The 68,713-nt window shown below is 41.5% G+C and overlaps 1 protein-coding gene across 2 annotated transcripts; it reads left to right on the top strand.

Moving 5' to 3' along the window:
• Positions 1 to 8,047: 8,047 nt before the first annotated feature.
• On the top strand, positions 8,048 to 54,134 carry MAP3K7CL (MAP3K7 C-terminal like). 2 transcript variants are annotated; one of them, XM_052641216.1, is made up of 6 exons: positions 8,048 to 8,275; positions 8,809 to 8,862; positions 10,342 to 10,450; positions 25,100 to 25,161; positions 36,988 to 37,103; positions 53,008 to 54,134. In XM_052641216.1, the coding sequence occupies exons 2-6, from the start codon at positions 8,827 to 8,829 to the stop codon at positions 53,186 to 53,188; spliced, it is 504 nt and encodes a 167-aa protein (XP_052497176.1). In that variant the 5' UTR covers positions 8,048 to 8,275; positions 8,809 to 8,826; the 3' UTR covers positions 53,189 to 54,134. The 2 variants fall into 2 exon arrangements, with proteins under 2 accessions (XP_052497176.1, XP_052497171.1); XM_052641211.1 differs by lacking the exons at positions 8,048 to 8,275; positions 8,809 to 8,862 and adding an exon at positions 8,323 to 8,393.
• The last annotated feature ends 14,579 nt before the right edge of the window (positions 54,135 to 68,713 follow it).

Here is a 68,713-nt window from a genome sequence, read left to right as displayed (position 1 = left end):
GAAGCCTGGCTCTTAAACACTGAGTAGTGGGAAGGAGGCTCAAGAGGGGAGGGATATATGTATACTTATAGCTGATTCACTTTGCTGTACAGCAGAAACCAATACAACATTTAAAGCAATTATCCTCCAGTCAAAAAAAAAATAAAAAGAAAAAAACACTGCATAGTATTTGGCCCCTTTCCATGAGAAAAACACCAAGCCCAAGAAACAGAACACTTTTGGGTGGTTTAGTGCTTCTAGTTCTAATGCCTCTCTTGAGTTTTATGATATAAAAATGATAGAGAGTTGGTCTTTTTGCTATCTCAACCGTGCAGTGAACTTGGGCTAGGCAAGTGGCTCCCAGTCACCTTTAAAATAAGACTGTGACAGTGTACGACCAGAAGTTCTTGGAGGAGGGCCACCTAGTTCTTGCTTTGGGGCTCCCATCTTCACACTATGATCTTTCGCTATATTACGAAGACAAGCAGGTTTGGGAATGAATGGCAACATCAGTGCAAGTGAGGATCACAAACAGGCTTCTCTGGGGCCGAGGGAAATCCTAGCTGACGTTTGACCAGGGTCAGGAGCAGAGGAAAGGACCACGCAAAAGAGCAACTGTGTGAGACCCTCTCATCGCATACACAGGACCTCAGGATGCTTTCTCACCCTTCCACTCTCAGTCCTGGAACCAAGGGAAGAATCTAACCTCCTGAATCTGTTGCAGGGAAAAGCCAATTCTGACTCTTTGTTGGAACTGTTCTTTTTTTTTTTTTTGGCTTGCTTTTCGTAGCATTTGCCAACAAAGATCCATCTAGTCAAAGCTATGGTTTTTCCAGTAGTCATGTAGGATGTGAGAGTTGGACTATAAAGAAAGCTGAGCACCAAATAATTGATGTTTTTGAACTGTGGTGTTGGAGAAGACTCTTGAGAGTCCCTTGGACTGCAAGGAGATCCAACTGGTCCATCCTCAAGGAGATCAGTCCTGAATATTCATTGGAAGGACTGATGCTGAAGCTCCAATACTTTGGCCACCTGATATGAAGAACTGACTCACTGGAAAAGATCCTGATGCTGGGAAAGATTGAAGACAGGAGGAAAAGGGGACGATAGAGGATGAGACGGTTGGATGGCATCACCAACTTGATAGACATGAGTTTGAGCAAGCTCCAGGAGTTGGTGATGGACAGGGAAGCCTGGCGTGCTGCCGTCCATGGGGTCGCAAAGAGTCAGACATGACTGAACAACTGAACTGAACTGAACTTCCGGAACCTTTGCCATTATAATCATATATAATGGCCTGCCTCAGAGAGTCCTTTTCCTCTACATTAAACTAAAATGCCTTTATTCAGAATCCTGTATGCCTCTGGATGGCAGGAAGAAAGAAATGAACACATCCTTTGCCTGAGATTTGCCATTCTAGGAGTATTTGCAAGATGAATGGCCTTTTTACTTTGTTTCTTCACCTCTCCCCATCTCTGATACGTAAAAGAAAGTGACCTCCAGACCCCAATAAGAGGGTTAGTTTGAGACATTTATCTGCCCTTTTCTATTCCTTGCCCCAACACCTCATCTCCAATTCATTGGCCTGTCATGGGGTGAAGAGCTGGACTTGGTAACAAATCTATTCAGCTTTTTTTTTTTTTTTAATTAATTAATGGTTGCGCTGGGTCTTTGTTGCTCGGTGGGCTTTCTCTAGCTGTGGCAAATGGGGACTGCTCTTTGTTGCGATGCAAGGGCTTCTCACCGTGGCGTCTCTCGTGGAGGAGCACAGACTTTGGTAGTTGCAGGAGGTGGGCCCAGCAGTTGTGGCATGTGGGCTGTAGAGCTCAGGCTTAGTGGCCCTGTGGCATCCGGAATCTTCCTGGACCAGGGATCGAACCTGCATTGGTAGGCGGATTCTTATCCATTGTACCACCAGGGGAGTCGTACACAGCTTTTTTTTTTTTTTTTAAATTTTATTTCTTTATTTGCTTCTGCTGGGGCTTAGTTGTGGCATGCAGAATCTAGTTCCCTGACTAGTGATCAAACCCCAGGCCCCCTGTATTGTGTGTGGAGTCTTAGCCACAGGACCATCAGGAAGTTCCTTTACAGCTTTATTGTGGTGCATGTTGTAACAGATTTGCATTCACTAGCTCAAAGCAGCCTGCTAAAATCCTTGTACCTTTTTGCTTACTTAAGTATTCATTCCCTCGTGTTTGTTTCAAGCAGATTTACCAGTCCTTTATATGATAGAACAATAGGGTTCAGAAGGAGCTTGGGGGCTTTTGTGTGATTGGTGGAAGAAAAGTCTGACATACAAGAATTTTTTGTGGGGATGGAGTTGGAGGGATGAAGAGATAATTTTCTCCAAGGAGACTGCTCCTGGCACTCTGGGGGAGCTATGTCTCCTGGAGCTTCAGATTGCGGTGAGGTGAGGCAGGAGCTGGTAAACTATACCCTGCGTCCTCAATGTGTCCGATTCTTTGTGACCCCAGGAACTGTAGCTTGCCAGGCTCTTCTATCCCTGGGGTTTCTCCAGACAAGAATACTGGAGTGGGTTGCCATGCCTTCCTCCTGGAGATCTTCCTGACCCAAGAAGTGAGCCTGTGTCTTTATGTCTCCTGCGTTGGTAGGTGGGTTCTTCACTACTAGTGCCAACTGGGAAGTAAACTGTGGCTGTGGGGCAAATCTAGGCTGCTATCTGTTTTTGTAGATAAAGTTTTATTGGAACCCAGATACGTCCATTTGTTTCCTGCTCTTGTAAATCAATGGAGGCCCTCCATTCAAATAGATCTTTTTTTAAAAAAATAGCATTATTTATTTTTGGCTGTGCTGGGTCTTCGATGCTGCATGCAAGCTTTCTCTAGTTGTGGTGTGCAGGCTTCTCACTGCAGTGGCTTCTCTCATTGCAGAGTATGGGTTCTAGGTGCACAGGTTCCGTAGTTGTGGGGCCCTGGCCTAATGGCTCCTTGGCATGTGGATTCTTCCCGGACCAAGGATTGAACCTGTGTTCCCTGCATTGGCAGGTGGACGCCCATCCACCGCACCACAGGGATGTCCCAAGCACATCTTGTCTGTGGCTACTTTTGTGCTACCGTGGCAGAGCTGAGTAGCTGTGGAAGCGATCACAGTAGTTCATTCAGTGTGGGACATTTATTATTTGATCCTTTACCGAAAAAATTACTGACTGATGATTTTAAGGGAAGACTAATTACTTCACTATCATAAACCATTTCTTTTTTGGAGATTATAGGTTGCATATGTCAGATAGCAGGGGGAAACTAACTTTAAATTATTGATGAAAATGTCTTTTAAGCCGTTCTCTAAATGCTGCACAGAAATTTTTTAAATTTCTGTTTACATTTTTAAAATTTTTAAAATGTTTAATGTTTACATTTATAAAACCCTGGACCCAATCCTAGCCATGGCAGAGCCATGGGAATGGGTATTTTTAAAAGGCATGAACCTGGAATGAGAAAGTTTGGGAAATACTAGCCTGGTACATACCAAGTCTTCCCAAGATGCCTATTGAATTGTGTCAAGAAATTGAGATCACATTAATTATGACAACAGTCTGTACCCTGAGCTGCTGTGTGTATTATAAACCACAATTCGGAAGCAAGTCAAGTGTTCATTATTTGAAAATCTCCTTGATTTCTATTAAAAATAACTTTCCAGGACTCTCTTGGTGGTACAGTGGATAAGAATCTCCTGCCAACGCAGGGGATACAGTTCTGATCCCTGGTCCTCTGTCCCTGGTCTGGGAGGATCCCACAAGCCTTGCAGCAACTAAGTTCTTGTGCCACAACTACTGAACCCATGTGCCTAGAGCCTGCGCTCTGTAACAAGAGAAGCCACCGCAACGAGAAGCCTGTGCACCGCACGCAGAGTAACACCCGCTCGCTGCAGCTAGAGAAAGCCCTCAAGCAGCAAGGAAGACCCAGCACAACCAAAAAGTAAATAAACAAAAAACCTTACAAAAAATAGCTTTCCATGTAACAATAAAAACCCATTTACTGCTGAAAAGAACAAAACAAAAATTTTAGATGTTGCTCCTAGCCAGAGACATACTGCTAATCTGTTGATATTTTGAGGTACACACCCTATTCTTTCTGGATTGAATTAGTATACTTCTATTGAATTCTTAAAATACCATGTAGTTATTTTGGGTTACAATTGTGGGAAGGGATTTCACTTGGGTTTCAGATTTGTTACCCTCTTGGAAGTGTTTAGATAAAGAGCCAAGAAATACATCACTGCTCCCATGGGAACAGAAGAACTGGTGAATATTATTATTTAAAGCCTTGAATTTGCGTGATTGGGCTTGGACAGAGCACATTTAGAATATTTAGATGTAGTCTTTTTGCTCCTTTGTTGTGATTGTCATTGTCCTTTAATGACGTCTTTTCCTTTGTATTTCTTTACCAACTGGGCATCATCACACCGCTGCTAATGTCATGAGAATGTAGCTGGACATAGCAGACCACACAATAGGTGGTCCCCAGGACTGCTATGAAGATGCTGGAGAATTATCTGAATAAAAACCTATGCTACATCTGTCAGGTGCTTTTGACAACATCATAAGAGGTGATATTTCTGTTGTGTCTAGCATATAACTGCCTTTTTCTTTCTCTGGTTGGCTCGCCAAGGGCTTTGATGATCAGGGCAGAGGAAAAAGATGCTACCTCCTTCTGAGGCCTTCCATTATGAAGGGTCAGTTTCACTGGACTCCAGATGCCTTCGGTTACTGATTCCCTGATTTGGGAGCCAGTGCAGAATTGGTATCCACTTCCTCATCAGCGCACACAGGATCCACCAACTTCAGTTTTCTTGAAGTTGAACTTAGGTGTCACGGTAAAGATGATGTCGGGGGAACCTAGATGCGAGACCATACCTTCGTCTCCTTCAGACCCAAACTTGAGAGTCAGGCATTGTTATTTGCTTGTTTAATTTTGGCCATCCTGGGCCTCCGTTGCTGCTCGTGGGCTTCCTCTAGTTGAGGTGAGCAGGGGCTACTCTTTGGGTGTGTGGGCTTCTCGTTGAGGTGGCTTCTTTTATTCCAGAGCACAGCCTCGAGGTGCAGGGGCTCAGAAGTTGTGGCCCATAGGCCTTGACTGCTGGCTCAGCAGTTGTGATGCACAAGCTTAGCTGCCTTGCAACCTGTGGAATCTTCCAGGACCAGGGATCAAATATGTGTCCCCTGCATTGGCAGATGGTTTCTTAACCACTGGACCACAAGGAAGTTTGAGAGTCAGACACTGTTAACAGAACAACCCAATCTGATCTTTCATACAGAGTGCCTCCTGGTACAGTGGAAATAGTGTGAACCCAGGGATCGAATCCAGGTCTCCTGCATTGCAGGCAGATTCTTTACCAGGGAAGCCCCAAAATGAGAGAACCTGAATCTTTCCTGGGTCATTATTCCATAATGATTATTTCTCCTTGAACCTGTTACTTCAATTGTCTGAGTCTCAGTTTCCTCATCCATTAAATAGAGATGACAGGATTGACCATGTTTATTTCACAGGATTATTGGGAAGATGAAGATGAACCTCTTGGATAAGACTCTTTGATAAATTTTAATGCAATAGATAAATGATGTTTCCATAAAATAACATCAAACAGTATAATAATTTCTGGAAAGATTTGCTGTTAGAAATGCAAATCGGCTTATATGTGAATGCTTTTAATCATTTGCATCTATACCTCTTATTACTGTTCCTGGGCTTTCCAGGTGGCGCAGTGGTAAAGAAGCTGCCTGCCATTGCAGGAGATGGGTCAGGAAGATCCCCTGGAGGAGGAAATGACAACCCACTCCAGTATTCTTACCTGGGAACTCGCATGGACAGAGGAGCCCGGTGAGCTACAGTCCATGGGGTTGCAAAAAGTCAGACACAACTGAGCATACACACACACACACATACACACACACACACATACATACACTATGTATAGCATAACAAATTAGCCTTTTTTCATTAGAGCAAGGAAACTTGCTATATCCTTTTACTTATTTATTTAACATTTCTTGAGCAATTTAAAGTTTACAGGGAAAAATGAGTGGAAATCATACAGCTCCCATCTATCTCCTCCTTCCACTTCTCCTCCCTTAATTTCCCCAATTCTTAACATCTTGCATTAGTATGGTACATTTGTTACAGTTGATGAGTCCATATAAACACATTATTATTAACCAAAGTCTGTAGTTTGTAACTGTTGGTGTTGTATATTTTATGGGTTTTGACAAATGTATAATGACATAAATCCATCATTAGAGTGTCATACAGAATAGTCTCACTGCCCTAAAACCCCACGAGCCATCTATTTATCCCCCTCTCCCTCTCCACCCCTCTTCCCCTCTCCCCAAACACCGTTAACTGCTGGTCTTTGTACTGTCTCCATAATTGTGCCTTTTCCAGAATGCCTTGTAGTTGGAATCATACAGTATGCAGTCTTTTCACACTGGACTCTCTCACTTAATAATACACACTTCAGCTTCCTCTGTGTCTTTTTGTGGCTTGATAACTTATTTCATTTTATCACTGACTAATATTTCATTGTGTGGATATACAGTTTGTTTAGCCATTCACCTGTGAAAGGATGTGTTGTTTGCCTCCAAGTTTTGGCAATCATGAATGAAGCTTTTGTAAACATCTGTGTGTAAGTGTTTGTGTGGACACAAGTTTTCAGTTCCTTTGGGTAAATACCAGGCAGTGTGACTGCTGGATCATATGCTAAGAATATGTTCAGTTTTGTAGAAAACTACCAAATTGTCTCCCAAGTGGCCACACCATTTTTCACCCTTACCAGTATTTGGCATTGCCGGTGTTTTTTTTTTTTTTTTTTTGGATCCTGGCCATTCTAATAGCATACCTATTAGGGTATCTCATTTTGCTTTAATTTGCAATTTCCTAACGACATATGGTATTTAGCATCTTTTCATGATTATTTGTTGTCTGTATATCTTTGTGAGATGTCTATTCGGAGATTTTGCCCACTGGATTGTTTTCCTGTTGCTGAGTTGTAAGAGTTCTTTTTATGTTTTGGATATCTGTCCTTTACCTAGTATGTATTTTGCAAAGATTTTTCTCCCAGTTTGTACATTCTCTCTCTTTTATTTATTTTTAATTGGAGGATAATTGCTTTACAATGTTATGTTGGTTTCTGCCATACAGCAACATGAATCAGCCACAGGTATACATATGTCCCCTCCCTCTTGAACCTTCCTCCCACCTCCCACCCATTCCACCCCTCTAGGTTGGCACAGAGACCAGGCTGAGCTTTTTGTGGTATACAGCAAATTCCCACTGGCTACCTATTTTACATATGGTAATATCTGTGTTTCCATGTTCCTCTCTCAATTTGTCCCATCCTCTCCTTCCTCCACTGTGTCCACAAGTGTGTTCTCCATGTCTTCATCTCTATTGCTGCCCTGCAAATAGGTTCATCAGTACCACCTTTCTAGATTCCATATATACGTGTTAATATACAATATTTGTTTTGATGCATCCTCCTAATATTTGTTTATCTTTCATCATTTAAACTCCAACATCCGACTCTTCTGAAGTACTTCTGACCTCCAGGTTGATGGCTGTTAAAAAGTTTGGACAGTTTGAACTCTCCCGGCCTGTTTACCATTGACTCTTGTTGCGCGGTCAGTTGCATCGTAGATGGGATCAAGTCATCAAGCCCAACAGCAGCTCAACCTCAGCCCTCACGTTCTTCCGCGGAATCATCGCTCTATCATCTCCTCCGAGTCCGCCGATGGCCCGTCCAAATTGGCCGGGTCCCGGGGAGCCGATTGGAGCGGCCGAAACATTTTTGCTGACTGCAGTCATGCTCTCCCGGCCCGTTTGCTGGAATAGACACAGACACCGATTGGGTCACGCTGAAGACATTCCTGTCTTGTGAAGCAAGTCTGTTTGTATTTTAGGTTTGCCAGGACTAATGAATTAAAACATTTGGACGCTCTGCAACTTGCTGTTTATCAATGCCTCTTGACAGGAGGAGGGTTTTTCTTTTGCGCTTGCTTTTTCTAGAAGCATGACAACATCCTGGCTGCGGGAGAGGCAAGGAAAGGAGAGAGGGGTCGTGGAGGGAAGCGGAACAGGGAGAGGCCCCGTGGGACGCCGGGGTCTGGGGGACAGCAGGTAGCAGCGAGCCGCCCTCCCAGCTGTCACTGCTGCTCAGATTGTCACGCTGCTATGTGGCAGGTGCAGCCTGGACTGCCACTAGGTCTCCACTCCACAAAGGCAGCGACCGGCCAAGGCAGTGGCTGGCCCTGGATTACACGAGTCCAGACACTCGACTAAGTGAGGTAAGGCGACAGGTGTGAAAGGCCAACGAAACGCTCAGAGCACCAGCAACTTCACCAAAGCTCTGCTACCGCCCCGAGGAGGAATCAGCCCATTTCCCCCAGGCGGTGTGATGAAAAGGCAAGTGGGTGAAGGGGCTGACACCGTGTGGAACTCCAGATCCACCCAACTTTGCCGCCCGCCATCCTTTGGGAGGCAGACAGATGTTCTCCGTTGTGTGGAGGGGAGGGGCTCTAATTAGCTGTGTTGATCAATTTCATTCTCCCTCACCCCTTGGCTGGAAACCCTGCCAGGGATCTCTCTACAAAACCCCCGGAGGCAAATTTCCACCCCTTGTGGTTTCTGTCTTGGTGCAAGAAAGCACTGGGAGATTTAGCCAAAGGAGGAGTGAAGCTTTTCACCCTCAGATGTTCCGATAATATGGTTTGGTGATGGTACAGGGTGTGATGATAAGACTTTTTCTTTTGGCTGCAACTTTAAGGGGATTTTTATTGTTTGTTTTGTTTAATTTGAGACAGTCTGTTCTATTCCCTAGGAACAGGTGGCTAACGAGATGGTTGATTCTAACCAGACGAGACTACACACAAATGTATGTCAGAGCTAAGATAAAGCAAATTTTGAGTCAAGTAACAGTGATTTTATATTACCCTTTTCTTGAGTCGAATGTTTCATGTTAATACTTTTTTCTAACTTAGAATGACATGACTTGGAGTGCTTTATGGTTCATTGCTATTGCAGTGTTAAATGAATGGGCCAAGTATGATTCTAACTGGGTGATAAACAGTTGCTGGTTTTTCTCCAAAGCTATACTAGGTGTTTAATATAATAAGCCTGTTCTCTTTTCATGTACTGGGTAAGATGATTCCATATGTATGTATGTCTAAATATACATACATATATATATATATATGCTTTTGCTTTCACTCTATAAATAATTATGAAAACAAAATTCAGTTTTCTAGAACACTATTTTTAGATAGAGAAAAGTTATGGGAAAGAATCAGAAACCTTGCTGTGAGAAAATGCCCTGCTACAGCAGTTCCCAGAATCTCACTAAGGATGGGTAAATAGATGATTTATATTTTGCCATTTTTAGAAACATTTTCCTTAAAATATCATTCAGAGTTTTTGGTTTACTGTCTCCATGAGAAGGAAAATAGAGGGCTTAGGGGGATGCTTGATTAAAAATAGAGACGTTAAATATATGGGTTTAAATGACAAAGATATCGTGTATTTATAATAACATCTTTTCCTAGTTCCATTGAATAAAAACAATCAAATATCTTTGTTAAAATGTACTTGGGCTACATTCTGTTATTTTAACAAAGAATACTTATATATTTTCACCCACCCCAATCCATCTTATCTGTAGTATGTTTTTCCATGCATTTCTATCTTAGTTTATTAATTCAATGACAGTTTAGTAGGTGGGGTGGAGTATGCGTAGGATGTTTTAGGATTTTCTTTTGCTTATATTGTATGTTGTCTTTTGCTTTTATCATATCTATTTTAGAAACGTTTGATAGACTTATAGGTAGTTAATCAGATATTTAAAGCACATACTATTCATAATATAACGGGGGAATGTCTTTAAGTAGTCTTTGGTATTGAAATAATTAAGTAGTCATTGAAATAATTCCATGATATGATACTCATTTGTTACCACTCCCAGATCAATAATTCAGATCCAATTTAGGCTTCTGAGTGTGAAGAGCTGTCTGATGCCTTATTAAGATTCGTTATCCCCCTCAATTAAAAATAAAGCACTATGTAAGACCTCAAAGGGCCAGGGCTGGATGGGTCAGTATAGGGGATATTAAAAAAAGTGAGGTGGGTGGAGATTTTGCTCCATCCTGTAAATCTCATTCTAGATGTATTTCTAAAGGAAATTTTTTTTTACAAGCCAGAAAAAGAATTTTAAGTGGAGCAGGTGTAGGGAAAGGAAGCTAGGAGCTAGAAACAGCTTTAAAATAAGAAAACATTGCTTACTAATTTTCTTCTCTAATTTCCAAAGGGCTCTTGGGACGATGTTGGATAAAGTGACCATGGCTCTGTCTTGTCCTTGCAGCTGGAAGACCCAGAGGAAGGCCAAGGCTCAGGTGCCCACATGATCAGCACAGCCAGGGTACCTGCAGATAAGCCAGTACGCATTGCCTTCAGCCTCGACAATGCCGCAGGTATGCTCTGCTCTGAGGAAAAGAGCCCCCCTACCACCACCCCACCTGCTGCCTTCTTACCATCTTCTTTTTCATGAAGGGCATTTAAAAATGCATGCCTGGGGAATTCCCTGGTGGTCCAGTGGTTAGGACTCTGCACTTCCTCTGCAGGGGCCACGGGTTCTATCCTTGGTCAGGGAACTAAGATCTTGCATGCTGCATGACCTAAAAAAGAGAATGCCTGATATGACCCAGTGATGGGGAGTATGATTTTTTTTTTTTTTTTTTTTAATCACACATTGTTGAAGTGTGGCTTCCAGAAATCCCTCTGGTGATATTTCCATCTCCAAACCTTGGGTGGTTGGAGCACATTTCTTTTTCACTTTCTCTGTTTTCGCTTTCTTTTATTATAAAATTCACGGAGCTATAGCAATTTCAAAGAAGAGCAAATTATGTCATTGTTCAAACTGCATGAGGAAACGTGTACTAAGAGCTGGCAGTTGGCTAGGTAAGATAAAAATATCACTGTCCTGGTTCGAGTAGCATTTCCTGAAGCCCAGTTCCAAATGCTGGTTTCTCACTGGTGCTCCCACACTTCCGGCTAAATAAACAGTCTCCAGCAGGAGTGATGAATGGGACAGGTGAGGCAGACCCTCTTGAAACAGTTCGGTCTGAGGTGAGGCTGCCATACTTAGAGCCCTGTGTCACGGCTTCCTTCAGTGACCTCTTAACACACGTATTCAGTTGCACCTCCTTTACCAGGGGACCCCAGGTGGTGTGAGGTCACAGATGTGAGGAAGGGAAGGCTTGGGTTTCTTCCGCTGGCATCAGCTTTTGCTTGCAGTCTAATGTCATCCATTAAAGTCACATAATCATACACTTTAAACCACACCATCATTTAAACCTTAGATCTTCTGAGAATTGATTCCTTCCTTCCCTCCTTTTCTTCCTTCCTTCCTTCTTACGGTGCTCCTGGAGGAAGGAACACTTTAAAAAGTAATGATTGAAAGAGGACAAAGTAATACAGAGTAAGGATCTGGGCTCTGTGATGGCTGACATTACACAGCCCATTCAGACTTGACTATGTGCGTGCAGTCGCTCAGTCTTCGCGACCCCATGGACTGCAGCCCTCCAGGCTCCTCTGTCCATGGAGTTTTCCAGGCAAGGATACTGGAGTGGGTTGACATTTCCTCCTCCATCAGACTTTACTAGATTGCATGATTATGGTGGTGACAATTACCCTGGGGTTCCTAGACTGTGCAGCCCCCAGGGGCGGATTCGTTCTGCAGGTGAAAGAGGTGAAGCCTTGATTCTTCATCACTTGCTCTTTCTGACACTTTCCCCATGGCTGCTGTTATTCTGTATTCCCACTCAATGTTGCCCTGAAAGACAATGGTGAAGGGAAATCCTCCCAACTGGCGAATCAACCCATCCTAACTTAGAAATGACAATGACTATCCGTTGCATTTGTCTATTCATTAGACTTTCCTTTATACTATTTCTGATCTTTGGAATAACCATGCTGTGTACCTATTAGTATTCTTAATTTGCAGAGACAAAGATCGAAGTCCAGAGACCACACTGTTAGTAAATAACAGAGTTATGATTTAAACTCACATCCCTGGACTGGACTGTTTAAACCCCCTCCATTATTCCAAGCTGCGTCTCTAAGAAGAAAAAGAAAACTACGTGTGTAGGGAGAAAGAGTCTGTAAGAACTCTCTATACTTTCTACTTAATTTATCTATAAACCTAGAACTGCTCTGAAGAATAAAGTCTCCTGTTAAAACAAAAAGAAAAACCAAACAAAAAAAAAGAAAAGCTCCTTCTGTTTTTATGCTTTTCCTAAATGCAAGATTTTGAGGAATAACAAGTGCTTGACTGGCTGGCTCTCGAGACAGACACATGTAAACCCAAACTCCAGGGAGAAAGCAAATGTACAATTTTCTTCATTGTGCTTCTGTTCCACGTGAGCAAGACAAGTCCTGTTATAATCAACAGAGTTCCAGAGAAAATGTAGTATGTAAAGCTTGTTTGTTCTAAATAGTATGATTTTGTCATAATTTGGGATGACACAAATAAATGTTCCCTCATTTTCATTTTAACAAAATTTATGTACAGAAAAGAGCCATGGAGAGAGGAGGCTCTTGCTCTCTGGGTTGCATGAATAGATTCTTCCTTGAAAATACAAGATGTACAACTTGTAATTAATTTACCATCATCTTTTGAGCACTGAGAATTCTTGCATATTTTTCATCAGTCAATTTTGATTGGTTTGTTCCAGTCTCTTTCAAATGTCCCAAGAATGTCCACTTCTGAAATTCCTGGGTTTTTTTTGATATGGTAGCTTCCAATAAGGGTTGTCATTTATTTCAAGTAATTCCTGCCTTTTACCCCTACAGAAGGATGGTTATGAAGTTTTATGAACAACCTTCTAAAATTAAATTTTAAAAAAGATCAATGCATTCGCATAGATCTAGAAAAGGCACCTAATTAGAGAATCCAAGAGAGGAGTTAGAGTTCCCTGTTTCTCGATCTTTCTTAAAATAATCACTGGAGAGCACTCATCAAAAACGTATGTTCCATGGCCCTAGTCCTACCGTAGTAAGTTATGACCGAAGTCCAACAATCTGTATTTCCCAATCACCTGAAGTTACAAGTGTACAGAAAGATGCTTTGCAGACACTTGGGGACACTCCCTCTGAATTCTTGAGTAAGGAGTGTGTGGAGTGTCACACCACGCAACACTTGCCATCACACGCACTGTGCATGCCTTTTGAATTCCAGTGCATGTTGTCTATAGACCACACATGTAGGAGGGAAAACAAAGGAAAACATCTCATTTATAATAAGTGAGAAAACCAAGTAAGCGTTTACAAAATGATTCCATATTACTGAATTTATTGTAGGGAATAAGGAGAGTCCACGAGAAAAGGAGCCATCTTTGTCTATGAATGGTGACTTGTTCATTTCTCATAAGCCTAATGCAGTGCTTATTTCTCTAGTCATCTCTTATTTTTCTTCATATTTTTCTGAGACAATTTAGTGTAAAAGTTAAGGGCCTAGGGCTTTGGAACTAGTGAGGGGTGGTTTCCAGATTCATTTCCATCACTGTATGATCTTGCATAAGTCACTCAAATTTTCTGAACTTCAGTTTCCCATATGTGTTTAGTAATAACTCATAGAGTTGTTGGAAGAATTAAATAACACTATATAGATAAAGGGGGCTTCCCAGGTGGCTCAGTGGTAAAGAATCCACCTGCAATGCGGGAGATGTGGTTTCGGTCCTGGGTAGGGAAGATCCCCTGGTGAAGGAAATGACAACCTACGCCTGTATTCTAGCCTGGGAGTCCCCTGGACAGAGGAGCCTGGTGGGCTACAGTCCATGGGGTTGCAAAGAGTCAGACATGATTTAGTGACTAAAACAATAATAGCAATGTAGATAAACCATTTAGCATCATGTTTGATATGAATTAAGGACTAAACTAGCCCCTCTGTTAATGATGACTGATTCTGGAGAATTAAGCTAAGTATAAACCATGAAGCAGCTGTATGTTTCACCTACATCTCACACTTCTACCTCATGTCAAGGTAGGGTTTGCAGGATAAATGAGCAGCAACTATTTAGCGACTCCTTATCCACTTGGTGGATTGTGGGTGTCTCTGCTTCTGCTCTTATTAATTAGATGAGCTTTACGTAGTTTCTGTATTTCTAGTACTCTGTCAAAGTCTGGTGGGCTGTGCCACAGAGAAGTACAATGAGATCTCCTATGGGTTTTAAAAGGCAGAGAGATTTTGGGGAAAAATCTGTCACCCAGAGCAGATGGGTGCAGCTTCTTGGAAGATATGATAGTCATCATGGGCTTGAAGGCAGGTAGGGTATAGAAAGAGAGTGTGGGAAAGATACCATTTCTGGAAACCAGGTGTAAAAAAAGGAAGCTACACATCTTCTGGGGCTTCCCTGGTGGCTCAGCAGTAAAGAATGCGCCTGCAATGCAGACGATGCGATGCGGATTTGATCCCTGAGTTGGGAAGATCCCCTGGAGAAGAAAATGGCAACCCACTCCAGTATTCTTCCCTAGGAAATCCCAGGGGCAGAGGAGTCGAGTAGGCTATAGTCCAGGGGGTTGCAAAGAGTCGGACATGACTTAGTGAGTCAACAACAGCAACAACACATCTTTTAACAATTCTTCTTTTTTCCTTCAGACAGAAATCATTAGCAAAACCTATGTCAGGAAGAGCACAGTTTGTTCAGGAAATGCTTAAACTCTCTTCAACCAGAGTAGAGGTCTGAACTGTGGAAGAGTAAGCTGACATTTACTAAGCCCCTCTCTGAGCTGGGCATTTTGCTGGAGTCTTGTGTGGAAAGTTTGTTTGCAGTTCTTCCGTCGCTCGCTTTGTTTTAGATAGCAGTAAACTAGCATTACCAAGTCAATCTTCAGAGGGCAATGAGAGAGTTTGTTTTGATCAGAAGCAGCAGAATGTCAAGAATCCTTGAACAAAGGAGTAATATGATGAAAATGGTAAGTGTTCAGCTGAAATAGCCTGGAATGTGAGGATATGAGAGAATGGAAGAGGCTTCTTATCATGGCACCCAGATAAAGCGGTGAAAGCCTGGATTAGGGAATGGGACGGGATGACTGAATTCAGAGTACATTTTGAAGGAAGTGCTGGAAAGACTTGCTGACGGACTGGCCTGGGAGATGGGGAATTGATCATTGATAGCAAAATGAGACACAAGTCTCCAAAAAGACTATGGACTTCAAGGGGTTAAATAAACAAAGTCCATTTTTTGGGGGGGGGGGAAATACCTTTTAAAATACAATCACCATTTCTAGCCTAACATTAGAATGCTTTATTAAGTAACATTTAGCTAACCATAACTGCCAGAGGCAGCAATGGTTGTCTTTCTTTTTTTTAAGAATATATTTTATTGGAACGTCCCTGGCAGTACAGTGGTTAAGACTTTGTCTTCCGACGCGGGAGGTGCGTGTTTGATCCCTGGTCAGGGAGCTAAGATCTGACACGGCTCTGGGCCACAAAACCTAAGTCATAAAACAGAAGCAATATTGCAACAAATTCAATAAAGACTTTTAAAATGGTCCACATCAAAAGAAAAAAAGAATCTTTAAAAAATTTAATTTAAATTTATTTATCTGGCTGTACCCTGTGGCTTTGTAGGATCTGGGAATCTCAGTTCCCAGACCAGGGATCAAACCTTGGCCTTGTACAGTGAAAACTTGGAGTCTTAACCACTGGACTGCAAGGAAATTCCCAGCAATGCTTGTCTTTAATAAACCAATGATATAACTTGTATTGCCTCCAAACTTCGAATTCCGAGTTGACTTTCTAAATAGGGACTTTCACGGAGTCAGTTTTCCTCAACAGAATATGTGCAGAAGAGAAATATGGATCGCATCTCTTGGGTTATTAGGGAGAATAACCTGGCCCTTCTCCAATTAGAATTTAGAGTCTGATGGACATGCAGATTTGATGTTAGTTACTTGAGAATTTTCCTTATCTTCAGTGGAGCCAAAATCTGGCACACTTTTGAAGAAAATCTAGGCCTTGGAGTTAAAAAAAAAATTCTTCTTATTATAGTCAGAGATACTTATTATTTAGAGTCAGAAATTTAAGCCCAAGCTCATAGCTTTCAACGTCTATTTATTTATTTATTTTAAATCTGGGTATGATTTCATTAGAAAACATTTAGTTAAAAAAAATCAAGACTCACTCTGTTTATGTAAACTGTTTTGTCCCCACAAACCGGGTGTTTTGTATGGCAGTGGGAATTATGTGGAGTAGCTGAAACAACTATCCTTGAATCCAATTTAACTGCATATTATACGAATGTCTCTTTGGAAGCAAGCTTTACACATGCAAAACTAGCTCTCAGCAAAATTATGATACAGGTGAAGTGTCTCTTGTCATCGTTTTCTTCTTTTGACTTTTTCTACCTTTGGTATCTTTTGGTGTTATTTCTCTTTTCCTCCTCAGGGTCCCAAAGTTTCCATACTCCCTTCTCTTCACATTTCAATCCTTGTTTTCAGGAAAGACTCTGGAAAATCTCATTCATGCTAAGCAATAAGTAAATGTCAAGATTGACTCTTATCTCTCTCGGTGTGTTTGTGCGTATCCATGCGGCAATCAGTAGGAAGCCTAGCGATCAAGTTCCTGCGGGAATTCTACCAGCCAACTTGGTAAGGGTGGCATTTGAGGACACGGGCTGGGTGAGTGTCTTTGCATTTTCCTGAGTCACATTCTGTCCCAATTCTGACCCTACTTTGAGTTCATCTCTGCATGAGCTGACAGCAATCAGCTGAAAACCACTCAAGCTCTTAGAAGTGGGGGCGTGATCTCCTTTATCTGTATTCTTTTCAGGAGCAATCCCCAAGCTTTTTGGCACCAGGGACCAGTTTCGTGGAAGACGATATTTCCACAGAAGGAGGGGTAGGTTTTGGGATGATTCAAGCACATCACATTTATTGTGCACTTTATTTCTATTATTATTATATTAGTTCCACCTCAGGTCATGAGGCTTTGGATCCCAGGTGTTGGGGATCCCTGATCTATAGAGCACAGAGTAGAGAACCCTAGTAGAACTTAATAAATACTATAAAATGTATAATACAATATCGATAACCCCTTTGAGTTCATGCTTCTGATACCAGGTGAAGATTTTTTGAGATATAGCTGGATTTATTGGTTGGAATCTGTTGCTCAAGGCTGTAAAGAAGAGATCAGAATGGAAATGAATGCTTATGGAGTTCCTGGGTGCTTTTGCTCGTACTGTCTCATCAATTTAGTCCAAGTGATGACTCTGCTGAAAAGATGTTATTATACCCATTTTACAGAAGTGGAAATGTTGGCTAAGGAAGGTTAAATAACTTGTGGAGGCACTAGTGGTAAAGAATTCACCTGCTAATGCAGCAGACAGAAGAGACACGTGTTTGATCCCTGGGTCAGGAAGATCCCCTGGAGGAGGACATGGTAACCCACTCCAGTGTTCTTGCCTGGAGAATCCCATGGACAGAGGAGCCTGGTGAGCTACAGTTCATGGGGTCGCGAAGAGTTGGACTGAAGTGACTTAGCACGCAGGCACTCTAATCAAGCAGCTGATAAATAATGGGAAAGGATTCAAAGCCAGGCCATTGGGGTTAATTTTACTTTATTACCCATTTGGAGGTAGGGTCCAGGCAGCACAATGGTAAAGAATTTGTCTGCCACTGCAGGAGACACAAGAGACGAGGGTTCAATCCCTGGGTCGGAAAGATCCCCTGGAGGAGGAAACGGCAAACCCCTCCTGTATACTTGCCTGGAAAATTCCATGGACAGAGGAGCCTGGCAGGCTATAGTCCACGGGGTCGCAAAGAGTCAGACACGACTGAGTGCAAGCAAGGAAAGAAGGAATCCAAGTAATAAAAAAATCAATGTTCCTGTCAGCAAATGGCTTCCCTAGTGGTCCTGGGAAATGATGAAGGAAAGTTAGCTCTGATACATTTTCATAGAGTAGGAAAGAAGAAAGGGAGAGGAAAATTCTATTTAGTGGTGTGCTGAGAAATATATTTCCAAAGAGTTCTTGGAACACATGTTTCTGAGTGAGTGATTATGTTTCTAAGCTGAAAGCGAAAGTCAAGTCGCTTAGTCGTGTCTGACTCTTCACGACGCCATGGACTGTAGCCTACCAAGCTCCTCTGTCCATGGGATTTTCCAGGCAAGAGTACTGGAATCGGTTGCCATTGCCTTCTCCAGGGGATTTTCCCGATCCAGGAATCGAACCTGGGTCTCCAGCATTGCAGACAGAAGCTTGAGCCACCAGGGAAGCCTGTTTCTAAGCTAAGTAAGTCCAAAAATTCTTACAAAAGGATAAATCAGTAAGATTCACAAAATGATAGCTACAATAATAGTGCCTAGATGAGTGTTTCATAGAAACATAAAATCTGTGTTTAAACTTAAAAAGGTCTCTCCATGCAGAGAAATATCACTCAGTCTATTTGATATACTATCTTGTTTGCCTGATAGTTTTAGGTACTGGTTAAAGTAACATGGTGATTTTTACTAATTGACAACCTATTAGGTATCATACCAAAGCTGCACCTTTATCCATGTCCGTATTTCTAGTCCTAATTTTATGGGCCCTGAAAATTCAATGTGTATTAAAACAGTCTCATCTCTAATGTTTAACAAGCAGAAAACAAAGTTTAAAAAAAGGATGAAGTGTTTCAAAATGATATGATGCTCTAATAAGAATCAAGCTATCTATAAATCTTAAAATAGGTTTTTGATATATTAGTAATGTGAGTTGGCCGCCCTATGTCATTTATTTATTTCTAATAATGATGTGAATCTTTACCTAGATTTCAAACGAAAGTACTCAAGAGACTTTTCATGTGTAAGTTAAAAATTTTTAAAAACATTATTGTATATAATGTTTGCTTTGATAGGGAAGTTAAGAGAAACCCTTTTAAAATTCAGATTTGAATAAAGAGATTAAACCTTAAAGACCCAAAGTTATGGCCACACCAGGGAAATATTTAACTTGGCATAGGGTGAGTTAAATTACATAGAGTACTGAATTACTCTAATTCAGTAATTAGAGTCGGTGTTCTTGATCTTACCTGTTCTCTTTGGATTATTCAGATGATGAAGATAATACCCTTAATCCCCACCATTATACATACACTCACACATGCCTGAATGTGCGCACACACACATGCACACACACACACACCCCTTCTCTCGCCATTACAACTTTGGCTGAGTTTATGGTGAAAAGATGGAAAGTAAACACGATTATATTAAGCATTCATTACTACTACTGATTATTTCCTAGGTGCTAGGCTTTAGGCTAAATGATTGACATATGAATTCCTTTACTAATAATACATTTCTGAGACAGAGAAAGTCACACCCATTTTGCAGAGGAGAAAACTGAGTCTCCAAGAGATGTTGATCTTCCACTCTCACCACTTAAATAGTGGCCAACTTGAGATTCAAGTGCAGGTCTGTCTATCCTACCGAGTGGCACTAACCCATGTCCTTAGTGGTTAGGAGTCTTCACAGGCAAATGGTCACCAGGAAAGGTTTCTGATGAACCTCTGCACTGTGGGCACTGCCCAAACCTTGCCTCTCTAGCGTCAGCTTGCCCCTGATGTATCTTGAAAGACAGTCTTCTGGGCACCAGCACCAGGGGTTGTCCTGTAGGTAGGACAACAATTTGTGGAGCCACAGTGCAAAAATTCTGGGGCTCTTTGCTCAAAAATTACTAAGAATTTCAAGACAGTATACCCAGATCATTAAGCCAAGTGTGGATCGCCTGGGTGAAGGGCAATTGCGATTGTGCGGGTGCATTCCCAGGAAGCCGGCTCTGACTGCCAGACGTGTAGATGCATTGAATGGATTCTATGCCAGCTGTCTCTCAGCTTCTTGGTTGGGGAGTGGAGTGAGGCTTGGGAATATTCTCTGAACGTGACTTCTTCCTCTCCTGAGGTCATCTTCTCTGGGTGGAGAGCTACACTTGTTTTACCAAGGATTTAGAGTTTGGAAGGCTAGATAGACTTAGTTGTATGTAGGATTGGGGGCACAGGGGTTGGGGGGTAGGGGGAGATGGTTGACTGCAGAGTCCAGTCAAGATGTTGTCTAGAGCAGTTGTTCTCAAACACTGGTTCATAGACATGCTTTGGTTTTGATGAAGTTTTCCTCTCTGACGTTAAATAAGAACATGGTAGTGTGTGTGTGTGTTATGTGTGTCTATAAAGCTAAATTTATCCAGTGTTATTGTTGTCGTGGGGCTTCCATGGTGGCTCAGATGGCAAAGAATCTGCTTACAATGAGGAGGCCTGGGTTCCATCCCTGCGTTGGGAAGGTCCCCAGAGGAGCCTGGTGGCTACAGTCCATGGGGTCGCAGAGTCAGGCACAACTGAGTGACACACACACCCACACCACACACAAGGGCATGATTCCCAGTGTTCTGGGGAATGTGTTCCTGGCTCCGGAAGCACAGAAGTATGGGAGGCTGTGGAGCAGAAGGTGGAGCAGCGCAGGGCAGCATGAGAGGAGCCCTGGGTGGGGTGACGGCGCTTATGAGGCTCCTTGCCCTTCTTGGGGCCCTTTGTCTTCAGCTCCGCTCTGAGAATCTGGGACCAGATGATTGCCCAGTCCCTTCCAGCTGCAGCATTCTCTGAGCGCTCCGGCCGCATAGCTCTGATTACTAAATATCAGCGAGGATTTGGGTTACAGACCCAATGGGTCTTGCTTATCCCATTCATGGAGAATCACAGAGCAGACAATTTAAGGAAATATGAAACGGAATAACCACCAAAGCAATCCAACAGCTGCTAAATAGATGCTTAGACAAGCCCATCATAAAATGTACTATGGTATGTCATAATGGTTGGGATACCAATCAGAAAGTTCTATCTTAAGTACCATTGACTTAGTCACATTGTGCTTTCAAAACAGGCAGTGAACATCTGTTTATTAAAAAAAAAAAAATGTCTCTTTCATTCTTTCCTTTATCTTTCATCCTTTTATAAATTCCTGGGGCTACAATTTGCTTGATCCATCAAGCCCACAGTGCCATTTTGAAAAGGAAGCCTATGAATTATTTTCTTAGTGCATTAAAAATGTGATAAAGTGATGTGCCAGTTGAGCACAGAACCTCAGTCCCTGCCTTGAATATAAGAGGTATTCAATAAATATTTGGTAAATAAACACATTTTAAAAGATGTACTTGCATTCTGATTTTTATCACATTATACACATATCGAGCAGCTACTCTCCTTTTCTTCTTTTTTTTTTTTTTTAAACAAAAGCCAAATTTCCCAAGGTGGTGTCTTACACAGCTACTGTACACTCTACTTTGTGCTTCTGGAATTGTCCAAACAAACCTAACTGCACTTACGAACTCTGATCTGATATCACTGTCAAAATGTTTTACAATGATTTGGCCAAATGTTTGTGGAACAGCTGTGCTACTAGTCTGCCTGAGTCACTTTTCTTCTTTCATTTTGGCCCGATCCAGTGATTCATTATTCTGCTTTTAGAATATTTGCCTATTTTTAAAACCAGTCAGAGAAGGCAGCCACTGTTTAAAAGTAAACACACCACACATCAACTTGGAGCAGCTTTGTAAGCAGCTTTGCAAGCCCTGAAATTTCTGGCTGGCAGGGATGCCAGCTAAACCAGATGGCATCAGGCAGTGAAATACAGGACTGGCTTTTAAACACAGCCAATTCCTTACATCTGTCTTTGGTTTTCTTGTTTCCACTGCCATTTCCTGCTTGGATTAATCCAACCTGATCCATTCCTTAACAAAAATCTTGCCTTTATTTTCTGAAATATTTTTTATGTGTTTATTTCTATGTCAATCAATCAGACTTTTTTTTTTTTTCAACTCTAGGAATTCAATCTTAAGCCTTTACTTATCTGCAAAATTGTCAACTTGGTTCCATATATATGCTTCTATTATATATGGTGTGAGTATCAATAATGACAGATTTTTATAATGGGCTTTATTAACTCTGAGTCACACCAGATATTTGCTGTTTACTATGGTAATAAAGATGAATAATTCCCCTCTCCCCTTTTTATAGTTAAGCAGGAAGCAATGTGATTTCACAGGGAACAAGGTGGATTAAGTCCCAGGAAGCCCTGAGTTCCATTCCTGGCTTGTCTTCTAGAATTCTGGAATGCACTATCTACTCTGGTCCTTCACATGAGTGGTTTCTCCTCCTAACAAGTGCCTGCTCATCCATGACTATTAGGGTTGGGGTGCCAAAGTAGAATAGGTTCCCGTTTACCCATGCCAAACAGTGTTGCTGGCCTTGAGCTCAGTGAGCTGAAATAATCATGATTTGGGTTATTGTTGATGTTTAATCTCTGTGCGGGGCTTCCCTGGTGGCTCAGACAGCAAAGAATCTGCCTGCGGTCAGGAGGCCTGGGTTTGTACCCTGGGTTGGGAAGATCCCCTGGAGAAGGGAACGGCTACCCACTTCAGTATTCTTGCTTGGAGAATTTCATGGACAGAGGAGTCTGGCAGGCTACAGTCCATGGGATCACAAAGAGTTGGACATGACTGAGCGACTAACATTTTCCTCTTTGAGTCATTGAAGTTTTATTGAAGTCAATTTAAATGCAGCTTAAACCAAAATCTGTTTTACAAATGATAGGTTTTATAATAAAGGCTACCTCCAAAGAGTCAATAGAAACAAGGACTATTTCTTTTTTAAAAAACCCTGTTTATTGTCCAATTCTTTGTGAATGATGAGATGGATTGAAAAAATCACAAAATATTGAGCAGAAGTTGTCACTTCTGAGTAGGAAGAGTCCATTTGAAGGACCAGGGGATTGACTGTCCTCATTTCAAGGTGAGATGGCCCTCCAGCCTGCAGCGAGGGTCTTGGGAAGAAGGTCCCCCATTTCTACTTGCCCTCTGAAGCTGCATAGTATCAGTGAACATGGGGGCATTGTCTGGTAGGTTCAGACACAGATGAATTCGCAGTTGGTACCGTATTGTTATTGTCTGAAGCCACTCTTAAGTGGGGGTATTGTTACGCTTTCATTGTTGTTTATACTACTCCTGGATAAAATGTACCAGATGCTCTTGAGGCATTTGGCAGGGATGAATCCTGTCCTTGTTTGACTCATCTTTCTGGTGATTATCTTTGGTGCCTTGGAGGAAATGTAATCCCTCAGAAACCCGGAACTCTTCTGGATGAAAGTGAAAGTCACTTAGTTTTGTCTGATTCTTTGCGACGCCATGGACTAGACAGTCCATGGAATTCTCCAGGCCAGAATACTGGAGTGGGTAGCCTTTCCCTTCTCCAGGGGATCTTCCCAACCCAGGGATCAAACCCAGGTCTCCCGCATTGCAGGTGGATTCTTTACCAGCTGAGCTACGTGGGAAGCCCACACTCTGTCTACTGCATTTTATTTGGATTGTGCTGTCAAGGAGTGGATAGAGGATGCTGGATTTTGCATTGTGTATGGCCCATATCCCTTCTCGAGTTTCAAATAGAACTTCAATGGTTTTTATAAATGAATTTGGTTATGGTAGTGAGAACATAAAAAAAACCCAGGATCTTTCTTTCTTATAATTTAAAATAGACTTGGCTTTTCAATTATTCGTTTCGCCTGTATTGCATCTTATTCTCATAGTCATACCTGAGGCAGGTGTTCTCAGTGAGGAGAGGACTGGAAATGAATGGTGAGTGGACCCACAGGGCCAGAGATACAGAGATTCTGCTGACAAGAGGGCTGTCCTTTCAAACCATGGCTAAAGGTCAGAAGTATGTTCTTTTTTTTTAGAAAACCTTTAAAGACAGTCTTTATTAATGCTAAAATTGCCTAGTTAAGTCTCAACTGGAACCACTACACTTCTATCTTTTTTTAAAAAAGTATCTTTTCTGTTCAAAATTTTCTCATTTTTTGTTCGTTTATATTTTATGTGTTAATTATTTTTACCCACACCTCAAGACTTGTGGGATCTTAGTTCTCAGACCAGGGATTGAACCTGTACCCCCTGTGTTGGAAGCTCGGAGTCTTAACCACTGGACTGCCAGGAAAGTCCCCTATAGTTCTGTTTTCATCTGTACAGAATAATAGAATGAACACCAATAGCTACTCACTACTCTAAATCCCATAACTCTTAAACTTCCTAGCGAGGGACAAAACGCTCTACTTCAAGGTCATATTATTCTTGAGAAGCACTTTCTTCTGGCTCTATGCACAGTTTTTCTTACCATGTGAATCCAACTGGCATGAATTCTTTCAGAAATTCTGCTGTAGAAAACCTTTCCTCCTGCCCAGTGATTGCCTGGGACAATTCCCATAGTCTTTTTGTCTAAGGAGGTTAGCCTTATTGCTACTGCAAGGATAGCAGCAGCAGATTTTTGAAGAGATGTGGGTAAGCTCATCAGGTTTCCTCTGATGCTTCTGTGAACCACCTTTTGATACAGCAGCACCTGCCTATTTTTAATGTTTTTGGCTGTACCGAGTCTTCCTCGTGGTGCTTGGGCTTTCCCTAGCTGCACTCCGTGAGCTTTCTCGTTGTGTCATGGGCTTAGTTGGCCCCTTTGGCATGTGGGGTCTTAATTTCTTGACCAGGGATTGAACCCACGTCCCCTGCATTGGAAGCTGGATTCTCAGCACGGGGCCACTGGGGAAGTCCCCACCTCCCTATTACCGCCAGCCAGTGGAGGGTAGCCAGTAGAGAGTTGTGGACTCTCCTGCATTAGGGCAGTGGGTTATGGTAAGGGCGGAGGGCGAACCCATCAAAGCTGGCTGCCCTTGGAATCTTCCAGGGCAGAAGTAACATGTCTCTTTTTCACTCACACGTTCTTCTGTTCTCTTGCAGTTGTCCTGGCCACCTCATTATCACCTTATTAAATAAAGCACTTTCCTGCATATCATATTTTTTGGTTTTGGCTAACGTCAGAGTATTGAAAGACAAGCAGTGCTTCATTGGGGAACTACCAGACTGAGCATTTGAGGATTCTGCTTGCAAAATTTTGGGACAGAGAGAGCACAGTGTACCAAAAATGAGCAAAATTGCCTTCTGCATTCTTTCTGTCCCTAACTGATGTTTAAAGGTCCAAAGATGGTAACAGCAGGACAACTCTCCCTAGAGAAAGGGCTCTCATAGTGAAGAATTTTTATTTTCATATTTTAGATGATACACCACCTGAAGATACCATTCCTCTGGTCTTTCCAGAATTAGAGCAGCAACTACAGGTAAGCATTTTTCTATAGTCTTTCACTTTTTCTCCTTAGTTTCATAAAATACAGTGAATGGAAAAGTCATCTAATAAGACTGATTTTAGACAGAGTGGAGATTTCACATCATCAAGGTCTGTATTACTAGGACTCCACAGTCATGAACTCTCAGGTAATGTCCCTGTCTGTTTATCTGGCTATAGCACAAGAATATTAAGAACTCAGGGTATGAAAAAGTTCCTACATTAAAAAAAATTATTTATTTTAACTGAAGGATAATTGCTTTACAACATTGGTTTCATTTCTGCCATATATCAGCATGAGTTAGCTATAGATGTACATAGGTCCCCTCCCTTGTGAACCTCCCTCCCACCTCCCACCCTCTCCCTCCCCTCCAAGTTGTTATAGCAAGCTCCTCCTTTGAAGGAGTTTTGGAGTGTGGGGATGGTCTGGTCCTTGCTCTCCTTACCTGTGGATGTTTCTGGGCCATTGCAGTTTTGGCCCACGGTGGATTGGTTATTTAGTGATAAACTACAAGGGAGATTTGCCATGTGTGGCAAGATTCAGAATAATTTTCATTTCTCAACTCCACCCTTATCTCCTCCCAGGTTCTCTGAGAATTCTTAATAGAATGTAATTATTTTTAAGTTAAATCTTCTGAATACTTTATGTACTTATGGAAAACCCCAATGAACTTTTTGGCCAATCTGATATTTTCTATGCATAATTTATGGATGACCTATCAAAGATATCCTCTTTTAATACACCAGAATTATTTGGAAGGAGCTAATTTATGACATATTAATTTTCTTCAGTGATATATGATGATTTCAGAAAGATGACTTTAGGAAGAGATTCTGCTGAAAATACTGGATACTGGCCTTGGGTCAGATGTTCTCTTGAGTACTTCACTTTGCAGTCACATTTAGACCAGTCTAGTAGGGGTCTGGAATCCCATTACAGATATTTGTTTAGTCACCACTTTTTTTTCACTAAATACCAATTCTGAAAATCTTTGACAGGGGCAGGGGGGTCTACCACCTCCAGTTAGTTCCCAGCTGATGTTTCTCCTTGACTTATACTTGGCAGTTTTCCCATTTGTGGATGTGCCTGGTATCCTAATGTCATTTGAATTTGGGACCCCTGGACCAGAACAGCCCTTGACAGAGGTGGAAAGAACCAAGAATGAGCCCTGTGCATCCCGAGATAGGGTCCTTTTTTTGTAATCTGGAAGCACCTAGGTTGGGTCTGAAGAGTGGTGCTCCACTGCTGGGGTAGTCCCCTGAAAATGTACCCATCATGGGTATATGTTGACTAGAGGTGGTGCTGACCCAACACGGGCCAACATCAGGTGTGATCAGACCTCCTGGAGGAGCCGTTACCTCATCTCTGCACAGTCCTGGGCATCGTCCCAGCCCTCCAATAGAAAGCTTGCCAACCGAGCCGTATCAATAATGTAGAGATTACTGAAGGTGGTCCAGGAGGTAGGAGGTTATGACCACACAGCTGTCAAAAGACAGCTCCATTCTTCTCTGATTTGTTTTCCGCAGCTATTACCTACAGTACCTCCTTCCTCTCCCGTCCCCATGTAGGGTCTTCCTCCCAGCGCTCCTGACTCCTGAGATACAACCCCACCCCCCAACCTCTCGTCTCATGATGGAGGACAACTCAGCCATCCCTCTGCTTTCCAGTCTGGCATGTTCACATGACATACAGCCCCCCTTGCTTAGGTTCTGTCCTTCCAGAGGCCTGGGTATGTGCTACTCGTGGTGTAGTTGGGATTGCAAAACAATAACTCTATTTTTTTCCCCAGTCACAGCTTTTCTCCTTTATTTTACTGTTACCTCAAAGCTATTTTATTATCATAGGAGTCAGCTGAAATTAAGGAGTTAACATATTTTGAAAATAAAAGAGTGAATGTGTGTTCAGATTCTTATTGCCCCATCAATAGTGTGGATCGTGAATTCTACTTTTTTGTATTGACAGTTTTTTTTCCTTTGGGAACATTAATGGTCTTCTCTGACTGGTGGATCATTCTTCACAGGATTCATAGCACCCCTGGAAGTTATCCAGATAATGCTTCTGTTAAAGTATTGCAAGATCCATTTGAATTTTATAGCTTTAATCCCATTTGACATATATTAGAAATTAAGTCTATTTAATTATTTAATCCAGTGAGACTATTTCATCTTCATTGAGCTTTAATGAATTAGTCAGTTGAGAGGCTGTCTTCTGCTTCAGGGGTTATGATACCCCCAACTTTCACACCCCTCAACTTTCACACCCCTCAACTTTCCCACCCTAAAATATGGCATTGCTTTTTCTTTTTTTTAAAGAGTTTTTGATGTGGAACATTTTAAAAGTCTTTACTGGATTTATTACAATATTACTTCTGTTTTATATTTTGTTTCTTTGGCCATGAGGCACGCAAGATCTTAACTCCCTGACCAGGGGTCAAACCCACACACCCTGCACTGGAAGGCAAAGTCTTAATTAACTACTGCACCATTAGGGAAGTCCCTATAGTATTGTTTCACCGCTTCATGACTAGAGAGAATATTCCCAGCAGTACAACTAGAAGCACTTAAGTGAGGGCTTGTTTTTTGGGTGAAGGATCTGATTGAGTTTGTTATAAACATTTACCATTAGTCAAGCCATTTGGTTAGGGTTGCCTCTGTCTAAGACTGTTGTCTGTTACCTTTATTGTACACTCTAGGGTATGAGGGACTAAAATATAAGAAAGTAAGGATTGAGAGGGGAAAGTTAACACAAAGCTATATCTAAAAGCAGATTCTTATTTCTATGCTTAGCATGAGCATATAAATTTAAGCCACTCTGCAGCAGAAAGTCTCTATATTGAAAGCAATAAAAATGCTTTATGTATGAAAGGAACCATCGATTCCGTGGAGCAGGCTGTCTTTACAGTCAGTTCCTTGTGCTTTCATCACATAATAATGGCTCTTGAAATTTTACCGACCATCATAATCCTCTACAGAAGAATAAAAGTTAGGTTACAGAGGTGTATGAGTGCTTTGTGGTTGTAACTGTTTGCTTGAGGATGAACTGATTCTTACTTGTCTCTGAAAAAGTGTAAGTGAAAGTTTCTGACGCTTTGTGATACTATGGACTGTAAACTGCTGAGCTCCTCCCTCCATGGAATTCTCCAGGCAAGAATACTGGAGTGAGTAGCCATTCCCTTCTTCAGGAAATCTCCCCAACCCAGAGATCTAACCCAGGCCTTCTGTACTGCAGGCAGATTCTTTACTATCTGAGCCACCAGGGAAGCCCTAGAGCCTTATAAATATGAAAAATAATTGATGCTAGGTGATGATTGCTAGCCCTGCTCTCTGCATTAAATCCCACTCATGCACATTGAGTGTCCCTTGGACAAGGGGTGTTTCGCCACAAATGATCTCATTTGATCCTTGCAACACTTGTGTAAACTAGTATGGCTCCGCTTTAAGGATGAAACACGTGAGTCAAATTTTGGCCTACATAAATTTGCTATTTCTGACTAGATCTCTGATTCTGAATCTAGGTAACATTTTTTTCTTTTCAACTGTAGCAGAATCTATGGGCTGCTTAAATTACATTGATAGGTGGAGAATGTTTGATTTGTGAGGTTGCTATACTGTGGCTGTAGAACAGACTTGTAAAATCTGTTCTGACTTTCGGATGTCCATTACACACCCTTTCATAGTTTATAAAATGCAGCTATAAAGTATTTGGTAGTTACGCTACCACCAATTTGACCCCCAAGATTTTTCAGTTGCTTTGCCAAGAATCTGGACATGTTTGAGCATGTAATTCATGGTGCTTCTATTTTCACAGAAGCCAAAAAAAGCCCTGGGCAAGAATAGCAGTGACAAACATTTCTCTTGATGTCTCTATTAATGCAAAACGTTGGGCAAGAGACCTTGGGGGTAAGGTAGGTGTTAAAATGAGCAACTCTATATAGGCCTCAGCCCAGTGGCAGATGGTAGGTTGATTCTATTTTGTGTGGATTCCTTTCCTGGAACTTGGTTTCTAAATTCTCCATGTCCATTAGGGGCAGTGTTTGGGCAGAGCTAGTTTAGACCATACTGTCAAAAGAAAGGAGGTTCAACTCTATGTCCACTTGTAAGAATGAATGAAAACCATGACTTTTCTTTAGGCCTCTGTTTCCTTTTATTTGAAGAAGAGGCTGTGACTGACCTCCCTCTCTTTTCTGAAGGATGGCACAATCCTTTAACAGTCCCAGGGTCTGGTCAGAACCAAATTAATCTTATTAGTAAAATTTAACCACGTTGTTATGTTTTGGAGATTGTAGTTTGACCTATGGAAGATCCAAAGCTAAGCTCTGTGGTCTTTATTACCTTGGGAAGATTATGCTTTTATAATCAGGTGGAGGGTATGCCAACAACTAGGTTGTAATAAACTTGTTAAGGGGAGTGACAACAACCGGGGTATGCACAGTGGCATCAGGCTGAGCTGAATTTGGACCATAGCTCCCCATCTACCAGTTTTGTAATTTGGAACATGTTATTTCCTTTCTGTAAACCTCACTGTTTTTTTTTTTTTTTTTTCAGTTTTTTTCTCTTTTTTTTTTTGGCCATGCCATGGGGCATGTGAGATCTTAGTTCCCTATCCAGGGATTGAACCCACATCCCTTGCATTGGAAACCCTGAGATGTTAAACACTCTACTGCCAGGGAAGTCCCAAACCTCACTTTTTTGACCTGGAATGTAGAGAAAATATCTCATATCATTGTGCAAATTAAATGAGATGCCGAATAGGTACTAGCACAGTGCTTGGCAAAATAATTGCTCAATTAATGTTCATTTACTGCTTTAGTGAAATTGTTTATTGAATGAACTATTGAAGTACTAGTATCTTCATATGTGTAAAATGAAATGAGAGAAGCATCTCTTTGGATTTTTGAGTTAGGAATAGAGATGGCCTCTTCTTTAAGATATTTGGAAAACAATGACTTTTTTTTTTTTTTTTTTTCAAACCAAATTGAGCAATAGCTTCAATCCCTTCTAAAGTCCTCCATCTAATCTGAGAAGATAGTAACAGGTGTCTCTGCGGTACACATTGAACTTGCTTTTTTCTCAGACAGAGTTTGTTAAGTCCAGAAACTGATGTCACCTCCACAAATAGCCAATTTCTTAGCTTTGGTTGTGTACTATACTGTCTTGTTATCCTAGCAGTCTCTCCTGAAACTTCTTTTAGGTCTTGCATCAGTATATCATTTGCTGTCTGGGAAACAAAGATGGTATAAAATGGATGATGAACATTCCAGGATTCTACTACACTGCTCTTGAACATCCAGATAAAGCACTAAAAAAAGTTCTGCCATTTTCTCTCTCACACATGTATTAAAAAGTATATTACAGCTATTTTTTGGGGGGGCTGCTGTGACTACACAGAAACATATATAGATAACTTGGAGCTTTACAATGATACCTTTATTATTATTATTTTCTGAGCAGCCCAGTTTTTAGGCTATGCATTCTCAGAAACGTTTGGGACACTCGACTTATCTGTCCGTTTAATACTGCTTATGTTGATAGAATTGACCTAAATATCCTTCATTCCAATATTATATAATATAATGTTATATTATATGTATATAAAATTTTATTTATGTGTAATGTAAAATTATATATGTATAACAATATATAAAATTTTATGTGTTTAATATTATATTATACATATTTAATATATAATGATATAATGTATTATATAAGATATGCTATAATTATTACTTAGTGATGACTTTGACCATGATGTAGATACTATGGAAATGTCAATTCTTAAAATATTTAAAAAAATATTTACAATTCTGAGATAAAAGGGTTTTCAAATATGGCAGTTAGTCCTGACTGTGGTTTTCCACTTAGTTATGACAAATTACGCTTGTTCATTTGGGGGGATTGAAATGAGACAAAATTTAAACCAGACACCCCCTGTGCTACCCCCCAAATAAAGATAACATGGAGAATCAAGGAATAAATAAGAAGTCTGCTCAGCAACTGTAGAATATTTATTTCTCTAAATATATCTTCTGTGTGGGAAGCTGGGAGAAGAAAATTAAATTCTTACGTTTTTTAAGTGGATGGGGCCAGTAGTATTTGAAGAAGCCAAGTAGAAAACGGAAATGCTTAAGCTGGCTTTGCCCCTTGCGGAGAGATGCTTGGCTTGGTCCGTTCCCACGGGGCTCTTTCCAGAGGACAGAGTCCATTTCGGGAGGAGCTAGCTATGAAACGATGGATAGGATGGTGTGGCTCAAGCCAGCATTCTTGGAACAGGAGCCTGTGGTTTCTCTCTTACTTCATCTTGTTAAATTGGTCCTGATGATTGGGGTGGATACCAGAGATCGTAGTGGTTCACTCAAGCTGGTGTGTAATTTAAAGCCCTTGCAAACTCTATCCTTAGGCAGCGGCAGGATGAGGGAAGGGATGGGGGTGAGGAGGAACTGCCTTCTCTGAGGCTCTGACTTCATCCAAACCCCAATCTGTGTCTTGGGAAAGTGCGTTTCAACACTGGCTTGAGACACTGTCGAGGGAAGGTCTTAATTTAACCTTCTTAGAACTGGCTGTGTTGTGAGCAGACCAGAAACCACATATTGAGTGTATCGGAAAAGTTGTTTCTGCAGTTTTGCAGAGTTTGCGCTCTAGTGCCCGAAGAATACTTCTATGTTTTCATTTTCTTTTCTTTTTTCGGTTTTTTCTTTTTTGCAAATGATTGTATACTTGGGATTTTTTTAAATTAAATCTTTTATTTTATATTGGGGTATAACTGGTTGACAGTGTTGTGATAGTTTCAGGTGAACAATGAAGGGACTCAGCCGTACATATACATGCATCCATTCTCCCCCGAACTCCCCTCTCATCCAGGGCGGCACATAACATTGAGCTGAGTTCCCTGTGCTATACAAGAAGTCCTTGTTGGTTATCCATTTTGAATATAGCAGTGTGTATGTGACCTTCCCAAAGTCCCTGACTCAAATAGAGTATCTTTGGCTTTCTTTTCTTTGAAATTCAATATTTCATTCTTTAAATAAGAATGCGCAATACATGCATCCAAACCAAGGGAGAATTTAGGGTAACTGTGGAGAAAGTAACAAGGAAAATTTCTCTTCATGAAGTGAAAAGAAATTCACTGTCAACATGGAGTTTATTTATTGCTTGTCCATTCCTAGCATGGGAAAATCTCTTGACAGAGAATAGTCAAAATCAAGCAAACAGAACTGAAATAAAAAATAAAAGTGTTATAGATAAATGAGAATTTACTGTATAGCACAGAGATACGTATTCAATATATTGTAATAACCTATAATGGAAAAGAATCTGAAAAAGAATATATATATATGTATATGTACACATATAACCAAATCACTTTGCTGTATACATCTGAAACTAACAAAATATTATAAATCAACTATACTTAAATTTTTTTTAAATGTGTTATTATTCCAAGAAATTAATAGCTGTTTTTCATCTGGTTACTACAGGCATTCTTTTACATTATTTTTTAGGTTTTTTTTTTAATGTGAGCACATGCTAAATAGTATCTTAAATCAGTGTGTGACTAATTGATTCATGAGCGCCAGTGTTTTAAATGTCACCTGACGTAAGCCTACTAGTAGCTCCATTTTAAAATTGGAAACCTGATTCCTGTGCTTGAGTTTTAGGAACCTATTTCCTCAGGTGAACACTTTATTCAGTGAACTCTGTTGGTTAAATATTGTCTCAAATATTGTCTCCTATAAGAGACAATAAGAAGGGCTTATAAGGCTTATAAGGCTTATAAGGCTTATAAGAAGAGAGACTCACTTTTGGTGATGGCCGTATAGTATGACGCACACACGCACACACACACACACACACACACACACACACACATTATGCCATGAAACAGTGAGAGTGGGCTATGGCATGCTGGGCGACACATCCCATTACTCTGTAGCTCTGTCTTTATATCAGGTAAACGCCTGTTGGGATGAGAACAATATGTGCTTAGAAAACTCTTGGATTAGTTTCCTGAAATGGGGTAAATGACCATTGATGTTAAATGCCATTTCAGAGAATGTTAAATGTTAAATGCCTCCTGCTGACCAGAGGGCACTTTGGTTTGTCCAGCAACATTTGGGTTAGTGGTACACAGTTTCAAGTTATAAAGGGGTGGGAAATTTTAATTCCCTGGGGAGAAATTTGGGAAGGAGAGAAAGATAGGGTGTGAGCAAAGTGAGTCTCAGATGGGGAATCCTGCAAGCGATGCTTGAAGATGGGTTGGGGGCAGCAGAAGGATCTAATGATACTTTTTGTTTTCCATTAACTTTTTAAAAAATTGCGGTAAAAGCACATAAATGTTATCATCTTAATCAGTTTTAAGGGTACAGTTCAGTAGTGTTAAGTATATTTGTATTGTTGTGCAACCAATCATCAGAACATTTGCATCTTGCAAAACTGAAACTCTATTCTCATTAACCAATTATTCCTCATTTACACGCACCAGCCCCTGGCAACTTAAAAAGATAATTTTACAATATTGTGGTGGTTGTGCAATATCACTTCTCGCCTTGCTTAAAAAAAAAAATCTATTTTGCTCTTCAGTGCTTTCATGCAAATGGAAGAATGTGTATTGGTGCTGAGTTAGAAGTCAGGCTGGGTGAAGACAGAGCTCTTAGGGGCAGGAGACTGAAGTGAACCCTGGCATCATTTTACTCCCTGAAACCCTGAACATGAAGTATTTTTGGCTTTTTAAAAAGTTAAGAAAAACTTCTTAATTGTGGGCAGTCTTGAAAATATTGTGATATATAGCATGGTCAGCCTAATGAGAGCATGTGAGGAAACTGAATATATCTTGAAAAGCTCCCTTTCCTCATGTCCCTTTAGCATGATCATGCTACCAGCACATAAAAACATCTTCAAATTTCCCACAGTTAAAAACTGCCAACAGGGACTTCCCTGGTGGTCCGGTGGTTAATACTTCGCCCTTCAGTGCAAGGGGGTGCAAATTCAATCCCTGGCCAGGGAACTGGATCCCATATGCCTCGTGGCCAAAAAACCAAAACATAAAACAGAAGCAATCTCACAACAAACTCAACAAAGACTTTTTAAATGGTTCACATAAAAGAAAATCATTTAGAATATACAAGGGATTACCTGGTTCTGACTTAGCTGGGCTTTTCTTCTTAAAGTCATGATAAACCAAGAAGACACATATATTTGAATAATTTAAAGATGAATCTAGGGACTTTTCTGGTGGCCCAATAGTTAAGACTCCTCGCTTCCAATGCAGGGGGCACGCTTTTGATCCCTGGTCAGGGAACTAAGATTCTACATGCCAGGCAATGCAGCCACAAAGTTAAGTAAATTAGTTTAAAAAAGCTTTCAGAAAAACAATGCCATTAAAAAAAGAAGTCATGAAAACCTTGTCCCTTTAATAAAAAGCATTTCATGTTGGCAAGCCAAGGGGGAAAACAGGCCTCTCGCCTCTTAAGAAAATTATTATCTGTAATTTTCAGTGTTCCTTTTAAACTATAGCAGCGAAGGGCATTTCTCCCTTTCCGTGACTTCTTTCATCTGTACCCTCTTTGGCATGCAAGCATGGAGTCCTAGAATTTTCTGGCTGTCACATAGGTAGCTATGCTGAATTCATCGTGTGGGTACCTCCATGTGGCAGCTTATGGGCTGAGCTGAATATAGTTTATGAGTATTCATAAGGGCAGGAAATAGGATGCATTGAGTCTTAGGGCTTTCCAGTAGGCAAATCCTTTAACAGGGCACAGGTGATTTAATAGCAGCTTGGCAAGGGTACCCAGAATAAATTGCTTTCATTACCCTTACTCTTACACCTGGTCATTTGCCAGTGTAACAGGTGAAAATTGAGGAGGGGGTGGTGATTTCTAAGACTAGAGGAGCCAGGAGTTCTGAATGCCTTTGGCGATGGCTTTATCTCCTGGGGTGAGTTGTACTGTAATACTCCTGGGCACTACTTTGCAATTTATTTCACTGTAAAAAAGCATAATGGTTCCAACAGGGTGAGTTTATGCTGTGAATGTGTCCATGGGGCAGTGGGGAAAGATGCTACGTAATAGAATTATTGGATTAATTTCCATAGATTAGAACACAACAGATGTTCCACATAAAGGTTCATTTCATCCACATCTGCTTTGAATTTTATTTCCTTTAGAAGATCTCTACTCAGAAGGCTTCATGACAAATAGAAAGGGTTATCTATCAGTCAGATTTTATAGAATTTTGTAGAACTTTCTAGAATTTTTCTGGCATCTTGGGTGAGACTGCGAAATATGACACCCAAAGAAATCAGTTTTCTTGAAGAATATAATGAGAGGCACAAGTAGTAAGGAATTCATTATTTCTCATTTACTAATATAAAATTAGTGAGATTGTAACCTAGTCAGACACATAGCTTACATATTTAAGAATATTGTGAAGAGAAGATTAGACAGAAGAGCCTGTATAACAATTAAGTCATCTTTCTCAGATATTGGGCTTCCCTGGTGGCTCAGATGGTAAAGAATGCAGGAGACCTGGGTTCGATCCCTGGGTTGGGAAGATTCCTAGAGAAGGGAATGGCAACTCACCCCAGTATTCTTGCCTGGAGAATCTCAAGGACAGAGGAGCCTGATGGGCTAGAGTCCTTGGGGCCGCAAAAGAGTCAGGCACAGCTGAGCGACTAACACTTTCTCAGATATTATGCAACATTTTTCTATAAATAATTGAAAAGGGTGATTACAAACCTCTTTAAAAGAATGTTATCTAGTTTTTCTCAAAGTAATGTGTTTAATAACATGCTGCTAATTAGAACTTAGAATTGCGAACCGAGGGAAAGCCAGTTCTTCAAAAATAAATTCTAGAAAGAAGTCAGCATGTTGTGGTTAGAAAAACTTGTGTGCTGGCTGTTGCACCCCTCAAGGATGGGAGAAAAGCACAGACAGGAATCCTTGTTCTCTTTGCCTGCACATGTTGTAAGCACCGTTTTATTTGTGATTTGGTCTTTCATATGGTTTGTTAATTGTTGCAACCATTATTTCCAGGCCAGCATCATTTCTTCAGTTTGGATTCCTTTCTTTCTTTTTTTTTCTCTTGGAGTATAGTTGATGTACAATGTTGTGTTGGTTTCAAGTGTACAACAAAGTGAATCAGTTATACACATGCATCATATTTTTTTAAGATTATTTTCTCACAAAAGTCTTTACAGACTACTGAATAGTGTTTCCTGTGCTATACAGTAAGCACTTATTAGCTATCTATTTTATGTATAGTGATGTATGTATGTTAATCCCAATCTCACAACTTATTCCTCCCGCTATTCTCCCCTGGTAACCATAGGTTTCTTTTCTATTTCTGTGACTCTATATATTTATTATTTTTTTTGTAGGTAAGTTTATAGGATTCCTTTCTTGTAGGGCTCCTCCTCTCTACAAGTTGCATTTATGCCTCTGGGCATCAGGAATAGAAATCAAGGGGTGATTGAAACAAGCAACCAAAATATTCTCTAAAGCAGAGTTTAAGATTCTTAGAATTATAGGGGACTTATTTTTCAGTGCATGGCAGGTAACTGACCTGTCATGGGTCTCAGAGCTCTGGCCTGGGCCTGAGGGTGCCCTGGAATGACACTGGAAGATGCACGCGGCGGGGGGTGGGGGGTTATTGGGTCACTTCTCCATTTGTAGTCAAATAGAATCAGCCAGTCTCTGTCCAGTGTGGATTGACAATGCCATTCTCCTGCAAAACCTCTCCCTCTAAAGATCATCAGGATAGCACAGCGGTTGGTAATTTATTCTGCAACAAGGAAACGGACTGATTTCTCTTTTTTGTGTGTGTGAAGCCTCTGCCGCCTTGTCATGACTCCGTGGAATCCATGCAGGTGTACAAGCAGCACTGTCAGATAGCAGAAGAATACCGCGAGGTGAAAAAGGAGATTGCCCTGCTGGAGGAAAGAAAGTAAGTACTTTCCGCCCCCCGCCCCGGATGCCCTCGTCCTTGACCGCTGACTGCTGCTCATGGACTGTGGATGGTAGGGGAGGACAGGTTGAGCATGGGGGTGAGAGGGAAGGACACAGGTGGGCAGGAGAACTTTCTGTGGTTCAGGCCTTCTGTGCCTTCATCTATGATTCTAGGAGTGATACAAGCAGAACTGTGCTAGATGAAAGAGAGTGGCCAGAGGGACCAGGGGAGTGTGTCCTACTCGAAACTTAACTTTTTAATGAGCATTCTTTAATTCCGGAAATTTAGAGATGCTAAAACACCACCTAGAGCCACGTGATGTTCCCTGTGAATGTGCTCAAAGGCCCCAGGGCACTTTGTCTTAGGGCGGATTTTCATTAATGCTTTAATGCTGGCATGCCCACCTCAGGTAAAGAAGCCACTGGGATAGCTCCTTGGGATAAGGTAAATGTATTAGCTGATTAACTGCATTTTATAGCTCAATAGTCCAGTAAGTTTTCTTTCTTTTTTTTTAATCTTCACAGCTTCTATTATCATTAAAGTTCTGCTGAAGGGAGTTAGGCAGTTTATTAATTAAAGCATTCTCGCTTTACATACTCATAACTTTATGCTTCTGAATTCTCCTTTTTTTATATTAAACTTTTTGCTTCGTATTGGAGTATAGCCGATTAACAATGTTGTGAGAGTTTCAGGTGGACAGCAAAGGGACTCAGCCATTCATGTATCCATTTTCTCAATTGCACTAAATTCTGCCGATATCAACTAAATGATCCCCATTCTTTCATCCTTTCAAAGCCTCAGACACTTTTTCTTCATAGCTTTGGTCAGTGTGTACTTTACACATTTATTAGGGAGATCTTTTGATGAATATTTGCATCTCCTGCTAAGTGGTAAGTGTCCTAAAAAGGGAGGATAGTCAGGTGTTTCCCACCATCATTTTCCTGAAGCACAGTACATAATATGTAGATACTGAATAAATTTCTGGTGAATGAGTGACACATAAGCCAAACATATTGTGAGTCTTTAAGTTTCTGCTCTTCTTCTTCTTCTTACTGGAGTGATACATGGTATCACAACATATTTATATTTATACTTATATAAAGCATAATTTTTAAATGACTCTCAGGGAAACATTTTGTATTGAGAGATTTATGAAGCTCTCAGGACCCTTTGAAGACTCCTCAGAATGGTAGTTGGACAGGATAATATTGTGGGGAGCAGCACTGGTTTTAGGGTCGGACGTCATTTATGCTAAGACCAGTTGGCATGTTGCAAATATCTTCTTACTTCCTTACTTTCCTTCAAACATAAAGTCATACCTGGACTTTTGGCTATAGGGCATTGAAAGATGCTCATGAGGAGATGAGAAACACAACTTTTGCTTTGTATGTCTGAGATTTTCTTTTTGGTCTAAGAGTTTTCACAAATTGGCTGGAATGCTTGGATTGTACATTTGCATACAATCTGAGTCCTTCAAAAAGTGTCATAAAGGAACTGAAGATGCCTATTAATAATGTAACCAGTGATGAAGTTAAAGGAGGACTTGTATTATCAGTGGCTTATAAATGTATCTTCCTGTTGGTGTGTATGAGTGTGTTAACTATGGTGTTGTGATAGGAAAAAAAGCCCCAGGTAAATTATGTATTTATTTGTAAATAATAAATATTTTAGACTGAAGGTATAGTGTTATTTAAATTAGCCCCATGTGTAGCTTTTTTTGGGAGGTGGCAATACAAGACTTTCCCACTAAATTATATGTTTTGTAAGTGTATATTTTTGTATGCTGCATCAAAAAATACAATAGGACAGTATGAGAATGATTCATTGCTCTCTTATTGAAACATATTCTTGCCGTTTCTGCAAAACTCATCTTACTTTCTCTCTCAAGCCTATTTGGAAGGGTTTGGAGTTTTCTTGAAATTATGATGTTGTCTTTTTTTTTTTTTCATAAGTAATTCACTAGACTTTAGACAAAGGCCAGATTCTTTATTTCTTTCTTTTTGGTAAAATCTCTCAAAGTCCTTTTTATTCATTCCAGTTTCTGCCATTTGGGATTGGGACTTGTTACTTCAAATCTTGGTCAGCATAATATTCTAACTGGTTTCCCTGCCTGTGGTTTCATGTTGCTAGAGAAGGACATGAAGTTCTCCACCTAGATGGTGAGATCTGCCTCAGTATGGGGTTAGTACCTCTGCAGAATGTTTTAGCTCATTCTCGCCTATTCACTTTTTCTGCCTCAGTGCCCTTGGTCACACCAGGCTCAGTCTAGAGTCTCCTTCCTTCCTCTTCATCTGGCCAAATGCTACCCTTGAAAAGAACTTAGCCTGTATCCCTCCCCAACCATCCCACTGTGATCAGCGCTTTTCCTGGGTGAAGAAAAACTTACTGGAATGATTCTTTGGGCACTTTTTGTAGGCGAGTGTTATCAGTAGTTACTCACTGACTGGGCTCAGACAGTAAAGAATCTGCCTGCAATGCAGGAGACGTGAGTTTGATCCCTATACCATGAAGATGCCCTGGAGAAGGAAATGGCAACCCACTCCAGTATTCTTGCCTGAGAAACCCCATGGACAGAGGGGCCTACAGTCTACTGGCTACAGTTCATGGGTCACAGAGTCAGACACGACTGAGTGATTATCACTATCACTGAACTGTATGTCCTGTCTTTCTGACTCTGTCTAGTTCCCTGCAGAGCTCCATACCCTTTAACCTCTTTTTGTATCCCAGTCACTGAATAGGGAGTTGAGCATAGGATAAAATATGAGTTGGGGTGATTTATAGTGGCCGATTATAGGAGATCATTATATCCACCATGTAGCATTTTTTATTTGTAATTTGTATGGTCTGTATTTAAAATATGGAGTCAGTATCACAAGTAAAGAATTGCTAAGATAAATTGTTAAAACTGGAAGTATGGTTATATTTTATATTTGTTAAAAAATGAGCTTGGTCCTACAAAGGCTTTGTGTGGTTCATGTTTTTTTCTTTTTTCTTTTAACACTTTACTGAAGAGGGCTTCTCTGGTAGCTCAGATGGTAAAGCATCTCCCTGCAGTGCAGGAGACCCAGTTCGATCCCTGGGTTGGGAAGATCCCCTCCAGAAGGAAATGGCAACCCACTCCAGTACTCTTGCCTCAAAAATTCCATGGACTGAGGAGCCTGGTAGGCTGTAGTCCATGGGATCGCAAAGAGTCGGACACAACTGAGTGACTTCACTTTCACTTTCACTTTACTGAAGTAGAAATTCATTTTGCAACAGATATTTTCCTAAATGGTCTTTTTGTTTAGGCAAGATTGTTGTCCAGTTGCTAAGTTGTGTCTGACTCTTTGTGACCCCATGGACGGCAGCATGCCAGGCTTCCTTGTCCTTCACTGTCTCCTGGAGTTTGGTCAAACTCATGTCCATTGATTTGGTGATGCTATTCAACCATCGCATCCTCTGTTGTCCCCTTCTCCTCCTGCCCTCAATCTTCCCCAGCTTTAGGGTCTTTTCCAGTGAGTTGGCTCTTCGCATCAGGTGGCCAAAGAATTGAAGCTTCAGTTTCAGCATCAGTCCTTCAAATGAACACTCTGATTTCCTTTAGGATTGACTGGCTTGATCTCCTTGCAGTCCAAGAGACTCTCAAAAGTCTTCTCCAACACCACGATTCGAAAACATCAATTCTTCGGCACTCAGCCTTCTCTATAGTCCAACTCTCACATTCATACATGACTACTGGAAAAACCACAGTTTTGACTAGATGGACCTTTGTCAGCAAAGTGATATCTCTGCTTCTTAATACACTGTCAAGCTTTGTCATAGCTTTTCTTCCAAGGAGCAATTGTCTTTTAAATTTGTGGCTGCAGTCACTGTTCACAGTGATTTTGGAGCCTGAGGAAAGAAAATCTGTCATTATTTCCACTTTTCCCTCTTCTCTTTGCCATGAAGTGATGGAGCCGGATGCCATGATCTTAGTTTTTAGATTGTTGAATTTTAAGCCAGCTTTTTCACTCTCCTATTTCACCCTCATCAAGAGGCTCTTTAAAGAAAAAAAAAAAAGAGGCTCTTTAGTTCCTCTTTACTCTCTGCCATTAGAGTAGTATCTGCATATCTGAGGTTGTTGATACTTAGTCAAAATAGAGTGGACCAAATGGATTTGACCGAAATAGATCAGCTCTTCATTTTTCAGTCATTTGGATGAATTTCTTCCCTTTTATTTAATAAAATGTGACTGATTACGTTGCTTCTGGTGATCGGCTACCATAAGCTAGACGCACAGAGAGATGCTAATCCAGGTGTTCTATTTTAATTTTTAAACATTTTATTTATTTGTTGTGTCTTTCAAAAGGCTTCCTTCAGTTCTATCTAACCCGTCTATACATAGCAAATATCTACTATGTGTCCTACACTGTCCTCATTTTCACAGAATTTATAGTCTTGCATAGAAGAAAAACCTACACAAGATGGCTTACAAAGCAAGATAAAATGATAGCAAACTTATGCCATAAAGACATGCTGTAAAACTCCCCCAAATTCCTTCTCTAAGAACAGCTATGGACTCAGGCTTTGAGAAGGAGCTTGTGGTTGTTGGGGGCAAGGAGGGGGGAAGGGCTAGTGAGAGAGTTTGGGTTGGATGTGTACACACTGCTATATTTAAAATGGATAATCAGCAAGGACCTACTGTATAGCACAGGGAACTCTGCTCAGTATTATGAGGCAGCCTGGATGGGAAGGGAGTTTGGCAGAGAATGGATATATATATATTGGATATATCTATCCAATGGCTATATGTATATCTATATATATGACTGGATATATATACATCCAGAGAATGGATGTATGTGACTGAGTCCCTTTGCTGTCCACTGAAACTCTACAACATTGTTAATTGGCTATACACCAGTACAAAATAAAACGTTAAAAAAATGAACAGCCACCACATTCAGTTGTGCAGTGAATGTTCCATACCACACTGAGACGGGCACTGTCCATATTAACCCAGGTGTTTTAAAAGAGAGTTTTTACATGTTGGAGCCATGTGGGCACAGGTTAAACTGAAATTCACTCTCATCTCCAGAGGGGGTCTCCCTGGATCTAGTTTGAGAGACTTCACAGAAGGGAGAGAAAAGTTGATTATATATTATTTTAAATATTGTCCGTTGGGTGGATAAAGAGAATCAAACATTTTCTAAGATTACAAACTCACAATAAGGTGAATTTAATTTAAAGAATATTTTCTGTTTTATTGATTAATGATATACAAAAAGCTGCTTCTTACTTTCATTGGAAAATTTTCTCTTCTCAGTTGGAAAAAAAAGACAATTTTACTGAAAGCTTTAAAAATTTACCAGTAAGTCTGACATCTTTGCAAAACTCCTACTATCATTTTTGCCTATTTTTTCTAACTCTTTTGTATGTGAATAAATATATTTATATAAGTACAAATATAGTAACATAAAATATATACATACTTTTTTGAATAAATATTATGAGCATTTTTATAGAACGCATATAAATTTTGTGTATGTAATGGAAACTCATAGAAATGAGATTTTGTTGTTGTTGGGCTATAAACTTGAGTTGGTTATTTTGTTATTGTTTTCTTTTTGTTTCCTCTTTCTTTTTTTTTCTTGCCATTTCCTTGGTTTTTTTCCTTGCCATCCTGTGGGTTAATTGAACATTTTTTAGAATTCCATTTTTATCTATTTTAGTATTTTTTTAAAAAAATTTTATTGTGATATAGTTGGTTTACAATAGCAAAGTGAGTCAGTTATACATATAAATATATATGTATATATATACGTATACACACATATATATATTCACTCTTTTTTAGATTCTTTCCCATATAGGTCATTACAGACTTATTGAGGAGTCTGTATAGTAGTATACTGTGCTATAGAGTAGATCCTTATTAGTTATCTATTTTTACATATAGTAATGTGTATGCTGCTGCTGCTGCTGCTAAGTCGCTTCAGTCGTGTCCGACTCTGTGCGACCCCATAGACGGCAGCCCACCAGGCTCCCCTGTCCCTGGGATTCTCCAGGCAAGAACACTGGAGTGGGTTGCCATTTCCTTCTCCAATGCATGAAAGTGAAAAGTGAAAGTGAAGTCGCCCAGTCGTGTCTGACTCTTCGCGACCCCATGGACTGCAGCCCACCAGGCTCCTCCATCCATGGGATTTTCCAGGCAGGAGTACTGGAGAGGGGTGCCATTGCCTTCTCCGAGTAATGCGTATATGTCAACCCAAATCTCCCACAGATATTTTATGACATTTGAAATTTATCACTGAATTGTTTGCATGTCTTAAAAATGTGTTTTTGGGAATTCCTTGTCAGTCCATTGGTTAGGATTCTGCACTTCCACTTCAGGGGCCTGGGTTCAATCCCTGTCGAGAAATTAAGATTCTGCAAGTCATGCGACACAGCAAAAGAAAAAAAAAAGAGAAGGTATAGTTAAACTATAATTAGTTCTAAAATTAAAGTTAGTAAAGTTTGCTTTGTATTTTATCTCATTCAGAGGAGAAACCACTTGTTGCTCTATGTATGAAACATTGTGTTAGGTGCTGTAGTGTTTAAAAGTTTGGCTTAGAGGGGCTTCCCTGGTGGTTCAGTGGTTAAGACTCTGAGCTTCCACTCAATGTGGGGAGGGGATGGTGAGGGTTAGATCGCCGGTTGGGGGACTAAGATCCTACATGCTGTGGGTTGTGGCTGGGGTGGTGGTGGTGGGAAGATTGACTTAGAATATCAGGAAAAGAGGTAAACTCTTAGAAAATTTGGGTTGAAAAATGTTATGTAACAAAAGAAACAGTTCAGGGGTTTTTGGTAGACTCAGAGTTGTGCGACCATCATCACAATTTTAGAACATTTCCATCACCCCCGAAAACAAACCTGGTGCACTGAGTAGTCAGCCCCCATTCCTCTCCCTCCTGCCAGCCGCTGGCAGCCACTCAGCTTTCTGTCTCTGTGTGTTTGCCTGTTCTGGGTATTTCAGAGAAGCGGAATCATGCGGTTTGTGGTCTCTTGTGACTGGCCTCTCGCACTTAGTGTACTGTTTTCGAAGTTTATCTGTGTTGCGGCATGTGTCAGTGCAGGTAGACCTTGGAGGTGTTGCAAGTTTGGCTCTAGACCACGGGCAATAAGGAGAATATCGCACCAGAGAGTCACACAAATTCTTTGGTTTCCCAGTGAATATGAAAGAACTTGCCTGCAATGCAGGAGACCTGAGTTCGATCCTTGGGTTGGGAAGATCCCCTGGAGGAGGGAAAGGCTACCCACTCCAGTGTTCTTGCCTGGAGAATTCCATGGACTATATAGTACTGCTGCTGCTATGTCACTTCAGTCGTGTCCCACTTTGTGTGACCCCATAGACGGCAGCCCACCAGGCTCCCCCGTCCCTGGGATTCCTCAGGCAAGAACACTGGAGTGGGTTGCCATTTCCTTCTCCAATGCATGAAAGTGAAAAGTGAAAGTGAAGTCACTCAGTTGTGTCCGACTCTTAGTGACCCCATGGACTGCAGCCTACCAGGCTCCTCCGTCCATGGGATTTTCCAGGCAAAAGTACTGGAGTGGGGTGCCATTGCTTTCTCCTGGTACATGGGGTCTCAAAGAGTCGGACTCGGCTGAGCAACTTTCACTTTTGCTTCACTTTCATGTTTATACTATTAATCTGTTAAGTATACTATGTAATCTATTAAATGTGTTATGTGCAGCATTATGTCTAAAAAAGTACACGTGTGCATGCTAAGTTGCTTCAGTCATGTCTGACTCTTTGTGACCCTATGGACTGTAGCCTGCCAGTCTCCTTTGTCTGTGGGATTCTCCAGGCAAGAATACTAGAGTGGGTTGCCTTTCCCTTCTCCAGGGGATCTTCCTGACCCAGACACCGAACTCACATCTCTTGCAGCTTCTGCACCGCAGGTGAAGACTTTACTGCTGAGCTACCAGGGAAGCCCAAAAAAGTACATATCTTAATATAAAAACACTTTCTTGCTAATAAATACTAGCCTTCAGAAAATTGTGGTCTTTTTACATAATAACATCAAAGATCATGGATCACAGGTTACCATTACCATTACAAATACAGTAATAATGGCAAAGCTTGAAATATTTTGAGAATTTCCAAAATGTAATACAGAGACACAAAATGAGCAAATGTTAAAAAAAAAAAAGCAAAGCAAAATACAGTATCTGTGAAGCACAATAAAGCAAAGTGCAATAAAATGAGATACAGCTGTGCTTCATTTCTTTTTATTGTCAAATAATGTTCTGCTGTATGGTTATACCACGTTTATTTATCCATTTGTCAGTTGATGGACCTTTGGATTCTTTGCACTTTTGGCTATTACGAATAATGCTGCTACAAACATTCATGTGGAAGTGTTTGTGGGGATGTATCTTTTCAGTTCGCTTTTACTAGGAGTGGAATTGCTGGGCCTTGTGATAGTCCCATGTGTAACCTTCTGAAGTGAAAGTCACTTAGTCATGTCCGACTCTTTGCGGCCCCATGGAGTATACAGTCTGTGGAATTCTCCAGGCCAGAATACTGGAGTGGGTCGCCTTTCCCTTCCCCAGGGGATCTTCCCAACCCTGGGGTCGAATCCAGGTCTTCTGCGTTGCAGGAGCATTCTTTACCAGCTGAGCCACAAGGGAAGCCCCATAACCTTCTGAGGGGCTGCCAGACTGTTTCTGAAATGGCTGCACCATTTTATATTCCCATTAGAAATGTATGAATGATCCAATTTCTCCACATCTTTGCCAACATTTATTATGTCTTTTTGGTTATAGTCATGCTAGTGGGTATAAAATGATATTTCTTTGTGGTTTTGATTTACACTTCCCTGATAGCTGAAAATGTTGAACATCTTCTCATGTGCTTTTTGACATTTCTATGACATCTTGGAGAAATGTCTATTTGGATCCTTTGCCCATTTTTAAATTGAGTTGTCTTTTTATTATTGAGTTAAAAAAAAGGATATATAATTTTAATGGTAAAACATTAGAAAAGGGTTTTCATAGGGGGAATACCAAAATTAACATCTGATCTGTATTTCTTGTCTTTTTTTTTTTTTTTTTTTTGCTGCTCTGCATGGCATGTGGGATCTTAGTTCCCAAACCAAGGATCAAACCAACATCCCTTGTATTGGAAATGCAGTGTCTTAACTGCTGGATCACCAAGGAAGTCCCGTCACGTCTTTTAAAAGTATTTAAAATGATGCTTGAGGGAGCAGTATCTCACTGAGGGGAATATATTGGGATGGAGGAAATGGAGTGAAAGAAATTTGTAAAGTCAATTTAGAAACAGCCCTATTTTGATTTGTTTTTAGTTATGGTATTTACTTTGTTTTGAAATTTCCAGCAGCAAGAGGTTTTTCTATTTCACAAGAAACGTTTATTTCTTTGGGACATTTCTGTGTTACATTTTGGAACTCAGAGGTGTTTAACCTGTGTTCTGGGGAAACTCTCAAAGGTTGGGGACAAAGAGGGTGAGGGGCAGGGAAGGGCCAGATGGTGGAAGTTCAGTTTTACGTGTTTTACTTGCTTGACTTCAGGGAAGTTTTCTTTCCACAGTACCACAGTTAGCAAACATTGAAAACCAAACCTCGCTTTTTTTCATTCCCAGCATATTTTTCTGAGAATATTTACGCAGCCCTCAGAAAGTAGGTTTTCAGGGTTATAAAGAAACAGTGAATGAGGATATTTCTCCACAAGTGTTTGCAGGGTATGTAGTAATGAGGGAACGAAATTCGACCCTCTTTCCTAAAATGTCTAGTATAGATAAGATGGTTTGGGGTAAGTTATAGAATTCGCGTTCATTTTCCAGCAGGTGAGATACGCTTCCTGATAACTAGCCAATCGAGAATGGAGGCCAGGGCTTGGCTTGTAATAGGATTTCAACAAATATGTGTTGAGTGACTGAGTCGAAGGGCCAAAGAAGTGACGTGACTCTTCACTTTGCTCCAAGAGGCGGAGATACGGTCAAGGAGATTCTTTCATTTTAGGACTGAGCTTTATGTGAAATCCCAGTATCCCAGATTTCATCAGACTACGAGGTTACACTTTCAGTTGGTGCCCCAGTCATAATGATTTGGGCCTTTAAAGAATCCTCCTACAAACGCAGGAGATGCAGGAGATGGGGGCTCAATCCCTGGGTCAGGAAGACCCCCTTGGAGAAGGAAATGGCAACCCACTCCAGGGTTCTTGCCTGGGAAGTCCCATGGACAGAGGCACCTGGCAAGCTACAGTCCATGGGATTGAAAAGAACCCAACTGGACTTACAGACTAAACACCACCAGTGCACATATCTTTCGAGAATCACTAACTGTTCAGTCTAAACCTTCATTTAAACTAAACATCTCCCTATGATAGAGATAGTATTGTATTACTTTATTATTTAAAATGAATACTTCAGCTCCTAGGGGCTAACCTACCAGGATTTTCTTTTCCAAGTAAAAATCTTTAGTCAGCTTTGAAAGTTCAAAGAGCCATAGTAGTGGTCTTCACAGAAGCAGAGAAATATTTGTCCTAATGATGAATCTATTTCCAACCTCCTACAACATAAAGAATGTCCTTCATTTTGGAATTACTTTGCAGAAAGTCTTCAAGTTCTTTCTACCAACTCACTAGGATTTCCCCTTTTCCTATTTGTTTTAGCAAATCAAACCTTTGCCAGGCATGCAGCTTAGGATGGGGACAACAGATGATCTCTGGTGCAGCCAAGGTTGTGACCTTTTCACTGTTGAGGTACATCATGTGGAAAACTATGTTACAGGTTCTTGACATCAGAAATAAGATTCCTGTAATGATTGTCTTCTGCACCTTTATCAAACTCTTTTGAAGGGAATGAAAGAAATGATAAATAAGAAATCAAAGCAAGACCCTATTTAGTCAATTATACATATTGACTTGTTCTTCAGATCATCTATTTATAAGACTATTTTTGTAGCTTGATGTGCCAGGATTTAATTATGAATTGCTAATGGATGAACATCAATTTGTCTATGTAAATGGGAGACCTGGGTCTGATCCCTGGTTTGGGAAGATCCCCTGGAGGAAGGCATGGCAACCCACTTCAGTATTTTTGCCGGCAGAATCCCCATGGACAGAGGAACCTGGCGGGCTACAGTCCACGGGGTTGCAAAGAGCCAGACACAACTGAGCGACTCAGCACAACACAGCACAATGGATGAGCATCAGTTTGTCTGTATAACTAGGTCTTGGACAGGAGGCAACAGATGTTTTGACAGTATTCATTAAATAGATGTATAATTGCTTATAAAATACATTAAAGTAATTTAGAAACCTATCAATCGAGTCTTCTTGATTCCAGTAAGGAATAAATTATTATTGACTTTCTCCAATGCAAGAAGATTGGACTAGACAATCACGACCATTCCTTTTAGTTGTAAAATCTGTGATTTTGTGATTTATTTTCCCTGCCAGTTAAAACTGGTAATGGATGTCCTCAGGAGTTTTAAACAAGATCAGATATGGAACCTGGACAGTAGCCACTGTTTGTGTGACACAGTTAATTTGAAGAGATGAAAAGAACAGGAATAGAGGATCTGATGGGCAAGGGATTTGGAGGCATGTCTCTTTTTACTTACATAAGTTTTACTGATCAATTTCTTTAAGAAATTTCTTCAGGACTTCCCTGGTGGGAAAGCATCTGCCTACAATGCAGGAGACCTGAGTTCAATCCCTGGGTCGGCAAGATCTCCTGGAGAAGCAAATGGGAACCCACTCCAGTATTCTTGCCTGGAAAATCCCATGGACGGGGGAGCCTGTAGGATGCAGTCCATGGGGTTGCAGAGAGTCAGACATGACTGAGCGACTTCTCTTCACTTCCTTTACGATCATTACATAAGAAACTATGTGTACATGCTCCGTTGCTTCGGTCGTGTCTGACTCTTTGTGACCCATGGACTGTAGCCTGCCAGGCTCCTCTGTTTATGGGATTCTCCAGGCAAAAATACTGGAGTGGGTTGCCATGCCCTCCTTCAGGGTATCTTCCCAACCGAGGGATCAAACCCACATCTCCTGCATTGCAGGTGGATTTTTTACTGCTGAGCCAACAGGAAGCCCATAAGAAACTTAACTAACATTTAATTATTAACGTTTATTGCTTAAGTTAAGTTTAGAGGCAAGAACCTTAAACATTTAATCAGAAGAATAGGTTCGATTCACAGCTGTTTCTTAATAGGTGTGTGACTTTTCCCAATTAGATTAAGTACTTTGAGTTTCTATTTATCTTTAAAACATGTGTTGACCCTGAGGTACCTTATTCTCCAATTATATTTAATCAACAAGTATTTTTTGCAGACTTTATATTTTTTCCCCCCTTTGGTCACACTGAATCCGATCAGGGATCAAACCCATGCCTCCTGCAGTGGAAATGTGAAGTCCTAATCACTGGATTGCTGGGGAATTCCCTATATTCTTTTTTCAAACCATTTTTGAAAACCATTTTAAACCATTTAAGTATAGTTAATTTACAGTGTTAGGTTAGTTTCAGGTGTACAGCAAAATTATTCAGTTAGGTATATGCTGCTGCTGCTGCTAAGTCACTTCAGTCGTGTCCAACTCTGTGCGACCCCATAGATGGCAGCCCACCAGGCTCCCCCGTCCCTGGGATTCTCTAGGCAAGAACACTGGAGTGGGTTGCCATTTCCTTCTCCAATGCATGAAAGTGAAAAGTGAAAGTGAAGTTGCTCATTCGTGTCCGACTCTTAGTGACCCCATGGACTGCAGCCCACCAGGCTCCTCCATCCATGGGATTTTCCAGGCAAGAGTACTGGAGTGGGGTGCCATTGCCTTCTCCAAGTTATGTATATATACACATATAAATTCTTTTTCAAGTTCTTTTCCATTATAGGTTATTATAAGATTTGAGTAAGGTGCCCTGTGCTGTAGGTCCTTGTTATTTATCTGTTTTATATATGGTAGTGTGTATATGTTAATCCCAAACTTCTAATTTGTCTTTGGGAGCCTTTGTGTTCTAAACACCATGGAAGATTCAAAGATCAATTAGAGCCCAAAGGAACTTTGTGTGTATGCATATCAGTGTTCCAGGTTATCTTCCCTTTGTCCCTGTTGGGCTGTTTCTTTCCAATACCTGATTTTGCTCAGTGGTCACCAAATTGGGTACACAAGGCAGTCCATTGAATGCAGGAAGAAAGTACTAGAACTTCTATTCTTATTTGTTTTTTTGCCCTTTTTCTTAGGCAACTTTATTTTGACAGTTTCAAATTTATAGAAAAGTTGCAAAAATGATATAAGAACCCCCATATTTCCTTCTTGCATTCACTAGTTATTAAAAATTTCCCCAGCTGTGCTTTATTCTCCCTCTTCCCAAAGCTGCACACCACTGGGGTTCTTTCTGTCTTAGAGAGGTAGGATATATATCTATCTATATCACATGTATATATACAGATAAATAGTGAAAAGTGAAAGTGAAGTCGCTTAGTTGTGTCGGACTCTTTGCGACCCCATGGACTGTAGCCCACCAGGCTCCTCCATCCATAGAATTTTCTAGGCAAGAGTACTGGAGTGGGTTGCTGTTTCCTTCTCCAGGGGATCTTCCCAACCCGGGGATCAAACCTGGGCCTCCCGCATTGCGGGCAGACGCTTTACTGTCTGAGCCACCAAGGAATCCCATATATATATATAGATATATATGTGTATGTCAATATCAATATCTCTATCATGCTCCATTGTCCTAAATACTTCAGTGATGTTTTCTAAGGACAAGGGCATTCTGTCACTTGACCTCAGTACAATAATTAAAATAAAGAAATTTAGCATTGACACAGTACTGTTATCTAATTCATAGCCTGTATTTCAATTGCATCCCCTAGTGGCTCAGCTGTAAAGAACCTATTTGCAAATGCAGGAGACACGGGTTTGATTCTTGAGTCTGGGAGATCCCCTGGAGAAGGAAATGGCTACCCATTCTGGTATTTTTGCCTGGGAAATCCCATGGACAGAGACGACTGGCAGGCTACAGTTCCTTGGGTCACAGAAAGTTGGACATGACTTAGTGACTAAACAACAGCAAGAACAAATTGCATCCCTTTCCCTATAATGTCCTTCACAGCTTTTTTTTTTCCCAGTCCAGAATTGCATATTGATTTTGTTGTCATTTCTCTTTAGTTTTTTAACATGGGCTAGCTATTTTTTTTTAGCATTTCCCTCAATTTGAGGTTGTCTGGTATTTGCGTTTTTTGAAAGGAATACCCAGGTGGCGCTAGTGGTAGAGTCTGCTTGCTAATGCAGGAGACATGAGACGTGGGTTCAGTCCCTGGGTGGGGAAGATCCCCTGGAGGAGCATGATAACCCACTCCAGTACTCTTGCTTGGAGAAGCCCATGGACAGAGGAGCCTGCACAGCTGCAGTCCATAGAGTCACAAAGAGTCAGCCACGACTGAAGCCACTTAGCAGAGCATGCACGTACCACAGAGAAGATGTAGGGTCTTTTGTGATGCATGCAACATCTACTGATCTCGTTACTAGAAATGTCAAGTTTGATCACTTGGTTCAAGTGGTCTAACAGGTCTCTGCACTTTTTCCTACAGAGGAGGAAGAAATATGACCTACCCTTATATGGAGGTAAAGGAGAATTCAGTTAAATCTGGTTTAGGATTGCTAAGTCACTTCAGTCGTATCCGACTCTGTTCAACCCCATAGATGGCAGCCCACCAGGCTCCCCTGTCCCTGGGATTCTCCAGGCAAGAACACCGGAGTGGGTTGCCATTTCCTTCTCCAGTGCATGAAAGTGAAAGGTGAAAGCGAAGTCGCTCAGTCATGTCCGACTTAGCGACCCCATGGACTGCAGCCCACCAGGCTCCTCCATCCATGGGATTTTCCAGGCAAGAGTACTGGAGTGGGGTGCCATTGCCTTCTCCCTAGTTTAGGATTAACTGACACATATAAGGGGAGTGGACCTGTTTTGGGTTGTCATGTTTATTAATGGTTTCCTAGGTGGCGCTAGTGGTAAAGAATCCGCCTGCCAATGCTGGAGATGAAGATATTTGGGCTCAGTCTCTGGATTGGGAAGATTCCCCTGCAGTAGGAAATGGCAACCCACTCCACGATTCTTACCTAGGAAATCCCATGGAGGGAGGAGCCTGGCAGGCTACAGTCCATGGGATCATGTACCCCGCACCCCCAATTTATTAAATCTAAACATGGACTACACATCTTTAACTCCTTACTATGTGTATTTACATCAATGAATTACTTACAAATATTTATTGAAAACTGATTTTGTTTAAGGCGTTATCACTACAGGCTCCCTCCAATAACCTTAGCCTGCTTCCTGAATTCTTGAGTCAGACTCCTACCAAATGTAGATACATCGTTTTGTAGTTAAAATGACAAGATATACATAAGGACTAGAGAAAGACATGGAAAATAAAACCTGCAGAAAGCAGCTGGAATTTCTTAGTTCGAAGAAACTTAGTCAAGGTTTGTTAAACTCAGAAAACAAAAGAAGTAATATCTGAACTTGGAAGACAAAACTTATTAATAGATGAGGGACAAACTATAGTCCCCCTACCCTTAAGACAGTAGCATCTTGAGTTGTAAACAAATTTTTCTGCTTTTTTCTCCAAAATAGTGGTAACATTTACAGTTAATTGATCTCTTTAAAGGATTACTTTTCTGACTGTCGATGGACTTATTGAGCTATTTGAAAGTGTATTTTAAGTATTTTGGATATACCTAATAGAAGTGCTGGGATAAAATAAAGGGAGCTAACATTTGTGAAGCTGGAAAAATGACAGTAAGTCACTGGAGAAGCAGAGATGGGTCCGATTTAGCAGAGCGGAATGACATATTCGGCTTCCAGTATGCTGTTGCTGTGTAATTTAATTTCTTTCATTACGGTTTGTGCTTCTGCCTCACCTGCCCCATGCATCTTCAGAAAGGAGCTCATTGCAAAGCTGGATCAGGCAGAAAAGGAGAAGCTGGATGCTGCTCAGCTGGCCCGGGAATTCGAAGCACTGACGGAGGAGAATCGGACACTGAAGCTGGCCCAGTCCCAGTGCATAGAACAACTGGAGAAACTGAGAATCCAGTATCAGAAGAGACAGGGCTCGTCCTAACTTGATTCAATGTGAGCGTAAGAGGCTGGTGACTGCTGTGTGCTGGCCAAAAGATATTTTATTTTAAAGGGGTGGCGAGTAAAATCTGTTGCTTCTTCTTATTACACACACGGCCAAGGTCTACACTAATGAATTGCATGCTTGCCAGTCTAGTTGGACAGAAGGGCTATTTTCTTTTAAATAAGATAATGAAAGCAAACCTTTACCAGATGTTTTTAGAGATCATAATTCGTTTCAAAACATTTTTTTCCCCTTATTTAGCAAGGTATGATCATACTGTATATATCTGGGTAGAAAATGATAGAGAACATTGACTGTTTCTACTAAGAATCATGAGCAGAATTCAGCCATGAAACAGACTAGTAAGATGCTCCCTGCAGTTTCACATTGGTGTATTTTTAAATTTAATGTCTTTAATATTTCAACTGTGCTCCAATGTGAACTGTCAGAAACTTCACTGCATATATTTATGTTCACCAGTTAGGTTTAATCCCTCAGTGATTGATTGCCCTAAGAATACATGGTTGCATATCACAAAAGCGTTCTCATGAAAATATTAGCAGCAAGCATGTTTGTGTCAGTGCACATTTGCAGTGCTAACTTGCTGTTGTAATAAAAAACTGATAAAGGTATATTTTCTTCATGCCATGTTACCTCTTGGTAAACATTTCTGCCTTTGCTTGTGTGTGTTCTGGGGGAAACGGAAAGGTATTGTTTGGACATTACTTTGGTGAGTTCCCATGTAAACATCAGTAAAATTCTAACTACCCCTCTGTTTTGTTTAAGGAGATGTTTTGGGTCAGTGGTGACTAATAAGAATACATGAGTAAATTCAGGATTAATATGATCTTCCCCTGTTCTATCTATCACAATATTCCCCAAACTGATCTCTTTCTTTTATGTCCATTTCTATTCTTGTAACTTCTTTTTCATTAAACATGGATCAAAATTCTCCAGTCTGTATTTTTTCCTTTTTTAACCTTAATTTCTGCTGAAAGTTGGCATAAGCTAACCCTAGTCAGAATTTGCTGTTAGTTGTATTTGCAAGTGCCAAAAAAGCAGTGAAGTCTCTTTTCTTGGTAAGATTGTGGTTTCTCATATAAATAATTTAGACCTCTGTCCTGCAATGATGCATTAATGTCTTAAAGTATTTGCCCAGAAAACATAAAACAGAATAGCTGATTAAAGCACTAAGATGGCCTGGGGTAGACCGGTTGTTATTAACTGGGGTTGATGCCCTCAAGGGACATTTGGCAAATTCTGGTTGTGGTCATGACTAGAATGCGGAGTGCTACTTGCATTTAGAGAGGAGAGGCCAGGGATGCTGCTGGATGTCCCGCCATGCACAGGACATCACAACAATGAAGATTTGTTTAGCCCAGGCTTCCTTTATGGCTTAAGTAGTAAAGAATCCGCCTGCAATGTGGGAGACCTGGGTTCGATCCCTGGGTTGGGAAGATCCCCTGGAGAAGAGAAAGGCTACCCACACCAGTATTCTGGCCTGGAGAATTCCATGGACTGTATAGTCCATGTGGTTGCAAAGAGTCAGACACGACTGAGCTACTTTCACTTTCAATATGCCAATGGCGGTGAGGTTGATGTACCTTGGACTAATCACTGGACAGTCGGGCAAAGGCCAAGGGGAGACATGATGCAGGGCCATGTCCTGTGCTGCGTTTTCATAAGGTCCTTAGCATCCTCACCCTCAGCCTTCTCATTTGTAAGATAAAGATTTTTGACGGATCTCAAATGTGAAATGTTATGCAAGCCTATTCACCCTTAGGCTGCTTTGTAGAGGGCAGAGTGCTCAGCTTGGGGCTCTGTGATGACCTAGGTGGGCGGGATGAGGGGAGGGTGGGAGGGAGGTCCAAGAAGGAGGGGATGTATGTATACATATGGCTGATCTGCTTCATTGTACAGCAGAAACCCACATTGTAAGGGAGCTATACCCCAATTAAAACAACAGCAAAAATAAAACGCCAAAGATAGCAAAAGCAAAACAAAACAATAGCAACAAAACAAACATTTAACCAAAGGTGAAAGTCCCTATTATCCTGTTCAGGTCAGTTCAGTTCTGTCACTCAGTCGTGTCCGACTCTTTGTGACCCCATGAATTGTAGCACGCCAGGCCTCCCTGTCCATCACCAACTCCAGGAGTTCACTCAGATTCATGTCCATTGAGTCAGTGATGCTATCCAGCCATCTCATCCTATGTCGTCCCCTTCTCCTCTTGCCCCCAATCCTTCCCAGCATCAGAGTCTTTTCCAATGAGTCAACTCTTCGCATGAGGTGGCCAAAGTACTGGAGTTTCAGCTTTAGCATCATTCCTTCCAAAGAAATCCCAGGGCTGATCTCCTTCAGAATGGACTGGTTGGATCTCCTTGCAGTCCAAAGGACTCTCAAGAGTCTTCTCCAACTCTACAGTTCAAAAGCATCAATTCTTCAGCACTCAGCCTTCTTCACAGTCCAACTCTCACATCCATACATGACCACAGGAAAAACCATAGCCTTGACTAGACGGACCTTATTATCCTGTTAGAATCTTCTTTTTTCAGTAACCTCAAGACATAAATACTAATATAGAGGAGGATTGGTTCACTAAATTTATATGTTTGTAAGGTTAATGAATGGATCAATGGTAAGTTACTGATCTTTATATACAAGGATTAGTTTTTGTTCACTGCCCACCTGAAGAAGGTTACACATATTTACAGAATTCAAGCAGTCATGGCACCTTATAGAAAATGGCCCGGGGGAGCAGGGAAATAAAGTTCCAAAATCTCTCCACTCTACTAGAATGAAAATAATCTTACAAGGTCAAAATACTTGAACACGCTTGTTATTATGTTAAGGAGACACTAAGTAAATAGTTTTCGTATCTCTGCATATCTAAACAGTTTCCATATCAGTCTCAGCCTGAACTTTTATTATATTCCCAAAAGATATCTATTCATGACTCAAAAGCCAGCATCACTCTAGGTTTGTGTGTATGTGTTTAATATATTTTAAATTGAAGTATAGTTGATTTTTAACAGTGTGATATTAGTTTCAGGTATACAACACAGTGATTCATTATAGGAGTGTGAGTTTTAAGCAGATTTTATTATTTAAAAATGTGGAAACAAGATTTCTCTGGTGATCCAGTGGCTAAGAATCTGCTGGCCAGTGCAGGGGACACAGGTCTGATTACTGGTCCAGAAAGATAGCACATGCCACAGGGCAACAAGGCCAGTGCATCGTAACTACTGAGCCTGTTTGAGTCCTACAGCCTGTGAGCCACCACTACGGAGCCCACACACTCTGGACCCTGTGCTCCGCAATTAGAGAAGCCACCTCAAGAGAAGCCCATACCTCTGCTCACCACAACTAGAGAAAGCCCACATGCAGCAACGAAGACCCAGCACAACCATAAATAGATAAAATTAAGGAAAAAAATATGCAAGCATCATCTACTTCTGTGGCATTGCCAGGGAAATCTAAAGGCAAAATTTCTCGTTGTCATTTTCATCTTTTCATTCATTTGACAATCCCCCCCCATCTTATTTATACTGCTTATCATCTATATAACACAGAATCATTTAAGAATTTTCTCTCTTCAAATATATTTGCAATGTTCTTGTGATTAGCAGTAACGAAAAGTTTATAGAGCATTAAAAATGAGCACAGAGGTTCAGTTAGTATTAAAATGAAGGTACTTGAATGCAAGAAAAATGTAACCCACATTATACTCTGCAATTGCTCTGCTAAAGAATCTGCTGTTTGTGAGCCGTTCAGTTTGTGTAGACATGGGAAGAGTGTGGTCACAGGGGACTGAAAGTCCAACCCCTAGTCATTGGTGTCAGTGTCTCTGTCACTCTGGTGCCTGAGCTGGGATGTATTATTAACTCGGGACAAACAAGGAACTAAGAGGGATCTGGAATTCAGTTCCACAGAAGTTTACTATTTATTTACCAAGTGCAAGGCAGAGTAGCCACAATAGGAACCCAAAAGTGAATGACTCAATGCCAGCCTTCCACCCTTTGAGGAGTGGCAGTCTTCCCAGAGGGTATATCTAGGGTGTTAGTGAGAAATGAAGTTGGGAAGTTCCACTGGGCCCTGTTTGTGGGAGGGTTTGGACAAAACAAACACTTTCCTGGACTTTAAGATAGTGAACAGAGTTGTGGGGCACAGACTGCGTGGAACTAGAGACACAAGGAATTGTTAGGAGGTCAGTAGGAAGGGGTGTGTGGAGGCAACAGCAGGGATGGAGCACAGGCTAGAAGCATCGGGACAGACATAGCGAGAAGGAGAATCCAGGTGCCTTGGGATGGATGGTGTGTGTCGCTGAAGGTGAAGTGAAGTGACATTTGATGAGCCCCTTCCATGCCAGACAATCCAGGTTCATCACATTGGCTGTATTATTTCTCAGAACAGCCTGAGAGGTAGCTGTAATTATCCCCATTCTCCAAAGCCAGAAATAAGGACCCAGAATTTGTACAGTGATCAGTGTTCACCAGGGCTGGGATTCAAATGAAAACTGACTTCTTCCCTCCCTCTCTCCATTCCTTCCTTAACTCCTTCCCTTCCCTTTTCCTTCCTTCTTTGTTTCTTTTTCTCTCCCTTTCTTTCCTCCTTTCCTTCTCTCTTTCATTGAATCCTTGTACTTTGCCAGGCATTCTGGGAAGTGCCTGAGATACACAGTGAACTACAGAAATGTGGGTCCAGTACTCAAGGATCCCTTAGTCTAGTAAGAGAGGTAACCATTTACTTAAATACCTACTCATGCATGTGTGCACCCTAAGTTGCTTCTGTTGCATCTGATTCTTTGTGACCCCATGGACTGTAGCACCCACGAGGCTCCTCTATCCATTCCACGGGATTCTCCAGGAAAGAATGCTGGAGCGGGCAGCCTGCCAACCCAGGGATTGAATCTGCGTCTCCTGCATTGGCAGGAGGACTCTTTACCTCTACTGCCACTTACTGCTAAGTTGCTTCAGTCGTGTCCGACTCTGTGAGACCCCATAGACGGCAGCCCACCAGGCTCCCCCGTCCCTGGGATTCTCCAGGCAAGAACACTGGAGTGGGTTGCCATTTCCTTCTCCAATGCATGAAAGTGAAAAGTGAAAGTGAAGTTGCTCAGGCGTGTCCAACTCTTTGTGACCCCATGGACTGCAGCCTACCAGGCTCCTCCGTCCATGGGATTTTCCAGGCAAGAGTACTGGAGTGGGGTGCCATCGCCTTCTCTGCTACTGCTGCCTAGGAAGCCCCCAAAATACTTACCCTGGGTGGTCTTAAATCTATCCCAAAATTCCCTCACTAGGTAGAACCTAATTGTCCTCCTCTTGAATGTGGACAGCAAGGAGATCCAACCAGTCCATCCCAAAGGATATCAGTCCTGGGTGTTCATTGGAAAGACTGATGCTGAAGCTAAAACTCCAATACTTCGGCTACCTCATGCAAAGAACTGACTCATTTGAAAAGACCCTGATGCTGGGGAAGATTGAAGGCAGGAGGAGAAGGGGATTACAGAGAATGAGATGTTTGGATGGCATCACCGACTCAATGAACATGAGTCTGAGTAAGCCCCGGGAGTTGGTGATGGACAGGGGAGCCTGGCATGCTGCAGTCCATGGGGTCACAAAGAGTCGGACACGACTGAGCAACTGAACTGAGTGTGGGATGGACTTAACGACTCATTTCTAACAAAGAGAATAAAGCAGAAGTGGCAGTATGTGTCTTCTACGCCGAGGTCATGAAGACACACGGCCTCCTTCTCATCTGCTCTGTCTTAATCGGGAGCTCTAGGCAAGCCGGCTGCCCGGTTCTGAAGAGACTTGGGAAGCTCGTGTCGAGGCACACGTGATAAGAAGCAGCCCACATGGAAGCAGGTCCTCCAGTTCCCGGCGAGACTGCAAATGGCAGCAGGCTGGCTGACCTCTTGCCTGCAGCCTCATGAGAGCCTCTGAGCCAGAATCAGCCGTCAAGCTGCTCCTGTTTCTTGAATCTCAGGATCTTGGAGATGATAATGTTGATTTAAGCCATGGGGTCTTAGGGTGATATGTTATGCAGCAATGGATAAAAAGTACAGCAAATAAATGAGGTAAGTGCCAACCAGAAAAAAATATATATAGTCTATGAGTTCATATGGGCTTCACAGCTAGTGGTAAAGAACCTGCCTGCCAAAGCAGGAGACATGAGACGTGGATTCCATCCCAGGGTTGGGAAGGTCCCCTGGAGGAAGACATGGCAACCCACTCGAGTATTCTTGCCTGGAGAATCCTATGGACAGAGGAGATTGGCAGCCTATGGTCCATGGGGTCACAGAAGAGTTGGCTGTGACTGAAGCAACTTAGAAGGCACATACACATGAGTTCATGTAAGAAAAAGAATCTAATCGAGATAGGAGTCTGGGATGCTTTCCTTAAGGTGGTGACTACTGAGCTAAGATCTGGTGGATGAGTAAGAGCTGGAGAGGCAAGGAAAGCAGGAGGGGGAAGGAGTCTAAACGGAGTGAAACACGTGCAAAGGCCCTCTGGCATGTTCAAAGACTTGCATGGAGGCCCGTGTAGCTGAGCATGGGGAAGTATACAGAGTCTGGGGTGAGATGATGTTGCAGAATAAGGCGGGACCTTGATGTTCACCTTAAGAATTTTGGCGGAAATCCTAAAACCAGTAGAAAACAATGAAGACTTTAAAGCACAGGGGTAACATGTTAACATATTATCTTCTAGGGAACCATGTTTTCCGAGTTTTCTTTGTGAAGTTACTTCATTTTAAGTTGCTTAGAGTGCTATACTTTAAAGAGTCATTTATGCTATACGGATTTAGCTTGCTAAACAGATGATAGGATTATTCGTACAGGGTTACCTTTAACTTGAGAAGTCATTTCCGAGAACATTTTTCTCCTGCTTGAGTAAGGTAACCCTTAATGGTATCACGTGGCCTGGCTCAGAGCAGGAAACAGTCTACCTCCACCATCATCATTAATGAATGCAATTGAATGACACTCAGAATCCTGCTTTTCAGGAAGATTTCTGTGATCTCCCTGTTTTTTTTTGGGGGGGGGCGCTTACTTCATATTTCAACACTTTCACTCATATTTCACATTTGCCAAACTCAGGGCTGATGAACAAATATAAGTGGGGAGTATGTTAGTTGCTCAGTCATGTCTGACTCTTTGTGATTCCCATGGACTATAGCCCACCAGGCTCCTCTGTCCATGGAATTCTCCAGGCAAGAATACTAGAGTGAGTTGCCATTTCCTTCTCCAGGGAATCTTCCGACCCAGGGATCAAACATGGGTCTCCCACATTACAAGCAGATTCTTCACTGTCTTAGCCACCAGGAAATCTTAAGCAATAACAACTTTAGAGACAATTTTTTTCACCTGTCTGTGTTATTTTTACTTATTATTTTTTTAACTGAAGTATAATTGCTTTATGATATTATGTTAGTTTCTGCTGTACAGCAAAATGAATCAGCCATATATACACAGATATCCCCTCCCTCTTGGGTTTCCCACCTCTTCCCCCTAAACCCACCCCTCTAGGTCATCACAGAGCAATGCGCTGAGCTCTCTGTGCTATATAGCAGCTTCCCACTGGCTATGTGTTTTACACATGGCAGTGTATACACGTCCACGCTACCCTCCCAGTTTATCCCGCCCTCCCGCCATGTTATTTTTAAAGGATGATAATGATAAAAAGTGGATGTTTAGATCGAGTCACACATGTGTGAAATGTCCGCAGGGCAGAGATGAAATCACCCACAAAGCTGACAGCCTTAACCTTCAGCTTCTTTGAACACCCTTCCAGTTCTTACATTCCATGTTTCAATTTACCGGGAATATATTATTTTCTAGGGTGGTGGTTTAGTCGCTAAGTCGTGTTCGACTCTTGTGATCCCATGGACTGTAGCGCCCCCACCAGGCTCCTCTGTCCATGGTATTCTCCAGGCAAGAATACTGGACTGGGTTGCCATTTCCTTCTCCAATTATTTCCCATGGTTAGAAGCAAATACTCCCTGAAAGAAAAGTGTCTTATATTCAAGAGAGTTTGAAGTTCTAGTGTCAGAATCATATCCACTTCCATTTGCTCCCTGCAACTTGGAGCATGTTCCTGATGAGTCCTCATATTTGCATGTTTCTCAAAGTGCTCTGGGGCAGGTTGATAAAAGCAGCAGCTTTTACAAGCGTAGATAACGCCCTTGAGGTGATGGCCTGAGTCACACAAGCTGGAAAACAACGTTTTCCCCAAGAAGTTTGTCTTTTAAAACCTTCTCATTCTTTTGGACTCTGAAGTTTAAGACAAGAATTCAGAGCAGAAGAACTGAGCCAGTGTGAACAAAGGAGGAATCATGTTTCGTTTCGTTAATTGTTTAAAATTGGTTTTTTAATCGGAGAACAATTGGTCCACAATGTTGTGTTGGCTTCTGCTGTACAACAACGTGAATCAGTTACATGAATACATATATTTCCTCCTCCTTGAGAGGAATATATGTATAGCTATACATATATAAACATATAGCTATACATACAGAGGTATATCTGTCAAACTATGTGTATACATATATTTCCTCCTCCTCCTCCCCCCCCCCCCCTTCGCATCCCACCCCTGTAGGTCATCACAGAGCACCGAGCTGAGCTCCCACTGCTGAGCAGCAGCTTCGCGCTAGCTATCTATTTTACATAAGGTTGTGTATGCATGTCAATCCCCATCTCCCAATTTGTTCATTTTCTCCATCCCCTGCTGTTTCTATAAGTCCATCTTCTACATCTCTGTCTCTACCCCTGCCCTGCAAATAGGTTCATTTTTCTAGAACGAATCAAAATTTTCAACAGCCAAATGAGGAAGAATTTGCATCTGCCATCTGCTACACTGATCTATTTTATTTGTCTCTGGACGTGTCTGGGCAGTGGCTGTTCTCTCAAGGTTTGAACCTTGAAAAGCAAAAGATCGAGAAATAGTTGGAAGAGGTAGAATTATGTATGAAAACAGCTCCCCGCCCCGCCACCCCCAGCTTCTTAATTGCCTGCTCACTTCTCAAAAATGGAGTAAATGCTGAAGTGGCTGACTTTCCCCATCATTCCTGTAAATAAGGATATGACTCACAAACCCTGCAATCTCCAGAGTGCCATAGAGACTATGGTGATTTGGTTACTTAAAAATAGCTGAGAAAAAGAGCAAGAAATTGACCATGGGTAAGCTGGGGTGTTTTCATTTTTTTTTTTAATTTAAAAAATTAGAAAGTTGAACTTGTTATTGTGCCCAGCACTAAGTATTCTCGAACATCTGGCCTGTCAGCCAAATTTAGGGGTTTTATGATTTCTGGAAATGAAGGCAGTGAACACAGCGAGCAGATCTCAGACCCCAGGCAGGAAACAAAACAAAACAAAACCCTAATACTTACCACAGGGCCATTGTAGTCTGTGTGCAAATTCTCCTTTTCTCTAAAGTAGAGATGAGTGTTGATAGTTTGTATACACAGCCCCCAACCCCCAAACTGTTATACAACCATTGCAATATTATCAATACAGATATGTAAGGTGCTAAAAGAATAATAGTGGTAGGGCTAGCAATAGCTTATATTAAGCCTGCTGAGTAGCATTCATGGATGTGTAGCTTGCTGGCCCAGAAATTAAAAAGGAATCTCTTTATTGTTGGTGCAAAACCCCCCAAAGCAAGACTATCTGAAAATCTAGGTTTGAATTTGAGATTGAAATTCAGGCAGGCCATCTCCATCTGCCTTAAATCTCAGTCTCCCTGAGTTTTGTAAGGAACACACAAAAGAGGCCGCTAGAAGAGAATTTCAGGGGTGGACTATTTACAATCTTGGGGGCAGAGGTTTCTGATTTGACTCCTGTGTTCTCTGTCATATCATGAAAGTGAAATTGTTAGTTGCTCAGTCGTGTTTGACTCTGTGACACCATGGACTGTAGCCCTCCAGTCTCCTCTGTCCAGGTGGGCTACAATTCCATGGGGAGCCTACTAGATTCTCCAGGCAAGCATACTGGAGTGGGTTGCCATTCCCTTCTCCAGGGGATCTTCCCGACCCAGGGACTGACCCCAGGTCTCCCCGTGGTAGGCAGATTCTTTACTGTCTGAGCCACCAGGGAAACCCATATCATAAAGCCCCATTGCTGCTGCTGCTGCTGCTAAGTCACTACAGTCATGTCTGACTCTGTGTGACCCCATAGACGGCAGCCCACCAGGCTCCCCCGTCCCTGGGATTCTCCAGGCAAGAACACTGGAGTGGGTTGCCATTTCCTTCTCCAATGCATGAAAGTGAAAAGTGAAAGTGAAGTCGCTCAGTCATGTCCGACTCTAGCGACCCCATGGACTGCAGCCTACCAGGCTCCTCTGTCCATGGGATTTGCCAGGCAAGAGTACTGGAGTGGGGCATCATCGCCTTCTCTGAAAGCCCATTAAATGTCTGCAAATACAAACCAGGAGGACCAGAAGCTCCTCCTCCTTAGAGAAGGAGCAGGAGTAGGGTTGCCAGACAAAACACAAGATGTCCAGGTAAGCTGGATTTCAGAAATCAGATAAACAGTAAGTAGATTTTTAGTATAAGTAGGTCCCATGCATCACTGAGCCCACCAGTCTCCTAAGTCCATGGAATGGAATTCTCCAGGCAAGAATACTAGAGTGGTTAACTAGTCCCTTCTCCAGGAAAGCATTACCTGGGACATACTTACACAGAAAATTCTTTTTTGCAGTTCATCTGAAGCTCAATTTTTAATTGTGAATCCTGTATTTTTATTGGATAATACTAGTACTCTTGCCTGGAAAATCCCATGGACAGAGGAGCCTGGTGGGCTGCAGTCCATGGGGTCACGAAGAGTCAAACATGACTGAGCAACTTCACTTTCACTTTTCACTTTCATGCATTGAAGAAGGAAATGGCGACCCACTCCAGTGTTCTTGCCTGGAGAATCCCAGGGAAGGGGGAGCCTGGTGGGCTGCTGTCTATGGAGTCGCACAGAGTCAGACACGACTGAAGTGACTTAGTAGCAGCAGCAGCAGCAGCAGCAGCAGCAGCAGCATGGGGTAAGGTGGTGAAGATCCTGCAAATGGAGCCATGTAATCTGCTGTCTCCTGCCCCTTGCCCCCAACTTTGTCCTTCACTGAATCGTGTTTAGTGCAAAGAAAGCACCCTCTAAGTAGAAAGTGGTATAGAACCTCTGAAAACATGCTCTTGCAACACCAGTGTTTGAAATGTAAAGTATTTATAAAAAACAGAACCAGAAAAAAAAAAAAAACAAAGCATTGATTCATAGTCATATAACTTTGAGAAACACTGGGCTAAATTAAAGAGATTTTGCAGCTCTAGGATTTCTCCTAGCATTTAATACTAACATATATTGTGGCACCAATAATAGTATTTTCTCACTTTATTTAAAAACCATCACAGCAGGGACTTCCCTGTTGGCCCAGTGGCTAAGACTCTACACTTCCAATGCAGAGGGCCTGGGTTCAATCCTTGGTCAAGGAAGTAGATCCCACATGCTACAGATAAGAGTTTGCATGCCTCAACTAATGTGGTACAATCTAATAAATAAATATTTATAAGAAATCACAGCTAACAGGTAACAGCTCAATATCCTTTGGTTCCACAGTGACCATGAGTTTCCATTGAAATGCAGTTTATATTTGGTTGTTGTAGGTGAGTCTTTAAGGTGTGTCTGACTCTTTGTGGTCCCATGGACTATAGCCTGCCAGGCTCCTCTGTCCATGAGATTTTCCAGGCAAGAATGCTGGACTGGGTTGCCATTTCCTCCTCCAGAGGATCTTCCTGAAACAGGGATAAACCCGGGTCTTCTGTGTCTCTTGCATTGCAGATAGATTGTTTACCTACTGAGCCAATGGGGAAGCCCAATAAAATCTTTAGGGTCTCAAGTTTTTCTGCCATTGTTTAGGGATGTCCCTTGTTTTCACAGTCTAAGATAGTGGCCACTAGAGGAGGAAGGGACAAGAAGGGGCACAGTCTAGGAGAGAGCCGATTATCCTGGGAGCTGACACAAGATGCTTCCAGTGACATTCCTGAGATGGTTAATTTTATGTGTCAACTTGACTAGGCCACCGAGTGCCCAAATATTTTGTCAAACATTATTTGGACAAGTCTGTGAGAGTGCTTTTTTATGAGATTTGCATTTAAATAGGAAGACTGAATAAAGCAGATTGCCCTCCCTAATGTGAGTGGGCCCCTCTCAATCAGTTGAAGGCCTGAATGGAGCAACAAGTCTGACTTTTCTATGAAAACTCCTCCTGCCTGGCTGCACTGAGCTGGGACATTAGTTTTTCCTGCTTTTAGAGTCGAAGAGAAGTGTTGGCTCTTTCTGAGTGTCAAGCCTGCTGACTTTCAGATAGGAACTACACCCCTAGCTTTCCTGAGTCTTCAGCTTACACATGACAGATCCTGGGACTTATCAGCCTCCATAATCACATGAGGCAATTTTTTTTTAATAATAAAGCTATCTCTCTATCTGCCTCTATTGCTCTGTTTTCTGCAAACTGACTAATACAATGCTATTTCCTGGAACTTAGGACCAAAGGAGAGAAGTATACGGGGTGAAACACGTGGGGTAAAAGTAGGATACTCTGCTACAGGAGGGAAACTCAGACTGTTCAGGGCAATTGTGAGTAAGCAGTGATGTTGGCCCGGTCTTTTTTATTTGGGGAAATGATCAAGAGTGTTGCCAAATCAGCAGGTCAAGTTCTCCATTTATCAAATTGGAAGGCAGTGTCTTCCTCTGTCCCAGCAGATGGGAATTTTAGGAAGATATTAATCATATCCAGATGCCTTTGCTTTTTTTTTTTTTTTTTAGTTCTACCAGTTTATTGCTACCAACCCATCTCCCTCCACCCTCATACATACATGCTCAGTCTTGTAACCCCATGGACTGCAGCCTGCCAGGCTCCTCTGTCCATGAACTTTTCCAGGCAAGAATACTGGAGTGGGTTGCCATTTCCTTCTCCACAGATTCCTTTACTTTTAATGTCTATCCAGAATATGTTAGATACAAATACTTCTACAGATGGAAAAGTCTGATGCACATTTGTGTTTGTATGGCTGTGTGTGTTTATAAAACCTGGAAATATTTATAGGTTATTTGTCTGTCACTGCTTGAAATGAAAATCAGTGTTAGTTACAGCAAGTAATACACTCACAGATTGTAGGCAGGTTTTTTCTTCCTTACACCAAGTAAAGTTTTTTATGAGTGAAGGATGTCAAAGGAAGGTTTTGACAATGGTGCCAAATTATTTTACTCAGTTCCTAGATTGGGGATTTTTAAGCCATTTCATTGGTGAGGGACCACTGTTACACCATAGTGTCATCCAATTATTAGAGGTCTAGTCCTTGATTTTAGAAGTGGTTATTCAAGTTCTTAGGAACACTGCGAATTAGCTTGCAACTCTTCTCAAGCTCTGCACAAGGACCAGTTGTATATAGTTCCTGATGGTTGTGGCTCAAGGTCATCTGTTGCCTCTGGTTCTTTCCATCTGTGGGAAGAATATGGGATGATGGGATCTCAGTTTGGTTTGCTGTTATTTTTGGATCCTATCATAAGACCATCAGAACAATCAGTAAGTGGAAAGTAGTTTTAATTAACTGGTTACCAAACTGAAAGAAAAATTTGTTTAGCATCAGGACCAGTTGTATAATTTGCAGGACCAAGTGCAAAATGAAAATTTGGGGGCCCTCGTTTCAAAAATTATTAAGAGTCTCAAGATGGTGACGGTAGAGCACCAACGTGTGGGGCCCTTCTGAGCATCTGAACAGGTGGCACGTCTATGATGCTGGCCCTGATTAGCATTGTATGTTCAGCACATTAGTGTCCTTTAGTCCTTGAAGGCCCCACCAAACTCTCACTTCATACCCTCATCCCACGTCCTTGCTTCTTCTCTTACTTCTGAAATCTTTACTTTTGTATAATATTATGGGACCTACCTGATAAGAAAGCATTAATTGGATTTAACGTAGCTTTTTTTCCCCTCTTTTATTCCTGAATATCAGAGCTCACAGACACTTCCCTATCTTCTGATCCTAACATGATGCAGTACCTTAGGTAGCTTCATCGTCATGGATACACGAGTAGTGAACATATGTGGTGCTGTTTGTAGGGAATTGAATCCTACCAAAGAAACTAAGAATATTCTTCAAAGGCCCTTGACATTTAATATGGAAAAATGGCCTATAAGAATCAAATCATTCACATGTAATGAAGAGTGAGTTAATTACCTGGGGAGATGAAATGTACCTGGGTCATGAAAAATTTAAGAGGCAAATTAGAGGCAGATATTATAATCAAAGTAGCTTCTGATTGTCTTATTTCCTATGCTACTGTGTTAGGGCTTTCCAGAGAAACAGTGTATATACTCATGCAATTATGAAGGCAGGCAAATTACAATATCTTCATGGTATGTCTGTAAACTGTAGACTCGGAGAGTTGATAGTGTATATTCCAGTCTGAGTCTGATGGTCTGAGAACCAGGAGAGCCAGTGGTGGTGTTACTGTCCAAGGCCAGCATATTTGAGACCTAGGAGGAGCTGATGTCCCAATTTGATAACTTTTAGGCAGAAAGAATCTCTTACTTGGGTGGAGGGTCAGCCTTTTTGTTCTATTCATGCTTTCAACTGATTGAGTAAGGCCCATCAACTTAGGGAGAGCAATCTGCTTTACTAAGTCTATGGGTTCACTTATTACCCTTTAAAAAATTATTTTATTTGTTTATTTATTATTTTTGACTTTTCTCTAGTTGTGGTGAGCAGGAGATACTCTCTGGTTGTAGAGCGTCGGCTTCTCATTGCTCGGGCTTCCTGTCGCCATGGCTCCTCTTGTTGCGGAGCATGAGCTCTAGGGTGCATGTGCTTCAGCAGTTGCAGCACGTGAGCTCTGCAGTTGCAGGTCCTGGTCTCCAGAGCACAGGCTCAGTAGCTGTGGAGCATGGGCTTAGTTACACGACAGCATGTGAGACCTTCCTGGATCAGAGATTGAATCCATGCCTCCTGCATTGGCAGGTGGATTCTTTACCCCTGGACCACCAGGGAAGCCCTGTCAGTTTAAATGTTATTACCCTCACCCCCAAACACCCCCCACAGATGCACCCAGAATAATGATTCACCAACTATCAGGGCTTCCTGTGACTCAGTCAAGTTGGCACGGAAAGCTAACCATCACAAATACCCTGTCATCACAAGCTCTATATTCAAATTCCTAGCTTCACACTTAATACAGAGAGCTGGCTACTGTTGGTCATATTTTTTCAATTCTACCACTTGCCACAACTGAAGATTTAATTAGAACAAGGTCAATGAGAGCATTAGAAAAAGGTAAATTCTTGCATCAACAGTTTACTGAATGCTTGCTTTGTGCGGCAAGCTTGGGTTGTGGAAATGACTAAGAATGGTTGGTTAGTCCAAATAGGCATTGTGGAGAAGCAATTTTATTTAAAAGGGTTTCACTTGAGAACTTGCTCCTTTACTTTTTATCCCTCTTACCAGGGATGTGCTTTCCTTTTCCCCTGTGATTGCACTTTTAAATGT

Source organism: Budorcas taxicolor, chromosome 1 (genome assembly GCF_023091745.1).
Source record: "Budorcas taxicolor isolate Tak-1 chromosome 1, Takin1.1, whole genome shotgun sequence".
Classification (NCBI taxonomy): Eukaryota; Metazoa; Chordata; class Mammalia; order Artiodactyla; family Bovidae; genus Budorcas; species Budorcas taxicolor.
The sequence above is the reverse complement of the archived record's forward strand: the minus strand, read 5'-3'. Positions and strand labels throughout refer to the sequence as shown.

Excerpts from the sequence above, each read along its gene's own strand:
- MAP3K7CL (XM_052641216.1), top strand. The coding sequence starts at position 8,827 with ATGGTTGATTCTAACCAGACGAGACTACACACAAAT. Across the intron at positions 10,451-25,099 it reads CAGCCTCGACAATGCCGCAG|ATGATACACCACCTGAAGAT; the intron begins GTATGCTCTGCT and ends TTCATATTTTAG. Across the intron at positions 37,104-53,007 it reads GCCCTGCTGGAGGAAAGAAA|AAAGGAGCTCATTGCAAAGC; the intron begins GTAAGTACTTTC and ends ATGCATCTTCAG.